The 72,089-nt window shown below is 40.8% G+C and overlaps 1 protein-coding gene across 1 annotated transcript; it reads right to left on the reverse strand.

Annotated features, from left to right (window-relative positions):
* Window positions 1–10,385: 10,385 nt before the first annotated feature.
* Window positions 10,386–55,298, reverse strand: LOC126187809 (receptor expression-enhancing protein 6-like). The gene is made up of 5 exons (XM_049929094.1): window positions 55,132–55,298; window positions 54,826–55,002; window positions 29,994–30,226; window positions 29,770–29,905; window positions 10,386–10,855 (listed from the first exon to the last, which is right to left on the reverse strand). The coding sequence occupies exons 2-5, from the start codon at window positions 54,953–54,955 to the stop codon at window positions 10,815–10,817; spliced, it is 540 nt and encodes a 179-aa protein (XP_049785051.1). The 5' UTR covers window positions 54,956–55,002; window positions 55,132–55,298; the 3' UTR covers window positions 10,386–10,814.
* Window positions 55,299–72,089: the final 16,791 nt, after the last annotated feature.

The following is a 72,089-nucleotide window of genomic DNA, read 5'->3' on the forward strand; positions in this document are numbered from 1 at the left end:
TAAATGTTAACTGCCTTGGCATGTGCTGGTCTGCCAGTGTGGGTGCCAGTACCCACAAGGCTCCTGGGGTTAGGTTCTGTTGTGTACAGCAGTGGCCTCATGACAGTCATTATGTTAAACATGCAGCATTTTTAGTTATTTTTATCAGATCTTTTGTCTAATGTGTCAAAAAAATTAATACTTTTTGTATTACTCTAAGGAAAAGCATCCCATTCCTACCTGTATAACTATCTGAAGAGAGAACCTGTGATGAATCCTGACAATCCTCATATAATCCTCCACACATCTCACATCAACACAAAATGAAACAGCAACAGTACAGGAGTATGTCTAATAATGAGTAAACAAATTTGGGATAAACTAATATGAGCTGCATAGTGATTATATTATCAGAAAGATACAAAGCAACATTCACTAATGCAGTACACATTTACATGTCTACTAGCTCCAGAGATGTACAGATTGAGAGAATGTATAAAGAGATAAAAGACATTGAGATATGCTGGCTTAAAAAAAAAAAAAAAAAAAAAAAAAGAAATAATAATAAGAAGAAGAATAGGTTAAACAATAGCACAATCCAATTGACGTTGCACCCCCTTCTGTCCTGGAGGCATACACAGATTCAGATAGTAAGAATTTTATAAAGCAGTTGTGTTCTCTCCTGAGGCAAGCTAGCCCACAACTGCACAACAGTTAACTAACCTTGACATTATCATGCATTCTGACACCCCAATGGAGTTCACATCAAATCACCTCAAATTATCTCCTCCCAGTGAGAGGGCCGAGAGGTGGTCAGCCAAGGTGCTGGGAGAGGTTTGATTTCCTGGAGCTTGTTCCCATGAAGGGAAAACCAGTGGTGATGCTAAAGTGACACCTGCTGACAGATGGCAACACTAGAGATCATTGAAAGGAATGGAAGAACTAGCTGGCCGAGGTAGGACGACTGCATTCTTTTTTTCCCTACAGAGTGATGTGACCCTGAACCCACAAAAACATCATCGTGGCTTCCTCAAGAGTGAGCAAGTGGAAGCTTCCTTGGACCCATTGCACTACAGGATGGACAGTGTACAGCACACAGAGGTTCTGGAGGGCACAGATAGTTGGAACAGATAACACAATTGGAAAGCCTGTGTCACCGGAGGTACTGCGTGGCCCGAGACAGGGCGAAGAGCTCTGCTGTATATACTGACAGTGTTTCAGAAGCTGATACTGAAAATTGTCAGTGCCAATGGCAAAGGCACACCTTACACCACAGTCAGTCCAACAGCCATCAGCGTACCCTAAGGTACTATCGCTAAGTTCCGTGTGAACGTCAACAAACTTGCAGCAATTGATTGGACCTGCAGTAGTTTCCTTATGAAGCAAATTAAGTTCAAGGGAACACAAGCCACCACACGAAGCCAAGGTGGTGAAGGATTCACACACATTGAAAAAGTGGCAGGTAGTGTGAAGTTAATAATAGCTGAAAGAGAGTTACACGAGGTAACAGAGACAGAGGACACATCAAATACTGGCGGTCAAAGGATTTGTCAGAGGAGGAGGTCATAGGATGATGGGTGGCTGGGCACAGCAGACGACTACATGCGTATCTGCTGAGTAGAACACCATGTCAGTATGACAGTGGTAGTTTGGCAGCTTCTGCATAGAGATTCAACCGGACTACTGCAAAAGGTGCCTGTGGCCAAACGGATTCCTCGATGGTGGATTGTATTTAGGCAGCATAAGATGGATGGACGTGCAGATGCATAAATGAAACACTCACAGCCTAGTTTTGAATGGAGAAGGGATTGGTACAAATGGAGGAGGGTGGTCCAATATGCTCCCCAGGAAGTACATCTTAGAACATGTAGAACACTGATGGGCCGGGTACAGCAGGCAGCCAGATAAGACACATGGGAGGACCAAGAAAGTTTCCCGTCAAGCATGAGCCCAAGGAATTTCGTAGTTTCAGTGAACGGAAGAGCAACAGGCCAAAGATGTAAAGATGGTGGATGAAACCAACTGCACCACCAGAAACTCATACAAATGGTTTCGTCAGAGGAAAAGCAAAAGCCATTGTTGATGCTCGACGAGTGAAGACAATCAACACACTGCTGAAAACAACGCTCAAGGAGACAAATCCGTGGAGAATAGTAATAGATTGTAAAATCACCAACAAAAAGGGAGTCAGATTCCCAGTGGAAGATGGACCATAGTAAGTTTAATGACTACAGCAAAGAGGACGACGTTCAGGACAGAGCCCTGGACATCCCATTTTGGTTGGTTGGAAAAGGGACCAAACTATGCGGTCATCAGTCCCTCCGACCTTAGATTAACTAAAACCGATAAAATCCCACATTAAAAGAGGAAACTACAATATCCATAAAATGATAAACTATTGACAGGGAAGGAAGGAAAAGAATGGAAGAAGGGGTGAGGGAAAGAAGGGCACCCCATTTTCTTGGATAAAGGTATCTGATAAGGCAGAACCCATATGGACCTTGAAACCTTTGTCTTTTAAAAATCCTGAAGAAAATGGAGCAAGCAGCCTTGGAAGCCCCATCCCTCAGGTAGGGGCTCACCTGACTTAGATGACTGTTCACACCTCAGGTCATACCTCCTGAACTCCTGACAGTGGGACCAATTGGCAATTTGGGAAGGTAACAGCTCAGGCAGTCACCCCTCCCTAAGTGTGGCCTATACAGGAGGGTAAATGCAAAACCCAACTGTCGACCTGGGACAGGGAATTACATGTTACCCAGTCACCTATTACATGGTAGATGCAAGGGCTGGCCTTCAGGAGTGTACAGTGAGGAAGAAGAAACAAAGAGGGACCTCAAATGCTGAAGCAAAGGAAGGCTATGAGATGGAGAATGAAGAAAGAAAGAAAGAAAGAAAGAAAGAAAGAAAGAAAAAAGTGTGAGGACTGATGTCAGGATACTGAAAATTCAGAACACATTCCCAAAAAATATCACAGACATGTTCCCCAAGGGAGGGGAAAATGAATAGCAGGACAGACATGCAGCATGGAAGGGAAAAGATGATGCAAAGGCTGGGGCCACACGGTGGCCACGCACGAACTCGCCAAAGAATTGTGAGCGCCCAGGGGGGTTGGGATAGTGCAGAACTGCAGTTCACTGCCCAACAGAATGTGATGCCAATTCCCAGCAGTATATGCTTCCCATGTAGGGTGTTAATGACAGCTTACACGTAGGACATTACTTCTCTAGTCCAGCTGCTGTTAATCTGTTAGCAATAGTGGGTGAAGCAGAGAATGTTGCGAAGAGTCCATTACTTGTTCTCTGACAGCAGATGCAGATGTGGAGGGATTAGAGTATACTTTGTGCACAGTACAGCAGTGCTCACTTGTAGCAGTCAGATGTGGTCGAATGGAATGTATGCTTGCCCTCACATTCCCTAGAGTCTGAAAATGGGCCAGTCACATCCGAAGCCCCACAAATCTCAATACTGCACAATTCAACCAACCATCCACATGGAGACCTACAATGAAACCCCTTTCAAATTCTGTCAGGCACTTGTACCATTGTCTCGCATGAGTATGTGGCATCTCTGACCCTTACAGTGATCATTCATTCAATGTCTCAAACAGTTCATGCACCTTTTAACTTATCAGGCTTGGAAACAACACTAACACCACCAATGCACTCTATTCGCCATTGTGTCACAGAGAATTTGCAGATTATTATTTACTTACACGCCAATGGCATGTATGTATATGAAGTTACACTGACATTCAACCACATCTTGTGGGCACTTCACTTTTTTGTCAGGCAGCGTTCTTAAGGGAAATGCAAATTGAATTATGACTGTGGGAAAGTGATGGTGCAAAACTAAAAGGGAGAGCCAATAATAGAGAACACTGACAGGGAAAGCTATGAAAGGGGGAAAAGCTTGGTAGAATTTTGTGCAGAGTATACTTTAATCAAAGCAAAGTTAGTAAAGATGGGCCATCAAGATTCATACGATAGAGTCATTTCAAACACTGAAAACACTGTGCATGGCTGACAGTCTCTCTCTCTCTCTCTCTCTCTCTCTCTCTCTCTCTCTCTCTCTCTCTCTCTCTCTCTAACAAGACCTGAAAATATATCAAGAACAGAAACACACCGTGAAACTAAATGTTATTGATGAGGTGTAGCACTTGCACTACGGAGATCTTTGGTACAAAGATAAGAACTCTGAGGAAGGGACACACACAAATGAATCCAACAAATTAAACAACATTTCTCTTGAGGAGATTATCTATATGGTCTAGCAGGAATGGACGAGGTTAAGGCAGTGTGCTGGAAATATCATGGAAGCTTCTCACATCTTAGACTTATGGGTCTGCTGATTATGTGCTGGAGGGTAACAATACCTGAGAACTGGCTAAAAGTGAAATCAAGAAAGATGACAGGAGTGAATGCAAAAATTATGGAAGCATTAGACTGGTGGCCAGGGCCTATAAAATATACTCCAGACTAGTAAGTATTAGGTTTAAGGCATTGCAGATGCTATCATCAGCAAAGAAGATGTGGGGTTTAGATGAGGCTGCTCTACAGTAGACGCCACTTTCATGGGGAAATGAACGATAGTGAAACTAAGGGAATTCAATTTCGAAACTCACATTGCCTTCATTGATTTCTGAGAGGCATTTGAGTCTGAATCAACACATATGTGAAATTTGATTGGGAAAGGTTTACCAAATACTCTAGTAAGAGTGATCTAAAGTCTGTATCAAAACTCTCCTGTGTTTATTGACATGGGGAAGCAACTAAAAGCATCACTAAAAACAAGTAAAGGTTGCTGTCTCTCACCAAGACATTTTAATATCTGTGTGGACAAAGTCACATTGCAACGGAGAGAAGACAACACAACAGGCGCTATGTATAAAAATATAAAAAAACAATATGGATGGATAATATATTCACATAAGTCAAAAGTAATGGCATTTCTGTGAAAAACTTAACATAAAAAATTGAGATAAATGGTAAAATATTGGGGTAGTTGCCCACCTTTAACGGTCTTAGACCTGAAATATCCACAATAATTCATGACATAGAAGCAAAAATTTTCAAATTTAAACATGTGCATGTTGAGGGGGGGGGGGGGCGCCTCCAAAACTTCAAACCAGATAAGAAATGAAACTAAAGCTTTATAAAACAATGGTAGTTCCAATATTATTATTATATGGAAGTAAGATATGGGTTCTTTTTAAAAAATACAGAACAAAAATTATGTCAGCTGAGATGGAACATCTCTGGGCAGTCGAAGGTTCCACACTGAAGGACAAAATACAAAAATAAGACAAGAGCTACAAATTTTCAATTTGGAAAGAAAAATTAAAAAACAATGTAAATTTGTGTAACCATTTACTAAGAATGCAGCAAGATCATGTGCCTAGGACCATCCTGAATTACACGCCCACTGGACAGCGAAGTGTCGGATGTCCAAGGACACGATGGATTCCAGTAGAGGCTGTGCACTGTCTACTCCATGAAGTGAGTAGTATGATAACTTAATCATTGATAACACTTGGTTTTAGGATCATGAAAGATGGTTGTGAATGTGGAAGAGACTTTGAGACACCACAAGGTTTCACATTGCATAATGGCAAGATGGAGATTTTAAAACCAGACTTCATACTCTGCAAAACACCTCCAGGTGCTGATGTGAACTCTTGACTATAACCAACTTGTTACGAGCTATAGATTAAAACTGAATCAATTGCAGGCAAGTAGGAATTAAGGACATGGGACCTGATTAAATAACTAAATAAACCAAAGATTGCTGCAAGTTTCAGAGGGAGCATCAGGCAATGTTTGACAAACAGAAAGGAATAGAACAAAAGACATGTTTATGAGATCAAATAGTTAAGGCAGCTGGGTCACATAAGTAAAATGACAAGCCTAGTGACAATCTCTTCATAGCACAATTTAACTGATGAAAGCTGAAGATAAAAAAGTCTATAAAATTAATCAGGCAAAGGGGACTTCAGCCATTGACAAAGTATGGTTGCCAGAAAGTGGAAACTAGCAAAGCACAAATGGCTAGAGAATAAATGCAATGCTGTAGACATGTGAGGAAAAAGAAAAGTTAGATGTTTCGAGGAAACAGAAGCACCTGTAATTAACTAATGTTAATTACAAGTGAGCTCAAATGGTAAGCCAATACTAACAGAGCTCTGAGAGACCAAGTTAAAACAAAACTCCCTGAAGTTGACAATGTTCTTTTAGAATTATTGAGATCCTGTTTTACAATGATAAAATGATTCCTCTTGATGTGGAAGATATGTAGGACAGGCGAAATATCCTCAGACTTTAAGAAGAATATGATAACTGCAATTCCAAAGATAGACAGATGCTGACAGGTATGAATATAGCGGCACAAATTATTTAAAGAATGACAAAAACTGGTAAGCCCACATCAACAAAGACCAGTTTGAGATCTGGAGAAAAATTACAATGTGCAATGCATTACTGACCCCAAGATTTATCTTAGCCAAAATGTTGAAGAAAGGTTAATCAGTGCTTACTGTACTGGCACATTTAAAGGATTTTTGACAGTGCTGACTTTTGAAAATGATTATGTGGTCTTCAGTCCTGAGACTGGTTTGATGCAGCTCTCCATGCTACTCTATCCTCTGCAAGCTGCTTCATCTCCCAGTACCTACTGCAACCTACATCCTTCTGAATCTGCTTAATGTATTCATCTCTTGGCCTCCCTCCACGATTTTTACCCTCCACACTGCCCTCCAATACTAAATTGGTGATTCCTTGATGCCTCAGAACATGTCCTACCAACCAATTCCTTCTTCTTGTCAAGTTGTGCCACAAAACTCCTCTTCTCCCCAATTCTATTCAATACCTCCTCAGTGGGTATAAAATACAGTGAGCAGAAGGTTATCGACAACTGGTACAAAAACCAGACTGGAGGTAACAGGAGTTTAAGGGCACAAAATAGAGGTGCTAGTCGAGAAAGTAATGAAATATGGTTGTACATCATGAGTAATCTTACACAACATGTTCATGAACAGGTGGTAAAAGATAATGAGAAATAAAGTTCGGAAAGAAGAAATAAAAACATCAGGTGCTCCAACACCCACAGCACGCAGTGGCACGGCGCATTGTCGTGGTGCAGCTTCCAACAAGCGGTGATGTCAGGCCGCATTCAGAGGGCCGCAATTCCAAAGATAGATAGATGCTGACAGGTATGAATATAGCGGCACAAATTATTTAAAGTATGACGAAAACTGGTAGAAGCCCACATAATAATTTAGCATTCACAGTTTGTCCAGGGGATAAACTCTAGGTAAACCACACCATGACCGTATAAAAAAAAAGATGAACACAGTTTTGACCCTTGACTTGCTCATTATGGCTTTCTTCAGACGTGGGGAATTGGCAATGTGCCACTCAGCACTAGCATTTGGTCTCAGAATCTTACTCCAGACACGATTCGCTGCCAGTAATCACATTGTGAAGAAAATTTGCGTTTTCTTGGGCACAGTTCAAAATTTCCCGGGAAATTTGCACACAATTCAGTTTTTGTTCATCACTCAGGATTTTTGGCACAAACTTGGCTCACATCTTTCACATGGCCAAATCCTCAGTAACAATTTTTTGGATGGTACCGTATGAAAACCCCAACTCATCAACCATCAGACTAACTTTTAAGCCCCGGTCAGAATCCAAGAGCACCTTTACTTTGGCCACATTTCCATCAATCTCTATAGCTGATGGGCGACTGGTGTGCTGGCCGTCTTCGATGAGCTCCCGTCCCTCCTGGAACAGCTTGTGCCACTTTAACACTGTTGAGTTGCTCAGGGCAGTATCTCCACAGTATCCTTTATCATTCTGAGGGTCTCCATCACAGTTTTCCCACAGTTTCATGCAGAATTTGATGGTGCTGCTCGAGATTTTTCTCTACCTTGAAATGTGAGCGCACTACTGAACGGAAGGCGCAAAAATCAACATGCTCATTCTCCGCTTCCCTGCAGGCGACTGGAAAAATATTGGTCTCTCTAGAAAGCTCCCCACTGTCATGTCCAGGCTATCCGACCCCCCTCCACTGCTCCGTCCACAATACAGATCCTGCAACTGCATGTGGCAAAAATGACACAATTTTGTGCCAAGGTTCTTAAGACATGAACCTCAACACATCTGGCGGCGAAATGTCTTACTGCTACTAGTTTACCCAGTACACTAAAATTCTTGGAGATTTTTGCTAGCACCTCATAGAACTCAAACTAAACCGTAAAAATGTTTCCATGCCAAAATTGAAACTGTCAGTACATGCACCACTCTTCAATTAACACACCACGATTTCGTAAGTTTGATCTTCTGTCCTAGAAGATACGAAAACTTAAATGCATGCGTGTATGGTTGTGCATAAAGTCCTATTAAAATTTCACTTTCTTTCTTCTTTTAGTTATTCAGTTTCTTAGTGATTTGTTTTGAGGAAATATATCAGCACATATTTATTGAAACGATCAATTCCATTCACTTCTTTATTCAGACTGTCAACTGACAATGAAATTAAATTACATGTAGAACAGGTAGTACAATAGTATAACATCATATACAAAATAAAACTTAATATCAATAATAAAGCATGAATAATAGTGATTGAACCAACAATTACATACCTGTATTCCTTTTCAGAACAGATTTGCAAGACAGATGTCCGAGTCTCTTCCACCAAATCATGGTGGTGATACATTTTCTCTCTGCGTATCCTTGAATGAGTTTTGACATATTCCATTTTTCTTTCCACACAGTCAGAATTGTGTCAATACCAGACAGATGAATGCTTTTAACCCAGTGTAATATCAACACAATCCACTAAAAAGCACCTCATCTGGCAGCGTATCATACATCACATTATGTTTCGTTTTAGTGTGGTTTTCAATCCAAACTATTTCTATTGTTTGCCTGTATTTTCTGCAGTCTATAAGCACCTTTATCATTTTAAAATCTAAGAGATGCTCTGTCCTGGAAGAGTTCCTGGCTTCCAGTGCCTTCACTACAGTCAGAATCTTAATAGTAACTGTTTCCTTACAGGCATTCTTCTAACAAACTTATGTACCTCTGCTATTGCCATACTTTTGGCTGTAAATATAGAATGTTCTCAGAGAATCAAACAGTTTTCCTACTAAAACCAGGGGACATCAAAAGGCACATGCTACATTGTGACTGATTTTCATTGTCTGTGTAAACCTAAAAATAGGCTTTCAATTAATTACAATCTTAACAAAGAGTTTAATGTACAGACCTTTAAATCCATTCCTTTCTATTGTACGAGTCAAAGCTGAAAATGTTACAGACTAATCACTTTCATACTCTGGAGCGGAGTTCCATCAGGTAATAGATTCTAATAGATGGTCCCACACTATGTAACTGCTATAAAATACTGGTAGCTTTTTGATCTTCTTTTGCTTGACATGGATGTAAACACAGTTTGGTGTTCAACAACTCATAATATGGAAATCAAACATTTATCAGACACTAATTGTCTTCTTAGGTTCATTAACAAGTTACTCTTAGGTGTGCTCCTCAGAGCTTTAAAACATTACACACACACACACACACACACACACACACACACACACACACACACACACACACACACACATATTGTAATACATCTTACTTTTTAGATGTGTTTTGAGGATTGTGGTATAAAATGCTGCTACAATCTACACCAGACAGACTTACGTACACAACACACAAAAGCGCTGGGGTGCACCATCCGCTGTTCTCTCAAGACAGATCAAATTACAGTGTGTAATCTTTTCTTGGTATTTCTCTTAGCAGCCTTCTATTCTGCCCTTCTGGCCAAGTACCAGCCCTCTTCTCTAATTTTACTCACCCAGCCAAACCAAAAACATCTTTCCTAACCACCTACGCACTACATAGTACACTCTCACTCTCCCCCCAAATTTATCTATGTAGTGTAGAGACAAAGCCTCTTATTAGCAGCATGGCAAGTAACACTGCTCATTACAATTAGTCCTGCACAATCACAGTATTCGGTTAAATTAATCTTTGACGTGTACCAGAGTAGTTTTGTATATGTTAAGCAAAGCAGTATTAAAACAGCAGCAGCTACTTGATGTAACTCAGACAGGAAAGTGCTTTTAAAATAGTAGTTTTCCACTGTTATAGTTAACATGACTATTGTCCCTTGAGTAAGCAGAAATAGAATAAAGCAATTTAACAAAGTCAATACAAACACAGAATTTGATTCTCTCAGCTACTTTTCTTTGTTATGCATACTTTCAATTTTTCTACAATGCTGAGGGTTATCAGTTTTGTGATTTAGAGAATATGAAGAGTGAATTACTGGAAACTGATGAAGCTATAAATGTTTAGTAAGTAGATAGGGGAAAAATATGGTAATCAAAAATATTTTATTATAATAAACTGCAACAGTGTGTGCATGTATATTTGTCCAAAATTTGCAGAAGATGCTGGGCTCATAAACAAGAATTTACAAAATATGCACAACACATTAAGGTCAGAGCTACGCTCCTCAAAAGACATAAAAATTTAAGACAATAACAGTGTGTCAATTCAAACATCAATTACAACAAAAACATCATTCAAAACACCACTTATTGCAAAGCTGTTGGCAGGAAAAATTTTATTCGTGCAGTTAACATACTGATTTAACATTTATCACACCTTTGTGAGTAACATCAAACACAGTGACATTTGGACAACTTGCCAAGACAAGAGATGCTACGATTGAGACGTTTGTCCAACGCGAAACACTCCATCAAAAATTATAAAATATGTGAAGAATATGTGCTCATAACTTGCACAGCCCACTGCACATCAATCTTTCTTCAGTATATTCTCAGCTATTAATTTGGTTGCTGGAACAAACACGAAAATTAATAGTCATATGTTTTATATAGTGTCGTCAAAATATGACGTTCAGATAAAAAGTACATACACAAGAATATCTACAACACAAGGTGTTCACATTTATTCAAAACATGCTTTCAGAACTGAATTACATTATTATAAGGATAAAGCAAAAACAAAAAGAAAAAGGAAGCACAGAAATTACAGCCCAGGTGGTAAGATGCATTTAAGGAACTGAAAATAAAAATGGACTCCGTAATCTGATGATGTTCCTAGTATATTGGAATTTAATAAGAGTTTCATGGCGTCAAAAATCAGACCCAATGAACTTGACATTGACAGATGAAGAATAATGGAACCTCAAGTTGTAGATGAAAGAGAAACCTGAGAAGAAGAAGAAGAAGAAGAAGAAGAAGAAGAAGAAAAACATTAGTAAGATCTAAATTGACAAGAAAAGACCAAGTGTAAATGAATTGGGAGGCACATTGAATATAAAAAGAAAAAGATTGTTGTGAGAATGCCATATTAAGATACTGAAAAAATATATTGCAGAATTTAACATCAAGTAAAAAGCGCAACAAAGAAAGGGTATCTTTTCTCCATATAGATTCATAGAATAAAAATAATAATGTTCATCTCTCTGCAGGTTATACTGGTCACTGGAACAATGAGTTCTCAAGCTCACAGTGACTGGAAAAAGACTTAAGTCATTACCAGTTTTGGAGGAGCATTGTCATATTTCTGTAACTATAGATCTGTATTACTGATGCTCAACTTTTAGAATTACAGAACATGTTTTACACTTGTTTGTTACAATCCAGTATCTACTCTATAGGGAAAAATTGATTCTCTAAAACCAAAAAGTTGTGAAATAAAAATTCCTTTCTTCATCCATAAAATCTAGAGCCTATTAGACAATGGTAGGCATTTTGTTTCTTGATTTCAGAGACGGATTCCCTAAATTTTTCACTGTTTCATAATGGACGGTATATGAGCCCACTGAATATCTCAGCAGTTTCAGTGCTTCCTACCAAAGAAAAATCTTAGTAGATAGAATTGGAAGGAGAATCAGCATTGGTCTTTTTTTTTTATCCGCAAAAACGATCTTCTACAGCACTGAGAATGGTCACTAAGTGACCGAAAATAGATTTTGCGGATAAAACAAAAAAATACGACCAATGGTGATTCTCCTTCCAATTATATATTTGGTCGTGGTGCACAGAATACTCCATGGAGATGCCAATCAAAAAAACCTTTGTTGTTCATAATAGGTCAAATCTTCATATATGAGAGTAGCCATGGGCATGCTGATGCCAACTACCAGTGTTGCAACTGTTCACTGCTTACATATCAATAATTTCGATAACAGAAGATCCACAAGGTTCTTCACAGGTGATGCATGTAGCTGACTCGCAAGTTAGAAAATTTGAGAAAAATACAGGAACACCTGCAGAAAACCAATGTTTTGTGTAGACACTGGTAGTTGACTCAACATAAATGAACTTGACTCTCATGGTGCTCAATCACTGCAAACAACAACTGTAAATTATGTAGAAGTATTTAACTACAGATATATAAACTGGAGCAACTGCACTAAATTAATTTTTTGACAAGTAGAAACCAAAACTCTCATCTAACCACTCTTCTGTAACACTCTGTCATCTTGGATCCTTAATGTATAGCATTAACAATGGAGAAAATCCCTAGAAGAGAAGTGTGTGTGTGTGTGTGTGTGTGTGTGTGTGTGTGTGTGTGTGTGTGTGTGTGTGTGATTTGCATCCTGCTGATGGGCATCAAACTATTTGCAGACACTGTAACAGAGACCATGTGAATCACACAGTGGTTTATTCAAAACTGTGAAGATCCACACAGTACATTAGTTTTTCCCCACAATCAAATCGCAAAATGACCAAAACGGGGGAAAAAAAAAATCAGAGTAATTTGAACTCACATGGAGGCTTACCATCAGTTGGTCTTCCTATGTACAATTTGCAAATTGAACAGGAAAGGTGGGAAATGATAGTGGTATCCGAAGTACCTTTCACCACACACTGCAAAGTGGCTTTCAGAGTGCAGATGCATAAATCTGAGGAGAGGAAGGAAAGGAAGAAGGAATTAGTGTAATGAAGGTCAGAGAACTGATGGTAGATAAGTATACTACACAGCCTGTTCCCAAACTTGGTTCGAAGTACTTTTATCTCGAGGAAATTTCAGATTCCCTGTGTTATTAAATACACTAATGAGGAAAGCTGATGTTTGTCACTGTAACTTTGTTCCTCATTTTTGTATGCTCATAGGGCAGTTTCCTCTTTCCAAGCACCTTTGCCCTTCTCACAGAACATTTTAGATTTTGAGAGAGCTCTACTGTCTCTCAGTACTCAGAATTTTTGTACATTATGTCCTATCTGAAGCTAAGAAGTTTGTACTCTCAATAAACCCAGTAACTACAAATATTTCTCAATAATTAGAAGAACATACTTGATCAGTAGGAAGACCACAAAGTATTATTACATGAAACTGTGTGTTTAAATTAGCAATCTTTGAAACAAATTCAGTTACTTGTCTTGAAGGAAAATAAAAACAAATCTAACGATTCTAAGTTATTTCTGTGTCAGTTTTTTTACGAGCATGAATGCTGGAAGTCCAATATAAAGAGGAAACACCTTGTTATTTGAAGGTGTTAAGCCAACCAGGGTATACTCAAGTATGTTTAAATAAAATATGTATACGCGGAACTAACAGTTAGTGCATAAATACCATTATTCAGATATGTATGCCTGCATACCTCTGGCAATTGCTGATTAGTACTGAAACTAGATATTTAAGCCTACATAAGTCTAATTTTCACAAAATGTGCAAGTTTATTCTAACAGTGGCCCCAAATCCATGCGACATCCATACCTGCATTTGTTTTGTACACAAAGAACGGTTTTTTGAAGGAGATGATAGATTTTGTAAGTCGCAAATAAATGTGATTTTATCATTGTGAACCTGAATCCATACAGCAGACTCTTCTAAGGTAACCTTTTAATTTGTTTCAAATTTCAGAAATCTGCTGGCAAACTAAAGTTAATGACCTTCTGAGGCTCTTCTTGGTCATTTCTATTTTGTGATTTAGAAGGACAATATACAATGAACAGTGATTACTGTAATTAAATTTATCAATGAGATAAGAACAAGGTATTAGGGTGCTTTCATAAAAACAATACTCAGTAACTCCCCTCCACATACAGCTTTGAAAAATGCAAGCTGATCCCAAACTTGGTTCAGTGGTTGTTAGCACATACACCTTCCAGTCCTGACTTAGCACTAAGATTTTAAAATGATTACGTGGCACCAATTTAAGAGACAGCATGGTCTAAAAGAAACAAAGTTAAGTAACTCAAAGACCAAGAATTCTTCACTACTGAAATTAGGAAGCTGACAGGTATGGGATGGATGCCTTAATGCTGGTAGAGACAACACTGACATCAGTATTATAAATTCACTGTATTTTCCTCCATTTCTATTTGTCTCAAATTATTGAACGATACTTTTGTTTTAACTTACGCGTAAACAAAACTAAAAAGTTAGCAGTTTTTCAGGTAGTAGATGCAATGTAAAGTATGATCTCTCAGGTTTTCTTGGCATGATGGCATAGTGTGTGATTAATAGTGTGCTTCCGGGTGTTCTAACAAGTGCTGTTTCCACATCATGCGCAATATTTCAAAGACCATCTCTGCACCTGAAGAAATATTGTACATAAAACTGAAACATCAACTAAGCACACTGTTGATCAATGTAGAATAGTTTAAAACTATAGTTTAACTATAAGAGGCAATATTTTGTGGCACTCAGCCATAAAAGAGACATAATTTCATAGGATTGTAACACATAATAAATTTCAATTCCATGTCTTAAAACCTCAGCAACACTGTCTCATCTCTACATTATTCATGAAAGAACACAGAGTAAACAAAAGTTGCAGTTCAAGCTTGCTGCATAGCATTATCTGTACGTCACACACTGAAGTGATCCAAAGTAGTTCAGTTTTAAATGTTTTATTTCCCCGACAAATCTCACAAGTCATTATTAGTAATTTATGTAATTAAGAATCAGTGACAGTGAGATAATTACGCAAAATGCCATAATCTAAGAATACTACTGGTTCTAAACAACATACCTTGAAATACTGAGACAGTGGTTCAAGACTTTCATGTTACTAATGACAAAAGTGGTCTCACCAAATTTTTCATTAATATCTTTCTTTTTTCAGATATTGGAGTCTGAAGTGTAAAAGGTGTACACATTTTGAAAAATTGATAGAAAGAGCAAGCGTGTGGTCATCCAATACCTGCTGAAAAAGGGGCATGAATGCACAGGAGACCCTTGATGACATGGTGGAAACATTAGGGGAGGAGCCCCTTCCTACTATACAGGGTGTACATTAAGTACGGGAATACTTTCAATTATTTGTTGCACAAGAACTAAACATTGTACACATGTCATACATACTGCATTTTAAAGAGAAACTCAAAGTTGTTTTAACATTCAATATGGGAACCATGAGTGACCCAGCAGACGCCACTAAGGTAATCGCATTCTTGCCATACCTGTGCCAGCATGGCATCGACTGTGGCAGGCAGTCATTTCCCGTATTCTCTCCTAGAGGTCTGGTACATTGCATGGTAGAGGCGGTACATGCACCAGATCTTTAATGTGTCCCCACAGAAAAAAGTCACACAAAGTGAGATCTGGTGATCGGCGAGGCCATTTTGTGAAACAGCTGTCTCCTCTTTAGTACGACCAATCCATTGCACCTGAACTCGCTATGTTTGCGACCAGCGCTGAATATCGGCAAATTACCAAACTACACTGTGGCAGTATATATGAAAAAAACTTTCAGGGTTTCTCTTCAAAATGACGTATGTATGGTATCTGTACAATGTTTGGTTCTTGTGCAATAAATAACTGAAGGTGTTCCCGGACTTTAAGTACACCCTGTACTGTGAAAAGTGTGTGGGAGAATTCAAACTGGGCGATACCTCCACCCAAGTAATCCTGTCTCTATCATCAGTTGCACTGAAAAACCTGATGATGGCTAGAGAATTTTTCAACAAACCATTGTGACAACTGGACAACGAGAACCAGCAGTATACATGCTGATGGTTCCATCCTTCTTTATTACATTCTCCCTTTCAAAGGTACACAGAATAAAATGACAAATAATGCTATGATGCCTCTATTATGTCAACAGCATGTTTACTAGTGGCGGGACACAAGCTAGGAGTTTTAAGAGGGTATTTGTGACACATTAAGACGAAGGATGGGAGGGGGTGAATGGAAAGACACGATTTTACAGCAATCATGGGACAGACACTGCAAACATATTATTGAAATTTAATGGTTACCAAGGCAGGGTGCATCTGAAAAGTGTTCAACTGATTAGACTTCATTTAAGGATACATTTCAAGACTAACATAGTACTGTATAAGAAGACAGATACTCCGAGTTGCAAGATAATTATGTCACGGCCTGCTATGACAAATCTGAAACCCAGTGAAGTAATGTGATGGTATGCAAAGGGGGGGGGGGGGGGGGGGAGACGAGACAGAGAGAGAGATACGAGTCATTAAAGCAACCCTAAGGACTAAGCTGAAGCAAACTGAACACACACATTGTGCTCTATGCAAAGAAATTTCTTTAAGATGAAGGCAGTGCTTCCAGGTGAAGCTAAATTACTGCCTTAAGTAAAATAGTTTTGTGACTGATGATCTGTTTTCTTCTTCTTCTTCAGATGCTCTTGTTTTTTCAGTCTGCACAGGTATTACATGAAACACACGTTATCATTGTTTCAAAGCTCTGGTGGATGTGATGGCTGGCAAGATGTTAATAAACTTAGTGCTGAACCTCAAGTCTTTTAAGCTTAAACCTCTGTCCCTGTTTATTAGGTTTTCTGATATCTCTACTTCAACTGACTCAATAGAGCTATTGCAGAATCCAGGTGTTTGTACCACAAAACTGGTGTCATTGTACAAGGGAGCATCAAGAAGCCTTTGCCTCGTTATTACTAGCCGAACTTTTCCCAGGATTATCTCTGAGAATTCAGAACATGGGGCTCTCATAAACGGGGAGACTACATTGAAACTGAACTCCCTGGCAGATTAAAACTGTGTGCCGGACCGAGACTCGGACTCTTGATCTTTGCCTTTGGCGGGCAATTGCTCTACCAAATGAGCTACCCAAGCACGACTCACGCCCCATCCTCACAGCTTTACTTCTGCAAGTATCTAGTCTCCTACCTTTCAAACTTCACAGAAGCTCTCCTGCGCAGGGAAAGTTGTACCACAAAGAATGTAAAGGGATGCACCAATGGAGTGACCAAAGGCGACAGCATACCTGACTCAGCAGGTGAGAAAAAATAAAATTACATATTCACATAGAGAATCTACACTTAGTAGCCATGTACATTGTCTGTAGTTTTGGGTACTTATATAATTGTTTTTCACTGTACGTGATCATTTAAACTTCTACCTGTTTCACAAATTCTGAAACCCTATGAGTAAGTGTCCCATTTCCATGCTCATTTTGGATAGTATTATCTGCTACAAAAGTTTCAGGAATATGTTGAAATTGGAAAAGTGGTAAACTACAAATGTGATATCGTGAGGAAATTGTTGAAATTGATCTTTGTTAAAGTGACCATTCGTTCCACATACTGAGGTTTCTAAAGATTCTAACATTGCATTAGTTTCTAACCCTGTCTTCTAAATACTTAATAACCACCTCCATGTAGTGGGCTCCCAGGTTTTCTGGATGCGATTAGTGTTTTGTTTCTGCTTGTTCAGCTGCGTTGTTTGCATTATGTACAACATTTCAACGACCAATCCAAACTTTGCTCTTCGTATACATGTTGCCTGGAATCCAACCAGCAAAGTCAAATACCCTCTGTAGAGTCTTCAAAACGAATGGATCATAACAACCCGGTCATAAGCAGAATCAGTGCAGTCAAGAACATACGCATGTCAGAAAACAAAATTGTTACTTTCATGTTGTTGTTGTTGTTGTTGTTGTTGTTGTTTTCAGTCCTGAGACTGGTTTGATGGAGCTCTCCATGCTACTCTATCCTGTGCAAGCTTTTTCATCTCCCAGTACCTACTGCAACCTACATCCTTCTGAATCTGCTTAGTGTATTCATCTCTTGGTCTCCCTCTACGATTTTTACCCTCCACGCTGCCCTCCAATACTAAATTGGTGATCCCTTGATGCCTCAGAACATGTCCTACCAATCGATCCCTTCTTCTGGTCAAGTTGTGCCACAAACTTCTCTTCTCCCCAATCCTATTCAATACCTCCTCATTAGTTACGTGATCTACCCACCTTATCTTCAGCATTCTTCTGTAGCACCACATTTCGAAAGCTTCTATTCGCTTCTTGTCCAAACTATTTATCGTCCATGTTTCACTTCCATACATGGCTACACTCCATACAAGTATTATCAGAAACGACTTCCTGACACTTAAATCTATACTCGATGTTAACAAATTTCTCTTCTTCAGAAACGCTTTCCTTGCCATTGCCAGTCTACATTTTATATCCTCTCTACTTCGACCATCATCAGTTATTTTAATCCCCAAATAGCAAAACTCCTTTACTACTTTAAGTGTCTCATTTCCTAATCTAATTCCCCTCAGCATCACCCGACTTAATTCAACTACGGTCCATTATCCTCATTTTGCTTTTGTTGATGTTCATCTTATATCCTCCTTTCAAGACACTGTCCATTCCATTCAACTGCTCTTCCAAGTCTTTTGCCATCTCTGACAGCATTAAAATGTCATCGGCGAACGTCAACATTTTTATTTCTTCTCCATGGATTACCTACACCGAATTTTACCTACACCGAATTTTACTTTTGTTTCCTTTACTGTTTGCTCAATATACAGATTGAAGAGCATCGGGGAGAGGCTACAACCCTGTCTCACTCCCTTCCCAACCACTGCTTCCCTGTCATGTCCCTCGACTCTTATAACTGCCGTCTGGTTTCTGTACAAATTGTAAATAGCCTTTTGGTCCCTGTATTTTACCCCTGCACCTTTAGAATTTGAAAGAGTATTCCAGTCAACATTGCCAAAACCTTTCTCTAAGTCTACAAATGCTAGAAACGTAGGTTTGCCTTTCCTTAATCTATTTTCTAAGATAAGTCGTAGGGTCAGTATTGCCTCACGTGTTCCAACATTTCTGCGGAATCCAAACTGATCTTCCCCGAGGTCAGCTTCTACTAGTTTTTCCATTCGTCTGTAAAGAATTCGCATTAGTATTTTGCGGCTGTGACTAATTAAACTGTTAGTTCTGTAATTTTCACATCTGTCAACACCTGCTTTCTTTGGGATTGGAATTATTATATTCTTCTTGAAGTCTGAGGGTATTTTACCTGTCTCATACATCTTTCTCACCAGATGGTAGAGTTTTCTCAGGACTGGCTCTCCCAAGGCCCTCAGTGGTTCCAATGGTATGTTGTCTACTCCTGGGGCCTTGTTTCGACTCAGGTTTTTCAGTGCTCTGTCAAACTCTTCACGTAGTATCTTGTCTCCCATTTCGTCTTCATCTACATCCTCTTCAATTTCCATAATATTGTCCTCAAGTACATTACCCTTGTATAGACCCTCTATATACTCCTTCCACCTTTCTGCTTTCCCTTCTTTGCTTAGAACTGGGTTTCCATCTGAGCTCTTGATATTCATACAAGTAGCTCTCTTTTCTCCAAAGGTCTCTTATTTTCCTGTAGGCAGTACCGTATTTACTCTAATCTAAGCCGCACTTTTTTTCCGGTTTTCGTAATCCAAAAAACCGCCTGCGGCTTAGAATCGAGTGCAAAGCAAGCGGAAGTTATGAAAAATGTTGGTACGTGCCGCCACAACTAACTTCTGCCGTCGAATATATGTAGCGCGACACAGACATGCTTTGTAGGCACAAAGATAAATACTGGCGCCAAAACCTCTGAGTCAGTAAATAAATTTAAAAAAAAAAGTGTAAGACGAGTTTTTTTTCTCCGCCGCGAGTTTCGACCACTGCATTTTCATACATTATCCAACGAATTAAATACAAATTCTGTATTGTTCATCTTCGAATGTAGCACAATTTCAGTGTACTACGAAAATCTAACTGGCAAGACTGTTCAGGATGTTTGTCAATATGGCCAACTCTACGTTCTGAATTTTTTCCTATCTGTGAGAAGAGATGGTTGCTAATAGGAACCTGATGAAATTTGAATCATATACAGTATTCTCTTCACCATAAGAATAATACGAATATAAACATTTTGCCATGTATTCTTTCGTGTTTGCTGCTATCTCATTTAAATCCTGTCTGCCTAATAAACTACGAAACTAGAGTCAGACAACAGCAAACGCGGAAGAATATACGTATCGTGTCATGTTTATATTCGTGTTATTCTTATGCCTAATAATGATACAGTCTGAAATGAAGCACGGCAAGTGACTAGATTTTTAAATCTAAGATGACTAATTTCTGTGCAGAATTTGATGTAATAAAGAACTGACCGCAAAGATTTTCAAACGGAGAAAAATTTTCGCCTAACTCTCGTTCAGAACATGTTCTATCATACGCAGTCTATTATTTGATTCTTGTTGATCATTATCAAAGAAAGCAGCAGTGTAAGTAACAACATATAGCAGTCTCTTGCTATTGTTTAGCTAATGAGACGATTCCTCTCTTTTTTGTTTTAATTGTACGCGGCGGTAGCGCGCACAAAAACAAGCCATGCCGCGAGCCGCGACAGGCCGTAAACACGCACTATCAGAATGCGACAAACAATGCATGACACAGTACAGTAATGCATTTTCAGCTTAAAAGTGACGCAAACACCTATAACAAAGAAAACGGCACTTATCAGATCAAAGCAAAATAGGCAATCGATTCAAACCAGACGAAGCACGTGAAAAAGGAAGGGTACCCGCATAAATACGGACGGAACGCCTGACGCATAGCAATGGCTACGTGGTAAAGCTTAACTGCTAAGCTTACGACTAGAACCAAACTACTGTAGCTATATTGTCATTCATTCGACCTAAATTGTGTCTCATATTACAATGGACCAACTTTTTTTCGATTTGGAGGTGTGGCCTAAAACTTTTCTCTCCCTTTGAATTTCGAGTCTCAAATTTCAGGTGCGGCTTAGATTCGGGAAATTTTTTTTTCCTTGATTTCGAGTCTCATTTTTCAGGTGCGGCTTAGATTCGAGTGCGGCTTAGATTCGAGTAAATACGGTATCTATCTAACCCCTAGTGAGGTAAGCCTCTACATCCTTACATTTGTCCTCTAGCCGTCCCTGCTTAGCCATTTTGCACTTCCTGTCAATCTCATTTTTGAGACGTTTGTATTCCTTTTGGCTGCTTCATTTACTGCATTTATATATTTTCTCCTTCCATCAAGTAAATTCAACATATCTTCTGTTACCCAAGGATTTTTACTAGCCCATGTCTTTTTACCTACTTGATCCTCTGCTGCCTTCACTACTTCATCCCTCAGAGCTACCCATTCTTCTTCAACTGTATTTATTTCCCCCATTCCTGTCAACTGTTCCTTTATCCTCTCCCTGAAACACTGTACAACCTCTGGTTTATTCAGTTTATCCAGGTCCCATCTCCTTAAATTCAAACCTTTTTGCAGTTTCTTCAGTTTTAATCTACAGTTCATAACCAACAGATTGTGGTCGGAGTCCACATCTGCCCATGGAAATGTCTTACAATTTAAAACCTGGTTCCTGTATCTCTGTCTTACCATTATATAATCTATCTCATACCTTCTAGTATCTCCAGGATTCTTCCACATATACAACCTTCTTTTATGATTCTTGAACCAAGTGTTAGCTATGATTAAGTTATGCTCTGTGCAAAATTCTACCAGGCGGCTTCCTCTTGCATTTCTTAGCCCCAATCCATATTCACCTACTACGTTTCCTTCTCTTCCTTTTCCTACTCTCGAATTCCAGTCACCCATGACTATTAAATTTTCGTCTCCCTTCACTACCTGAATAATGTCTTATTTCATCATACATTTCTTCAATTTCTTCGTCATCTGCAGAGCTAGTTGGCATATAGATTTGTACTACTGTTGCAGGCGTGGACTTCATGCGTATCTTGGTCACAACAATGCGTTTGCTGTGCTGTTTGTAGTAGCTTACCCGCATTCCTATTGTTTTATTCATTATTAAACCTACTCCTGCATTACCCCTATTTGATTTTGTATTTATAATCCTGTATTCACCTAACCAGAAGTCTTGTTCCTCCTGCCACCGAACTTCACTAATTCCTACTATATCCAGCTTTAACCTATCCATTTCCCTTTTTAAATTTTCTAACCTACCTGCCCGATTAAGATATCTGACATTCCACGTTCCGATCCGTAGAATGCCAGTTTTCTTTCTCCTGATAACGACGTCCTCTTCAGTAGTCCCCGCCCGAAGATCCGAATGGGGGACTATTTTACCTCCAGAATATTTTACCCAAGAGGATGCCATCATCATTACCCATACAGTAAAGCTGCATGCCCTCGGGAAAAATTACGGCTGTAGTTTCCCCTTGCTTTCAGCCGTTCGCAGTACCAGCACAGCAAAGCCGTTTTGGTTAGTGTTACAAGGCCAGATCAGTCAACCATCTATACTGTTGCCCCTGCAACTACTGAAAAGGCTGCTGCTCCTCTTCAGGAACCACACGTTTGTCTGGCCTCTCAACAGATACCCCTCCATCGTGGTTGCACCTACGGCACGGCCATCTGTATCACTGAGGCACTTAAGCCTCCCCACCAACAGCAAGATCCATGGTTCATGGGGGTGGTTACTTTCATAAAAATCCATAACAAGACGCAGGAAGCCACACAGTAATTGCTGTCACTCACAAACGGAGTGACAAGGATACATTGAAATCTTTGCTAAAGGGCTAAATTTTGCATCCAATCAGAAAATACTACCAAAAGCAGATTATATTATATTTGTGGAACATGTTGCAGCCTCTCTCCAAAGAGAAACAGAAGTAGCAAAGAACAAAATCTGTCACGCACTTACCAAGCTGCCGATGCTAAGATCAAACATCTCCATGAAAGAAAGTGTAGCACTTACAAATCTTTAAGACAAGCAACTGTAATTCTGCCAGCAGAGCCGGGCAGTGCTGTGGCCCTAATGTAATGTGTCGACTAAAATAAGATTATTTTCAATCGCTTGAATACATTAGTTACAGACAAACGTTCATCTTATGAATAAAATACAGGAAGATGATGATTGTTTTCAATGAGACAGGCTTGCTGTGTAATGTCCATTAACGGTCTTAGAATATAGACAGTGTGCCACCATGTCTACATGGCCTTCCTAAGACCCATAATTATTAATATTTGCTCACCTGAATACCTGCTGACAATAGATCTAAAATGCATTCTCAGCAAAAATGCGGGGAAATCTGAACAAGGCAAGTCCCAACACCGCTGACTTTCCTACAGAACCTGTCAACTGTGGTTCCATGATACAGATATTATGGTCAGTTTCAATGTAGAACAGAATGAGATTTTCACTCTGCAGCAGAGTGTGCACTGATATGATACTTCCTGGCAGCTTAAAACTGTGTGCTGGACTGAGACTCCAACTCGGGACCTTTGCCTTTCGCAGGCAAGTGCTCTACCAACTGAGCTACCCAAGCACGACTCATGCCCTGTCCTCACAGCTTTACTTCTGCCAGTATCTAGTCTCCTACCTTCCAAACTTTACAGAAGCTCTCCTGCGCAATGTTGTGTTTGTGTCACACATCATACTGCACCCTCTGCTAATCATTAGGTCACAAGCTAGGCTTTATCAGATTCTGGTTAAGTCTGATTTCTACTGCTTCTTTAATTCCAAAGACTCAGAGCCCCTTCACTATGTCAAGCTCCATGGAGTGCTCAGCTTCTCGACAATACAACAGTTGATATGGTGGGTTGGTAGAGTTCAGTTCAGCATTTATGCTAGTGGCATCATCTCTAAATTGCTCATACAGTCACCCTGATTTATGTTTTGCAACATTGGCAGCGGATACCATAAGACTGCTTGCTGTGGCTAAAGTCACCCGTCACACATACTAAGAGCCATCCTCTTGGGAGGAGGATGAAAGACGGACTTAATGTCATGCTTTCCTATGATGTTGTCAGTCTTGTTCAACATTTTACCTATGTATACGATGTACACTATTGCCTTGGCAGCCTCCTGCTCACATGCTTTCACATTGCTGCTCCTGCTCCTGCAACATGTACCATATTTGCTGGTTTTTATTTCCATTTCTTTTGAACATGGTTTTTAGGCGTTTGAGCTCTGCTAATTGGCTCTCATGGAGAACGCTTTTTCTCTGTAGACTTACCTGCACAAGATCTCTTCACAATAGAAGCTGTTGTGACAATGAAGCATTACACATAAATCCCTATGAATAGGTTTCCTGTATGTACTGTGCTTCAGCGTACCATCACATTTACATATCTCTACGGTATCCAGGAATGAGATAGCCCTGTTTTATTCTACTTCCATAGTGGACTGAGACAGAACAAATTCACATGTTTCAGCAATTTGTCCAATGTTTCTCAAAAGATAAGTATAAGTGTGCATTCCACATAGTGGTAGAAGTATGCCAGTTTTATAATGATCTGTAGCAAAATATTCTCCTGAAAGTGCTCCCTGTATAAATTTACTATTACACGTACTGGTGATTGGGCATCCCATGACCACATCATTTACCTGATTATAATGGTTGCCGTCTAATAGAAAGAGGTTGAGGTAAGCATGAGCTCTGACTGTCTTTTCAATGTGACTCCAAACTTCTTACTGACGAGTTTATGACCTACTCCAATGGCCACCTCGTGAAGACAAGAACCACGTCTAAGCTCACTGTTGAGTCACTTTCTCCTAGGCGAAGTCCTTCAATTCATTCCATGAAGCCTTCTGAGTTTCGTACATGTACGATTTTAGCTTCACCTCCAATCAACTTTCCTTTTTTATTCCTGCATTTTATTATCCAAGGCTGCCATCCTTGTTTCACCCCTCATTCCCTTAAACATTCTTCTCGTATCATTTTCACTTCCACATTCCTCGATGTCTATCAATCTATTTTTCTCATATTTTCTCTTTTTTGCTTCTGCAAATAATTTTTGCTTTCCACCTCTTTTCTTCATAACTTTGTCCGGTGAACTGTGTATTTTGCTGGCGCACCTTTTACCTCGCACTGCTTTGTTCCTCACATTTATTATTGCACCATTAACTTTGCCTTACTCCATTATCCAGTTCCAGCTTGACTTCCATTGTCTGCTGCATTAATCTTTCCATTAGTTGCCACTGCTCCTTGATGATAGCTGCCTCCTCAATGAATCACTCTCATCCTGTCATCCATTTCTCTTTGGAATTCTGCTCTTTCCCTCTCATTGGTGATGATTGGATCCACATAATACTTCTTATTCTTTCCTACATGGTTTCAGATTTTTGTTGGTATCCTCTGCCTCTGCTTGACCATACAAATCTACATCAGCCTGCCTCCTCATCTTAACATCCTTAATGTCTGAGCCATGCCTTCTTTGCAGACATCACTTGTGAGATTTTTCCTTACAGTAAAAATCAACCAGCCTCATGCTCTGTATATAGACTGCACTTTCCCACATTGGTCAAAACACTGTTTCTCTTCCCACTTAAGCATTAATAGCTCCTATTACTTTCACATTATTTTTCACTATTGCATCATATAAGCCTTCAAGCTTGCTTTGTCAATGGGTACAAGTCAGTGTCATAACGAAGAATTTCCATTTTTGTTCTCAGTGCGCATATCCTAGCATTTATGGGCTTGAAATTTGATATTGCTGAATTGTACTCGCTGTGTACTAGCAAACCAGTTCCAAGATTGGCTGTACTTCTGCTGCTGCAAAACACTGTTTAGTCACCAGAATCCAACATCAATGTCTCCTTCCACCTAATCTTTAACACTGCTATTCATATTTGGTACTTTTCCCATTGGTCCTTCAAGTTTCTGAAGTAGGCATGTTAAGATCAGTCTGTGCCCTTTGCTTGGTGATCAGTATAAAGGCTGTCCACTCTTCTTCTCTACTGCACTCCTGAGAAACAGCATTGTGGCACTCCAGTACTGGGGTAGTGCACTATAAAAGTGATGTAGAGGCTGTTGTGAAATAGCTCGTAATGATAGATCAACAATTTCTGGAGCTTTGTCAGCATCAAATAACACTGCAGGAGCACCAGCAGGTACAACAAGTATAGCAGGAGTAGACAAGAGTTGATCAAGTATAATGAGGAGCTGATCCAAAACATGCATGCAGCTGGTGGGACAAGCACTGGTGGGGAAACCTCTGCCTCAGCCCTTACTGGTTGCTGCAGATTCCACAGTCCAGAGCACTCTCTTAGCAAGCAGTAGTAGCAGCCCTTATGAAACTGTGCAAAAGCTGTGGCCAGCACAGACCCAGAAGCTTTGTGATAGCAGATCTTATAGGCCTTATTCATAAATGCAGGTCTGAATGTGCAAATTGTGCACTCACATATGCTGCTTCTTTAGAGATTTAGTTGCACCGGACAAGGAGGTCCAGTGTACAGCTTCAGAATAACTTCAAATAACGCACAATAGCAAATATTATCTGAACTTTAGAGGTGTTAGTAGCATCTTAAAATGTGTTTTCTGATAGCTCATCTCTCCTCTGCATGCCAGCAAGTTAGTCTTCCAGGTGACACTCACAGTGAGTCCTGACATGAAAATACTTCTTGCTCCAAAATAGATTGGACTTAGTAAACAGATGCAACCTAACCAAGTGCCTAAACAGAGCACACCTTCTATAGATAATAAGGAAAGATCCCCCTCATTAATGCTCTTTCTTGTCCGAACTGTTGGAGGCACCACAAGCATTACCAGTGTTCAGTTTTACGACACATTAGATTTGTAACAAGCAAGGGCACTTAGCAGTAGTGAACAAGAGCATGGAAACATCACTGCAGGTCAATGTGCTAGTGTTAATCAACAAAGTCTGGGTGGTAAAACCTGAACAAGTGTCCACATTCACTTTAACTCATCTCGGCAGAACATGGCCAAGTGTCTGATAAACTTCCAATTGAGTTGGATATCAGCAATACTATGGCCCATTTCCAGGGGAATACAGATACTGCAGTTTCTCTGAATGATGAGAAATACTTATTAGTGTTGAGCACTAAGGATGCTGAATGTTGTGTCATTCCACATCTGCTCCATGGCCACATCCTCCAGCTGCAACATACATCCCACTGCTTGATGTCTAAGATGAAAGCTTTAGCTCAGCACCACCTTGACTGATCTCTGATAGACAGTAGATCATGCAGTGCATACCTGCCAGACTTGCACTCACAACCAAGCCTCCCAAGCAGAAAGTTTTTCTCATGGCCCTGGCCTCAACACCCTTGGAAGAAGACAAACATTGAATTTACTAGCCCTCTTCAGTGTACAATGTGATCACTTTTCAATTTTCCAAACATGGCATGTGTGTCTTACAACTGCACACACCCTAATCAGAGCACTTGCGACCCCCCCCCCCCCCCCCCCCGGTCCGTCCCTCCCAACTCATGACTTAGTATTAAGGCAATGGAATACAGCACATACCACTGCTCATTTCCAACCAGTGTGAAACTCTGAAGTGGAGCAGGTGGTTAGAACCTTTGAAGCAAAACTGAAAAAGGCACTGGCGTTGATGCCCCCTGAAGAGTTCTCAACAGCATTTCTTGCTACCTAGAAATCCACCCCAGTCAGTGGATAACGCCCAGCTGAAACAGTGCATTGCTGCAGGCCATACACACTCCTTTATCTTTTGCATACTGTCCTGCAGACTCCAAGTCCTAGCTACACACCCCAATGCCAGCAGGGTGCTGCTACGTGGGCTCGCACATCCAACTAGGAGCTGCTTTGGGCACTGGGCATCATTCTCAGCAACAAGGGGCACCAAATGTTCCTTGTTGACCAGACCAGAGCACATTCTCCATCACCAAAACCAGTGGGAATTGTGACACACGTTGCCTACTCTATTCTTCATGCTAGCACGGGGGATTTCCTGCCCCCACCACTCGCCGAACTGGTGCAGGACTGACACCCTACCGAGGATGAGTCACTTCCTCCAACACTGCCCTGACCAACAGTCAATGCCCCTTCAGCGACTGCAGCCTCCAGTGGTCCAGGCAGACAATGAACAAGATGCCACTGGGATGGAAATTTTGTACACCCTGTCTATTGAGTTTTTGATCACGTCTTTTTGGTCTGGAGTGGTGGTTAGAATTTTTTAGGGTGACAGTAAATATGCTTGGCTTTTCTACATATCCTGTGGCCCAACGTCCTGCCCTTCATTTGAGTAGCCATTTGAGCCACTGGCAAGGCTATGCATATGAAGCTCCCTTCGTCCCTGCAGGTAAAGCACAGGTCTTGTCATTTCTGACCCTATATGCCTATTAAGGGAAGAGATATTTAGCATCACCACTGGATTCAGACACCGATATCCAGATGAATGTACCAGCATTCGCCGTTCAGAGTTGTACATTTTCATGACTGCACAAGTTGGCTAGGTCCTCTGGCAGCATAGGCAACGAGGAAAGTGCATATGCATTCCATGCCTAAATGTGTTCGTGTATCTGAAGCTCTCCCATGCTTGTTACTATTACCACACTGACATGCCTGTTCTAGGTTATACTCTCACTTCACATTCAGATTTCATTCTTACACTGTTGACAATTCTTTTGGCTCCACTTCAATTTACTCTCTGTTGTCCTTTGGGATTTTTATACGGTCTGCTATCATTTAATCTATCTTTATGGGCCACTTACCGTGTTCTTTAGAAACCATGTCGTGGCACTCTTCTACAGGGGTAGTGCATCATAAAAACCTTCAGACACACAGATTACCATAAAAATAAATGGATACAATGATCAACAACTACGAAATTTTGTTACACCAACATGAAAGCATGATGAGCTAGAGGCCCCAAACACAACAGTGTGCATCCAGTATGTGAGTACTACACAGATCAGGATCAATCATCCTAGAAAATCATTTCATCCATCTCCCAAGACTTTTGTTCTAACAGGATCCAGGAAGGACAACCTCAGCCGCTGCAAGCTGGGATACTTACAGTATCCTCTGCCAACATGGCAAAACATCATGCACAATTGAGAACAGATGACATGCACACACACGCCAAACAAAATTCTCAACCCACCAAACATAGCCACTCCACAGTATCTGGAAACTGCACACATGGAATATGGAAAGCACACGTAATCCAACGATTTCCGCGTGCGCACACGCACAGTACAGAGTTATTTGAAGCAGAAAAAATCTGAGAAAAAACCACACACACACACACACACACACACACACACACACACACAATTCTCAACTTACCACACCTTGCCATTAACACATTTAATTTATGAATATAATAGAGGGAAACATTCCACGTGGGAAAAATTCCTTGGTGCACGGCCAGCACATCTTGGCACAGTGTTACACCTTCCGGGTTATCTGGATACTTCCCACTGACACCAACCAATCAGAACTCCAGAGATGGGAACTTGCCCTTTAACATATATGCCATATATGCGTGTGCGCGCGCATTTACCTGTCCCTTCCCCCCCCCCCCCCCCCCCTCCCCTTAAGGTAAGTCTTTCCGCTCCCGGGATTGGAATGACTCCTTACCCTCTCCCTTAAAACCCACATCCTTTTGTCATTCCCTCTCCTTCCCTCTTTCCTGATGAAGCAACCAGGGGTTGCAAGAGCTTGAAATTTGTGTGTGTGTGTGTGTGTGTGTGTGTGTGTGTGTGTGTGTGTGTGTGTGTGTGTGTCAACATCCCAACACTTTTGTTTGGGAGTTACACATTTAATTTATTAATTTATACAATATACTTTACCGGAATCTGCAATGTTGCTCATTGCACTATCAACTTGAGCATGATGTTTTATGAAATAGGGTCTAATAACGTTGCGGTAAATAACCATAGAGCCATTTGCCTCCAGTGGAACAAAGCACCATATGAAGAACATGCACTGGAATCAGAAGAGAATCAGAATAATAACATGTAAAAAACTTGAATGTACTTACTTTTATTCGGCAACTAATTTATGTCAACTATACCTTTAGAAGCCAGTAAAATGGAAACCAGTGCACTAGAAGTCCAGAGAAAAACTCTGTTACAGAGAAAAGAGCAAAAACTACCCAGTATGTAAGCCACTTTGTGTCGTCATCTTTCTGCGGAGTCTCCAGTGCTTTTATTGAACGATATGCAGGATACACAAATCCAATCAAATTACAATACAGCTGAGCACCATACCCAAATACTAGATAAAAGCCAGTAAACACCAGACAACCTGAAACATTCAGCGTTAATTAGAACCTAAACAACTTATTACATCTGAGAGGTTTGAGAAATCACAAGTAGTGGCAGTCACTGATATGAATTGCTGGAGAACTGGGAGATGAACAGATCATTTTTAAGGAGAACACATTACCAGCAAGAATACTGCTTCACTGGAAAGAGCAACTGTAAAAACACATAACTTATAGGAACTTACTAAATTAAGTAATATATATCCTACAATCTGTTTTTCTTGTGGTGATTCACTAGTGTACTTACAGATATACAACTGAGTTACTGTTTCCATTTTTGCACAGTATTTTGACAACTGACTCAAAGACTACTTCAGGTGATGCAAATTGTTCTGTTTTAAGTCCAAGTAGCAACTATACAACTTGCAGCACCTGAAGATGACTGGGTCAGTCGTCGAAATATTGCACATTGATAGAAACAAACTGGTTGTACACCAGGAAGTACACCATTAACACCTGTCCTATTGTGGGGAAAAAAAATTAAATAGTAGGATCTGAGAAAATATTTATACTACTGAACATGAAAATTGAACTGTGACAAATTACCACCCACAGCTGTTCTCCAAAGCATTTTCTGTTCTTATCAGTCAAGTCAAGTGAAGAGCATGCAAATAGTTACCCAACTCACAACAATCAGATAAGAACCTTTATTACCACCTGCTTTCTGTTTCGAGCTCAGCAAACACTCCCACAATTGTGGCAGAAATGTTCCAGAACATAACGCAAAACTGCTTTATCATTTGAATCATAAGCAAAGAATTTATAAGACAAATGTACATAAAACACAATACAGTTTCTATTATTTTCGGATGGTGCAAAATATATTCTGTTCTATACTAATCTAATCCATTCCATTCCCCCGTCCTAAAGAGAATCCTGTAATGCTCAACTGTAAAAATAAATATCAAAATTACAACTGAAAAGATTCAGACAAAAAAGGTAAAAAGATTCACACAATTATGACATTTAATGCTTCTCATAAATGTTTTGTGAGGCCATTTAGTACTGCATCAAATCAGAGTTTAAATTTGGCTATATGTTGAGGGATAAGCTTGTGATATTCATGTGATGGGCCTGGTGGTTGGATGAAAACACCACAAGGGTTGTAACTAGCAAGTTACTCTCCGCAGCTCCAGCACCCAGAACTGTGCATGCTGTAGAGCGGGCGAGAGAAAAAGGAGGCAGATGGACTGTCAAATCTGGAAGCTGAAATAGTGCAATCCTCACATTTATTGGTGCAAAGTTCTTTCTATTCTAAGTAATTTTAACATGTACAATGCCAGACTATGTCTTTAAATATATTTATCACTTGTGCAGCTGTGGACATATTTTTAGAAATCTGCCCCAGACAGAGAAAGCAAGAGCAATAATCGAGTCCAATCTCTGTCCTGTATTTAGACAGCACTTGGTAAATGTTGCATTTTTACTTGTCATAATCACTGCTTCGTATTCTTCCTTAATTGAAAGGCAAGTTTCACCAACACAGGATACAAACACCCCCACCACGATGGGAAATACTGATGACAAATCTCCTTTACAAGCCATCAAATGATGCTATATAACACACGTTCACTGAAACAACTACATTATTGTCAGTTAGCATATGGCTCAAATGGACACAGATAACATTTTAAGCAACTTTAAGATTGAATGAATTTGATCTTTTGATGTTTTTACCCCCTCCCCTTTTTCAAGATAATCGTTTCTGTTTAACAACCAGTACAATAAACAAACTTAGAATATTGTTCACTTTAAAAATATTAGCAAAATATCTTTCCAACAATCCTCCAATATTCTGCTCCTACATTTAACTAATTAGTGGGTTGAAAACTTCAGTTATTTGACAACATGTCTGGTGCAAAATAGAGAGTATAGAGAAACCAATGCCTTAAATATATTACTGAAGAAATAATTCATACAGGAAAACAGTGTGATGATATTGTGCAACTGCTACACAGAATTCCAAATAAATGACAGAAATGAGCATTCCTGGTGTTCTAGTGCAAACTGAACCACAACTTTCCAGAAATAACAAATCTGCAGCCAGACATCATCTGGTCACCGTATTCAGGTGAGAACGCTATTTGCTATATCTTATCGAACTAATTGCTGAATTATTGTTAAACTATTTGTATAATCCAACTGTAGACCTGACAATAGTATTATGAACTAATTTGAAGTAACTAAGTCACTAAGCTCTGATAAAACTCTAAATGTGTTTAACAAAGAGAAACCTGGTGCACTGATCCTCTTGTTTATCATGAATCTCCCTCACGAGAGAGAGAGAGAGAGAGAGAGAGAGAGAGAGAGAGAGAGAGAGAGAGAGAGAGAGAGAGAGAGAGAGAAAGGGGGGGGGGGGGGACAACAAAAGTGTAGAACCAAGACCAATAACCTTAATGCCTGTCTGCAGCAGGAGACTGGAGCATATTAAATGAGTTTCCTAGTGGGTAAAGATTCTGTCCATGAACACAGTGCAAAACTGCTAGGTCATCGGTCCCTTGTTCCAATTCAAATAATTCCACATTCCACAAGGGTGAGGGTAAAACAAACAAGACATACAACACAAAGCTAACAAAAAGGAAAAACCACAAGAACGACATAAGGGCAAACAAACACTAAAATTGACAAGAAAACCACAAAGGTGCAAGAAACAGGTAGAACAAATTGAAACAAGAGAGCAGATGACCATGGCTGGCTGATCACAAGAAGAAAAAGGATAAGCCAGCCACTCTGTGACATTAAAACCTCCAGCCTACAAGCACTAGTGTGGAGAACACAGAGGGACATGTGCTACAACTTAGATAGAATGATAAAACCCACCTTCATGTATAAAACGTAAAATTAAAGTAGCCAATGAGGCATTGTCAGATAAAATTAATGGTAACGAGTCCGGTAATTGAAGATTTCATTGCAGGGCAGCCAAAGCAGGACAGCTCTACAATATACGGGCCAATGTCAACCGGGCGCCTCACAGACACGGAGGCAGGTCTTCACAGTGCAGGAGATAGCCGTGGGTCACTCAAGTGTGGCCAATGTGGAGCCGACAGAACTACAGAGCCCTGCGAGAGGCCTGCACGGAAGACTTGCGAACATTCTTAGTCTCCTTAATGATACAAAGTTTGTTGTGCATACTATTATGCCATTCCGTCTCCCAAAGCTGAAAAATATTACAGCATAACATTGAATGCAAGTCAGTTTCAGAGATGCCCATCTGCAGAAGCGGTTTCCTTGCTGCCTGTTTGGTCAGCCTGTCGGCGAGTTCATTTCCTGGGATTCCAACATGATCTTGGATCCAGACAAACGCCACTGAATGACTGGATCATTCCAGGGTATAGATGGACTCCTGGACAGTCGCTACCAAAGGATGGCAAGGGTAGCACTAGTCGATAGATAGTAAGCTACTAAGGGAGTCAGTACAGAGAAGAAACTGACACGCCAGAGCATGAATGGATGTGCACATGTGCAGGAAATATGGCCGCCACCTCTGCAGTGAATACACTGCAACCATCAGGCAAGGAATGCTGTTCAATATGGCTTCTGTGGACGTAGGTGAAGCCAACATGACCATCAGCAATCGAGCCGTCCATGTAAACCATTTCAGAGCCACAAAACACGTCAAGAATCACGAGGAAGTGACAGCGGAGAGCTGCGGGGTTAACTGAGTCCTTAGGGCCATACAAAAGGTCCAGGCGAAGCTTCAGCCTAGGTTTACGGCACGGAGGTGTACGTGAATGGACTTCAAGTAGAGTTAGTAAAGGGAAAGACTCCAATTCAGACAGAAGCGATCAGTTGCAAACAGGTATCTTAAGACCTGACATCACATGTCACATCGATAAACTATAATCTTGACCTTCTCAGGGAGGGTATCCCCTTCAAAGGCCAGGATAAAATCACCAGTATTAATGCCATTGTCCTTTGAGCCCTTCTGAACACGCTGATCAAAGTGAACACCCTGCCGTCTTAGATTGTCGTCATCAGTTTGAATGATGAGGTCCCTGTGAAAAATTAAGCCTTGAACCATATTAAAAGATTGGTGTGGGGTAATGCACACAGGAATTGCGCCAAGATGGTCACTGGTACGAAGGGCCAAAGACTGGGCAGCTGAAGCAGTTTTGATCAACAACGAACCCAACCGCATCGTGCTCAGTGTGTCCACTTCACTAAACTTGTCCTAAATGTGTTCCACAAAAGAACAAAGGTTTGGTATTAGTGAAAGTATCCCCATCAATCCTGGTGCAAACCAGATAACGGGGTAATGGTTTCGCCCATAACCGACGATCCTGACCCTCCAAGGGGGTAGCCATGGAAGGGTAGGCCAAAGGGGCAGAAGAAGCAGCACGAAAAGAATCTTTTTCATTCAAAGAAACGATTGTAGAAGAATGGCCAGAGTTCTGGACCCATATGTGTTTCATTTGCATAGAGTCCGCCCTGATACCACCCACTCCAATCAGGGGCCTTCCCCACAGGCACCACCCAGCCACAGCAAGGGCACGGTGGCCAGTTCCGGGAGTTCCGATGCTCCAGGATGACAATCAACCACTCCTAGGCTTACAGGAGTAGAGATGGGCAAAACTGTTCTTTTCAGAGATTGGATCAGAACTGTTCACTCCCTGAAATGAATTAGCTCTTTTTCATGACTCACCACTCATTTGCAATAGAAAATAAATGGAAGGCACATTGCCCTTTAAACTTGGTTTATTCCAGTACTATACCTGTATTTTGATCTTATTTGATCCTATTTTGAAGTAACACAGATAATGAGTAAGAATTTTGTATTGTTTATTGAAATTTCCACGATATGACAAAGTTTTTGATTATTGATTTATTTTGCACTATCGTGGTTTTTTGGGTGATCGGAAAATGTTGTAACTTGAGATTTACATTAACAATATATTTGACTATAATGTATTAAAATTTCATTAACCTCATACAAATACATCGCAAGCCATATATTTTTAAAGTGAACGTTTCCTTTCGAAGACGCCTAAAATCGCAAAATCCGTACCAGAATAAGAAAAAGAAATATAAATTTGACTGTAAAACGAAAGTGCTGCATATAGCCTTACGCAGAATAAAACAAGGAAAATATTGGTGTATCACATTTTGCGATACGTTTATCGGTTCGCTCGTAATTAAAGCGTAAATTCGAGTGTCCATAATAAAAATCCCATAGTAAGAGGAGTCATCAGGAACCTAATCTAATCAGTTTAAACAAATAAAAATAAAATAAAAACAATTGATGTATACATAACATAATAATGTAATATACATAGCGGTATTACTACGAAGAACAATATCCAGTGGGGACGAACTCCGATGCAGAGGCGCTGAGTCGAGCAGGTCGAGCCGTGAGCTGTATTACTGCGTGAGCTGAGACCGCAGAGACCAGAGTGACACCTGAGTCGCTTTGCTCGACGCTCTGGCTAGAGTCGAGACGGTGGGGTGAGCGTTGAGCGGGCGAGTTCCGAGGGTGGGGGGGAGCGGTGAACTCACCCGCTCCGAGACAAATCGTCCGTTCCCTTGCGAGCAGGTTTTTGCAAGTAGTTCCTATGTTATCCGCTAGGTGGCTCTGTCCTGTTGCTCGCATCAACTGCCCAGAGGGCAGGACGTGCGACTGAAACGATCGCCGACAGAGTGCGATGCGAAGTTAAGCTGCGCCAGACACTGCACAGTGCACACGGCAGACGACGCACAGAGACGTCACGGCATATGTGAAACAAAATCCAATGGGGCAGTGCACAATGCAGGCAGCCAAGGTAGAAGCAGGGCAGAGGCCGGCGCTGGCTGTGTTGTGTGGCGTGCACTGTGCTCTGACTAGCAGAGGCGCTGCTGATATGCTCCGTCTCTCTCTCTCTCTCTCTCTCTCTCTCTCTCTCTCTCTCTCTCTCTCTCTCTGCCGTGGGAAACGTTTGGAGCTACCGTTCTTTTTTTCTGAATCACTGATTGTTCAATCCTTTGAAAGATTGAACTATGAATTAGTTCAAGAGCGGATCCCCCATCTCTAATCAGAAGTGTGGTCCCTGGGTGTTCAGGCGGCTCAACCAAAAGGGTTTATAGCGACCCCACCACACGGGCTGGTTATCGTGCTGGCTATGGGCCCTAGCATCAGACAATGACATAAAGGAAAAGATGGAAGGAAAGAGGAGGGCACACACCGGACACACTAGGTACGGTGCTCTTCCCAGATGGCTCACACTACAGAATAGAAATTTAGTAATGGAGGACAACCCCGGGGGTGACCACTGAATGCCAAAAGGATGAGGTAATTACGCAACAAAACAAAACCAAAGTGCAAAGCCAACATAACCAGGAGGATAGCGGGGCCAACATAAACAAGGACACCAAGAGAGGGAAGGTGCAAGGGCAGGAAAGGAGGGGAAGGGAAAGGAAATGTAGCCCAGGAAAGAAGGAAGGCTACAATAGCTCGGAGCCCCATGCTCGCCACACACATACTCACGAAAGGACCGTGAAACCCCCTGGGGGTTCAATGGAGGGACTCCAACCTCTACCAGGATGCTAGTCACCTGGCTTGTCCTTAAAGCTCCCAGCACTTGGCAGATGCCACAGTGGTGCACTGGGCCAAGTGAACGAAAAGCTGAGGGCGCCTCCAAACCATAAATCAGATTCCCATAGTCAAGGTGAGATCGAACAAGGGCTCTGCAGAGCTGCAGCAGCATAGAGCAATCTGCACCCCAGTTGATGTTGCTCCAGCAGTGGAGGGCATTGAGGTGCTGCCAGCCCTTCCGCTTAAGCTGACGAAGGTGAGGAAGCCAAGTCAATCGGGTGTCGAAAACCAATCCTAAAAATCTATATGTCTCCACTACAGCGAGTGAATTGTCATGAAGGAAAAGTTCTGGTTCCAAATGAACAGTACTATGTCAACAGAAGTGCATGACACGCAAATTTGCAGCTGAAAAAGCTGTGGGCTGCAGCCCATGACTGCCTTGTGGATGACTCCCTTTAGGCACCACTCAGCAACACCAGTACTGGAGGAGCACTACGAAATGCAAAGTCATCTGCACACAGGGAAGGTGAGATGGACTGCCCTACAGCTGCTTCTAGACCATTAATGGCCACTAAAAATAGACATATTCAATACAGAGCCTTGCAGGACCCCATTCTCCTGGATATGAGGGTACTATGGGAGGCACCAGCTTGGGACACAGAAAGTACTGAGTAACAGGAAATTTAGACAAAAATCGGGAGGGGGCCCCAGACCCCCCCCCCCCCCTCTCACATAACGGGGCAAGGATATAATGTCACCAGGTCATGTGTAACCTTTTTGTAGATAAAAAAAAGACGGCAACTAGGTGTTTGCATCTGGAAAAGGCCGTACGGATGACAGACTCGAGGGACACAAGATTATCAGTGGTAGAGCGCCCCTGGCAGAAACCTCCCTCGCATGAAGCCAGTAGGCCATGTGACTCCAGAACCCAACACAACCACTGGCTCACTATATGTTCTAGCAGCTTACAAAGAACACTGGTGAGGTTGATGGGCCGACAGCTATCCATATCAAGTGGGGTTTTATCAGGTTTGAGCATTGGAATGATGGTGCTCTCCCACCAATGCAATGGAAGGACTCCGTCCCACCAGATCCGGTTGAAGATGACGAGGAGATGTCGCTTGTAGTCGGACAAGAGATGTTTAATCATCTGACTGTGGATCCAATCTGGTCCAGGAGCTGTGTCGGGGCAAAGTGCAAGGGTGTTGACTAGCTCCCACTCTGTAAATGGCACATTATAGGGTTCACTGTGGCCATTTGAGGGTGTGAAAGGCTGGAGGATAATTCGCTGATGCAGAGGATTGAGTGTAGTGCTCGGCAGTTGCGTTTGTGTGGATAGATACCACTCCATCCATGTTAGCGCCAGGGACACCTGCTGGGGTCTGGTACCCAAAAACACACATGACCTTCGTACAGTCGTGACATATGGCACCCAATGGTCGAGATGTACCTCTCCCAACACGCCTGTTTCTGTCTTTTTATAAGCTGGCAAATAGGGAACGGAGCCATTTAAAATCTATTAGGTGCTCCAGGGGAGGTGCCGCTTATGTTGCTGTAGAGCCCGCCTACACTCTTTAATGGCTTCAATTTCTGGCGACCACGAAGATACTGTCTTTCGCTGGGGGCACCCTGAGGAAAAAGGGATCGCGTTTTCTGCCACAAAAACGATCGTTCTGGTGACCCACTCACACATCACATCGATGGTACCATGTGGGAGAGATTCAATGGTGACAGCAGAGGTGAATGCTTCCCAGTCTGCCTTGTTTAAAGCCTATTTGGGTACGGGTCCTTGGGCATGATGCTGGGAGAGTGACAGGAAGATGGGGAAGTGGTCACTACCACACAAGTGATCATGGGCTCTCCAGTGGACAGATGGGAGAAGTCCCCCTGGGCTGCTAAGTGGTAAATCAACAGTCAAGTAACTGCCATGAGCCTCACTGAAATGTGTGTGTGTGTGTGTGGGGGGGGGGGGGGGGCGCAGAATTTAAGAGGCAGAGCTGTGACAGTAAATTTTCAACATCTCTACCTTGGCCAGTAAGCGGTAAGCACAGTGCCACACCACAAGCGATTATGGGCGTTAAAATCTCCCAAAAGTAGGAAAGAGTTAGGAAGTTTATGAATCAGTGCAGCCAATATGTTCAGTGGTATTGCACCATCTGGAGGGAGATATACGTTGCAGTTATTTCCTGCGTCATCTGTATCCTGACAGCCACAGCTTCAAGAGGAGTTTGAAGGAAAATTCTCTTTTATGTAATTTATTACATACTTTTGAAACACATGTGCAGCCAAAGTGCTGTGCTCGAAGTAGTGGCTTAGAATGCAAATTGAAGAACTGCAAACATCATCTTTCTCATTTTTAAAGTAGAGAATAAATGGATGCACTGTTGCCTGGTCGTTTTCCCAGTAGCACCCTTGTAATGCATCCTGAATTACAAATGTAAAATTTTCTGTAAAATCAGATAGTGACTTGAGTTTTTGTAAGTTATCAAACATTCCAAGTACTCTTCCTGAGATTTAACCACTAATCATTTCTGCCCTGTCAGTTGTAACCCACTGTTTGAAGGTAATACTGTCTGGCATTTCCACATCATATTTTTGAAACAACTCAAAAACGGTTTCCTTACCAGGGCATTTATTACACAAACTCTCATGCAGTCATAACTGTCATGGACTATTAAATCTTAGTTAAGATCACTGATTTTTGCAACTGCAATCATCAGTTTGACATTTTGATGATATAAACAAATATGGAGTGTGTCCCTGAGGATCAAGCCAAAATATGCCACTTACGGCGGAGGTTACAAAATTGTGACGTTCCAACTTTGCATTCGGGATGCGAATTTTTGAAAGCTACATTAAGTTCATTTAAATTTGACAGCACTAGTCGTTTCTGCTTTGTTACTTTAACTCCATTTATAACACCTCTTTTGCTGTATTTGCAACCTGGGCACATTCTGCTGTGTTCATCATCTTCAAAAACTGCTGGATCTTTTTAATTGTTTCTTCGATTATACCTACTCCTTTCTTCTTTCCTACAACTGGAAGAAAGCCTTGCTCTTTCACTTATTTTCAGGTTAGTTTAACCAAATGGTGAGAAACATTGAATTCATGAACTATTTTATCTCTTGTCCACGAGTCAGGGAGCAAACTTAAATTTCAACTTTTTCCTCTTTAGATGTCACTGAACATTTTTTAATTTCTATATTAAGCTCAAATATTCAGTGTCAGATGATGCTGGTGGTAGGTTTTCTTCTTCTTCTTTAGAAATAATGTTGGTATCTTTATTATTAAAGCATAATTCCACGTCTTTTCTAATTTTATCTGTAATTTGTTGTACATTATTTTCAATAGCAGTAACAATTTGGGCACAGGGAATTTCCAGGAATCAAATTATGTTTCACTTGGGAAGCTGTTTCACTCTCACATAACAAGGACAAATGTACAAGTTTTATTTCCCTCAAACCTTTAGTAACAGGCTTTTTATGAACTTTATGTAGATCACAGCACTTTCTTCCTAAAATATGGTTTTACTTCAGAATATATTTCTTCTCATGATACTCACACACTGATGTTACAGAAGAACTTACTCTAAATTTAAACAAAGCTTGTCTAACTTCAAAGTCATTGACATTTTTCAAGTTTTTTGAAACTTAACAGTAAACTGTTGCTATCTGTCCAACAGACCACTGTTCATCCATGTTATTGCATTCCAGTTAATCTCTCAAAGAGAATTACAAATTCCACACAGAACAATGCACATAACACATTCTACATTCTTGATGAAGTATGTACATCCACTCTAACAGGAAGTTTCAGAACAGACTGCCAACAATGCCACACCCAGCAATATTGTACTTTATTGACAATACACCTACACGTAAATGGGCATTTTTATTGCCATAGAACAAAATTGAAAGCTATTGTTTAATATTGAATTATTAAAAATAAATGAACTAAATGAATATTGGTTAATAGTGTTAACTAAATCTATATCACAAATTTTAAGAAACAAACCATTTAAATAGGCAACAGCTGTAAGATCAGTTTTAGGGTAATGAGAGTATGATATCTAACTATAGGAAAACAAAAAAAAATACTCTCGTAAATCACTCCTTGTTTGTTATTTTTGGGCCTAAAAGGTGGATTTTTGAAAATTTGGATACCAAACTTTGGAGGTCATTTTGACTGGTTATTTTTGAATTTAGGGTATTTTGTGTAATAGACAATGTTGTAGAGGACACTTGTCTAAAAACAATCATGTCAATTGCAATGTTGTAACTTAACCCAGTGCAGAGATATTCATATTTTTGCTAACGTCTCTAAACTGAAACCGTCACAAACTTACAAACAAAAATGGCTACCATTCAGTAAAGGTGAAAAGTAAATTTTTTGAAAAAACTGTTTTGGACTGCCAAGCAACCATCACTGGACCACTTCATATTGACTGACCCCTTTGAAGTTCTATGGAAAGGGGTGGGGGTGTTATGTAGACAATTTGATCTGTTTGATCTTTTGTAAAATGCTTTCATACCAGGCAGTAATCTTACGTGCGAAGAAGAATATCTTAACCACTTTATTCACTGCCAAAGAATACAATGAAAATGCCACTTGCACATAACATTCACACTCATCACGTCAGAGAATTGGAAAATAAAAGTTGTGTACGTTTTCAAAAATTGTTACTAAAATATACAGGGTTGACCTACAATCAGGAGTAAACATGTGAAAGCTGAAAAAGACATTGGTCATTTTTTGTAAGTGCATGTTTTTTTATTTTAGTGTTACACATATTTGCAATGAAAAGAATTAGAAGAAACAGCTTGGATGCATACACGTGGTGATACATCATTACTGTTTTCTATTGCTGTAAATTGAAAGGAAAACATCAGCAAAATAAAATAAAAAATGCAAACGGTATTGAGTGACAACATTAATATTATATAAGATACAAAAAAAAACAATGTTTTCATAAATTGTATTTTTAAAAGTATTACACCTTTTTATGACTAAGCCCTGAGCCAAAAATGACGTTAAGTTCATTCTTTCCACAGTATTTTTGCCCACATTATGTAACCGTGCACTGTGACTTTGTAGCGATGGGACATCCGCCTTGTACATAACACTGGAGAATGGAACCCAAACAGCTGATACTGGGCGATGATTCTGCAGGAGACATGTAGTTAATCTCAACATCTTTAAATTCATATGATACCGGGAAAGGTTTCCTTTGAACCAGTTTTGTCGAATTTCAAAACCACATACTGCCAACTTGCAGATGTTCCCACAAAACATCTGCTAGATGTGCCACAATAACAGTGTACCAATTTGCACCTGCTGGAAACCTCTTCATTAGAATAGCATTAGTGGAAAGAACTAGAGACTGCATGGTTTGATCATGTTCCTGGATTTGTCCTTACACTGTAATGCAGCACTGTAAAAAAATTAAAAGAAACTCACAAACCTGACTTACCATCAAGAAGATTTTGGGATTGAAGTAGAACAGCCCTTTCTTATTTGTATCATCTGACCAGCCCCTGTAACAGTACTGGAGGAACTGTAAAATACCTAGCCAGAAGAGCCACCTTAGAAGCTAAGACGGTGGTTTGAAAAGTTCTCAGAATCACCACGAGAGGTCAGCACTACCACGACAAGTTGTTCACATGATATTCATTGGACTGTTGCCTGTAAACATGAGCCACGTCAGTCCTTTTGGAAGAGAGCTGTGGCGGTGACATGGCTCAGTTGTTCCCACATAATGACTTGCAAAGATGGAAAAAAAAAAGATCTAGAATTGAGCAGCGATTAACTACTTCATAAAGGAAGTTATGAAGGCAAAGGACATTCATGCCAATTTCCAGAATACACTTGGTGACTCTCCTCCTTCATATTCAACTGTAGTCAAGTGGATAAATTAATTTAAATTTGGTCGGGAGAGCTTTGATGATGATCGGCACTGTGGTCGGCCAAGATGTGTCACCACTCCAGAAATCTTTACAAAAGTGCACAAAATGGTCATGGAGGATCGCCGATTGGAAGTGCGTGTGAAATTGCTCACGCTTGCCAGATGTCATCTGAAAGGGTGTATCACATTTTAACTGAAGAATTAGGAATGAAAAAATTATCTGCAAGATGGGTACCGTAACTCTTGATGCATGCCCGCACGCATGACAAAATTACAGGAACTAAGGTATGAATTGTTGTGATATCCACCTTATTCACCTGATACGGCTCCGTCAGACTGTCATCTCTTACCAAAACTGAAAATTTTTCTTGGTGGGCGAAGATACACTTCAAATGAAGAATTGATAGCCGAAGTTGACAAATATTTTGCACGCCTGGAGGAAACTCATTTTCGAGATGGGATCAAGATGCTGGAACATCGTTGGATCAAGTGCATTAACCTACAAGGAGACTACATTGAAAAATAAAAATGTTTCAGTGACATAAGCACTTTTTTTCTATTTCATTCCGACAACTTTTCAAACTACCCTCGTACATAACCATACAATTATATCTCAACTTCTGAATACCTGTACACATGGACACTCCACAAAATACCAACATTAATATGTTCTTTGTAGCAGATCAAATCATGCGGAAATTTCTTGGAATACACGTACAGTACACTAAGGACAGTTCCATGAACTCAACTGCACCGTGCATTTCTTGTCACTGCCACTAACACCACTCTTAATGAAGAGACTCAACAGATACAAACGAGGCAACCACAACTACAATTCAGTGGGAAAATGCTTTGTTGGAACAGCTGCAAGTTGTTTCCAAACCCGACAAAAACTGATACACAGGACACATTTCCCAGTACCACTTGAATTTAAAGATGTTGAAATTAAAGTCACAGTGCACGGTTGCACAAACTAGAAAAAAGCGCTATAGAAAAGTTTTGTCTCACCTTTAAGTAAACTTACTTCAAATTTGGCTGAAGAGTTAAAGTGGAATGCACAGATGGAATAGTTTTAAAAATACAATTCACTTCATATTTGAACATTTTTTGAAACACTTCATATTTGAACAGTTTTTGAAACACTTCATATTTGAACAGTTTTTGAAACACTTCATATTTGAACAGTTTTTGAAACACTTCATATTTGAACAGTTTTTGAAACACTTCATATTTGAACAGTTTTTGAAACACTTCATATTTGAACAGTTTTTGAAACACTTCATATTTGAACAGTTTTTGAAACACTTCATATTTGAACAGTTTTTGAAACACTTCATATTTGAACAGTTTTTGAAACACTTCATATTTGAACAGTTTTTGAAACACTTCATATTTGAACAGTTTTTGAAACACTTCATATTTGAACAGTTTTTGAAACACTTCATATTTGAACAGTTTTTGAAACACTTCATATTTGAACAGTTTTTGAAACACTTCATATTTGAACAGTTTTTGAAACTTCTTTGAACAAGCTTTTTGTCTGGTGCATATGAATGTATAAAGGGAAAAGTTACTAATGTCACAAAATTTTTTGCGTCTTCTATTTTATCTCACTGATGTCTTTAATATGCAGAAATAGAAAGATATCACCACCTTTGAGCACCCAAGGTGTGTCTTAATTCTTTACACGGCACAGACATTTAACACTGAAATACAATCCATTCATTAAGAAAAATGACTGATACCTGTTTCAGATCTCATCTGTTTATGCAATACTGCAGTGCCTGTGCTGTTCAGAAGTATGACAAAGTTCCTAAATCAAAGCCACTGTGACTACTACAGCCATTATGAAATAAATGAAATGTATTCACAGTTGTGAATATGGACAACCATCATGTCAGCTCTAAAGGAATGAAGACAATGTGAATTTGTGCCACACCAATATTCAAACCCAGATTTATCTGTTGACACCTGTCAAGAAACTTTCAAGAAAAATGTCTCCCTTTATGAAAATATACATTATCTATATAGGACTGCAGGTTGTAGAAACATGTTTGAAGACATTTGGGAATTTGGGCCTGGCCATCAAGTGTGGGGGAACAGCCAAATGGTAATGCAGACACTCTTGATAAGCAGGAAATCAGGGTTCCAGTCCGTCTGTCAAATTTTCATTGTCATTTCATTACACAGCAGATGGCTGACCATATTCGGATTATACATTTCATATATTTCATCTGTTTAGTTCTAAGCTACAGGTCAGCCCCATACATTTTACGAACAATTTTTGAAGAAGTATGTGTGACTTATTTGTCAATCCCTGCAATGTTTAATGTGAATGGCATATGTAAGTGGCTTTTCATTTTATTCTTCGCCAATGAATAAAGTGAGTCAGGATATTCTTCCTTGTACCTAATGTTACTACCTGGTACAAAAGCATTTCAGCAAAAGAGCAAACATTTCCAATTGTATAAGTAACACCCCCTCACCACATGACTGACGTTTGGAAAATTTAACTTTGTCCGATGGAGGCAGCTTTAAGCGCAAGTCACAACTACCTTGTATTAATTTCAAAGCAAAAGGCTTTTCATTATTTTTTCATATTCAATACTAGGACTAATGAGCTACAGAGCAAAACTGAGGTATGTACTATTTAACTGTATAAAGTTGTGTTTTTTAAAGTGTTACAAATTTTAAAGCACAACATGTAGAAAGTCTGTGTTTCAACCCTCAGGTCAACAGAAGCGTCCGATTCCACCCCCCCCCCTCCTCCCCAATGCTTTGACCCACGACGTAAGAGGGATGTGTGTGACGTCATTACGGCACGGAGTTTATGAGTTTGTTGTGTCTGATGATTTCAGCTGATGGTGTGTGGTATTGGGTTTATTTGAGGTTTGGTGTTGGTTGTGTGAAGTCGTTGGCAATGTTTGTAGCTCAGGGCGTAAGGTTTGGAAGTTCTTTCAGTGAGTTACCAATTAATTTTCTTTGTGTGTGACTTTTTTTAGGTGTTTTTGTTTGATGTTTGTGGTGCAGTAAGACATTTAACTTACTGTGTGGCTTCTGTTGTCACGTATGGATATGATAATGAAATGAAACGGTGCTACATTGCAGTCAGAGATGGTGGAGGATATGTTGCTTGTCATTAAATTCCTCCAGTTATTTGGAGGTCATTCCATGTTAACGAGATTTTGTGACAAAAAAATTAAAAGGACAATACTACAAATATAACCTTAAAAATGCCAAGTTAAAAGTACATTTGTTCATTGCAAAATAATCATGAATATGAAAAAAATAAATTTCTACCTTCACTAAGTGTTTAAAGTGCACTACTCTATGGCACCAAAGAGAGGTATGTTTTATGCTATTTCCAGATGAATATTAGTTGTGTTATCTATGGCTGATTGTTCTATTGTTGCAAAGAATATTGAAGTCAACATTGTTATAGCTCATAATAATTCATTTTGATGAGGTAAGCTAATTGCATTTCTTTATTTTGTTAGTTTTATAATATATATGCAGCTTGTAACACCCATAAGAAAAAAAGATACAAAAGTTTAATTTGTAATCTAGTAAATTTGTTCTGTACAATACCTTTCTTTAAAAGTGAGGTTATGCACATGTTTTACAATATCATACCATTACATGGCATTTTGAAATCTTATTTAACACTCTTAGAGCTGTTACGGGTGTTACTAATTTTTGTTTCGGGTGTTACTTAACACATGCGTAACACCCGTAACTTGAATTGGAAGGTTTAATGCCACCTTAATCTTTAGTAGGCCTAGGCCCTACATTTAAATTATAACCAAATGGTATTATTATTAATGAATAAAGTTTCTTAACTATGTTTATGACATATGAAAACAGTTTTGCCGGCCGGTGTGGCCGTACGGTTCTAGGCGCTACAGTCTGGAACCGCGTGACCGCTACGGTCGCAGGTTCGAATCCTGCCTCTGGCATGGATGTGTGTGATGTCCTTAGGTTAGTTAGGTTTAAGTGGTTCTAAGTTCTAGGGGACTGATGACAACAGATGTTAAGTCCCATTGTGCTCAGTCATTTTTGAAAACAGTTTTAAGCATGAAAACTAAAATTTTTATTCCACTGCATACATTTGTTTAAGCACTACACCTACATTATAAAAGTTAATTAGGTCATTAACCTGACTCAACTGACATCCTCCTAAAAAGTTAATTAAGCCCAAAATTAGATTACATATAGTTTATGTTTTCCATTCTAACTTTTCCAAGAACAACAATATTGCTAACCTCAGTTGTAAATTTTATATAGGCTCAGTAAACTGCTCATTGAGGCAGATTCTAGTCATTCATAAGAGCCTATGCTTAACAATGTCTTTTACTTTTATCTCTCTGGACAGAGTTATGTTTATACACATATAGGCCTACATTATCATGATTTCTGTCTTCAGAGACCATGGCACCAGTACCAGCAAGGGAAAGAGTGAAGAAGTACCAAGAAAAGATGAAAGATAACCATGAAAACAGAGAAGCTTACTTGAAGAAAGAACAAGACGAATTAAGAAGATTGCAGGTTAAAAAAACTGAAAAATAATCAACGTCTTAGAGATAAGAATCGAAGAAAAATAAGAGAGAGTGAGAGCATTCATTCAGAGAAAAGAAAAAACTAGAACTCGCAAGATCAAAAGTTCCAAATGAATCTTCTCCTATTGGGACTTACAAGTGTAAACAGACATTTGGTAAAGCTGTGAAGAAAGTGTTGAAGGTACTTCCAAAAAGCCCCAGTAAAAAAATCTGCTGTTATTAAAAAGATAGTTTCCGATATAATTGGCTCTGAAACTTTGGATTGACAGTTGAATGGAATTTTTTTGCCAGTTCACATGGTAAAGGAGCCATGGATGGCATAGGAGGTGCACTGAAGAGGAGTTTGTGGACAGCTGTTAGACCTAGGAAAGTTATTATTAACAACGCAATTGACTTTTATGACTACACTCTTTAAGAATTTTTCCAAAATTAAGGTACTATGGGTTGATACGATAACAGTGGAGCATAACATTCCTATTTTGGATGAAAGGTGGAAAAATTTACAAGCAATTCCTCAAATCCAGGGCTGTCATCACTTTCAGGCTTATAACACAACTGATTTGCTGGTTTCAAAAACAGCAGAGTCATTAATGAGAAGGATGTCAGTATTTATTACTGAGGATGCCAAAGTTAAAACATTACATGCAAAAAGATGCATAAACTTCTATGAAATGTGCAATTCTGATGATTCTGATCAGGAGACTGTTTCACCATCTGAATCACAAGACAATATTGGAAGTGCTTGTGAGTTAAGCCTAACTAATAAAATTGAAAAGTCTGATTTAAAATTTGGGTTATTTGTCTTGGTTGACATTCCAAGTGACAAAAAGAAGCCAACCCTATCCAAAATTCATCACCGTTACTTGGGAATCTGCCAGAGTGAGATTGATGAAGAGGAGGATGTGAAAATAATGTTTCTGAAATCAGTAGGAAAAAGTAAAACACTTTTTAAACTAGATGAAACTGATGTTTGTTCAGTGAAATTCAGTCAAGTACTATCTAAGGCAACAACACCAGAAATCAAACAAGGTAACCGTTTGTACTATGAGTTCAATTTTGAATTGGATGTTGCTGGAAAAAGTTTATTAAATGAAGTTTTTAAACCTATCAATAATAAGAAAACATTTTTGTCAAATTTATTAGGCCTACAAAATGAGGTAAATGTTAAGTAAGTAACGATATCTTTGCCTAGTTGTACTACAAAATTGTAACAAAATTTTTTGTGTAATAAATAGCTTTATCCTTCAAATATGTTCTCTTAACTACATACTTTTATTCCAAATAAACTACAATACTTCTTTTCTTTTTATGCAATTGTAAGAGGTAGATTTATTCCTTCAAGAATAAAATCTGATGCATCTATGTAACACCTGTAACATTTAATGTAACGCCCGTAACAGCAAAAAAAAAATATATATATACACTGAGTTATGATGTCCAAAAAAATAAAAATTTAATTTCAAAATAAAATTTGGGGCAATACCTCTTGACAGTTTTTTTACAAGAATAAAAGCTTCATCAAGTTTGCAGAAATTAGAGAATTCCCTAACTCATAACAGGGACCAGGTCTACTTTTGGTAACACCCGTAACACTACTTTTTTGATTAATAACCAGGAGAACAATAAAACAATTCCAGTATCAACATTTCTAACATGAAATATAATGTAAGCCTTAAAAGTTTTCAATATTAAATTCAATAAATATTTTTCCTTACACTATTTTTCCTGATTTTAAGTTGTGTACATGTAACACCCGTAACTATGGAATTGCCCTTGGACTGATCGCTGAAATTGTGAAGTGTAGTGTATGGAGGGAGGGAGGAGGGGGATGGGTGGGGGGGGGGGGGGTGAGAGAGAGAGAGAGAGAGAGAGAGAGAGAGAGAGAGAGAGAGAGAGAGTTTTTACGGCGAGGGGTGGGGATGACCAACATAGTTTGCAGTGCTGGAATTTGTTTATGGTAAGTAATCTTTTTTTGGGTTTGTTCTTCTCGAATTGCGATGTTTTGTGTTTTTATGGTATACTGATTGTCTTTTAATTCATGTAGGGATGTTTGATTTTTGAGTTTTTGAGGTGTTGTGGTTTTGATTTTATTTTTCGTAGTTGGAGGTTTTTGTTTTTGGTATCAATAGTTATGCTGACCTATATAGGTCAAAGGAAATGCCAAATTCCAATTTTCGTAGTTTTAGTTGAAGGTATTGGTGTTGTCAGGTGTGGTTGATCTATGTAGGTCAAGTGAAATGTCCAATTCAAATTTTTGTAGTTGTAGGCGTTGGCATTTTGGTATTGTCAGCTATCATTGACATATATAGGTTAAGGGAAGTGTTCAATTCCAATTTTCATAGTTTTTGTTGTAGGTGTTGGAGTTTTGGTACCATCAGCTGTGGTTGACCTATACAGGTTAAGAGAAATGTCTCATTCCAATACTCACAATTTTAGTTTTTGTGGTATCAACAATTGCGGTTGAGCTATAAAGGGCAAGGGAAGCGTCCAACTTGTGTAGATTTTGTTCGTCTAGAGGAATGTTGTAATTTTGTTATTTTTATTTTCTCATATTTTTGTGTGTTTTGGACTTGTGTGTGCGGTTTTTTTTTTTTTTTTTTTTTTTTTTACTGTTATATTTAGTGTGTCCACACCCCAGAACCTCCAATTTTCCACAGTTGTCCTGTTAGTTTGATTGTATTATTGGAGGGAGGTGTTATTGTCTTACTTATATGTATTTCCATGTTTGTTGCTGTGTGCACGTAGTGATGTCATAGACGCCATATTGGAGAAGCTTAGAGTGGACATTTTTGCCATACCGATGACTTCAAAGCAGATGGGTTGAATCTGACACTTCTGTTATCCCCAGCCCTCTTCATAAAATACCTGAATAACATTCCTACTTTACAAATGTAATATCACCTCAATGGACACTGTACTTCCTGTGTAAAAAAACAGAGGCCTGTAGGAAACTGGTGCCTGACTAACGATCCCGGATACACAACCGTCGAGCCTTCAAGCCTGAATTTCTCAAAAAATGGTTAGACTTAGAACAGTGCTATTTGACAGTTTCATTAGTAAGGGGGAAACCACATTAGAAGGCTGTCTGACATTGATTTTATGGGATTTTTTAGATAGGTGGAATTAATTAGAATTTAATCAAATTTTGACATTTCATTCATATTTGAATTTTTTTGAAAAATATCTGCCAAAAATGACAAAGTTATGCTGTGACATCCACTGAAGGTTGCGAGTATAGTGCTCCAATTGTGTGCAGAGTAGCCATTCCAATTTTCATCTGAAATCAAAAAGCTTTTGATTTTACATTAATACCATTTTCTAAAAATATGAACCTAAATGTAGGTGAAAATAGTAAAAATTAAAAATTTTGCAGGTGTTGGAACAATTTACTTTGATTTTCACGATTTTTCCTCTAATTATGCCCAGAAAAATCCTCTTAAATCATATCATCTCACAATGTCAGTTCATACAATTCGTAATTTTATAAAGGATCATACTATCAATTTCCATTATGATCAGTTCTATACTTTTAGAGTTAGACTTCATGCAAATGTGAAAAGATAAATGCGTTTGAAAAATAAATTCTCTGAAACTAGAAATTCAAGGAAGTTAACAATAATACAAAATGCTTACCGATTAATCTGATTCCAGAACCATACAGTAAGCCTTCTTCCTCACAGATTTCATTTTGCACTTACAGCAGTGCTTTCTGAGCTTTCCAACCTTTCTGTGATTCCAACGAACTACGCGATTCTGTCAGCTCACACATTCATTATCCATTTGTTCGGCATTACTGGTATTTTGTGTATCTACTACAATTCCTGCCTCGTTCATGACCATCAGAAGGAATGAATGCCCTCCATTGAATAAGCCCGCTGCTAAATATGGTGCCAATTCAACAATTTTTAGTCCTGAGCGCAAGTGTTTAGGAGCTAATTGTCAAATAATGGAATTAAAACTTTCATTTGCATTTTTTGTGTGGCCACTTAAACACCTCTAGTAATTCATCCCTTGATAAATCATCATCATCATCATCATCATATATTGGAAGAAATTCCTTTGTACGTCAGGGTTAATGGAGTAGGGTGCAGTTCATGTCCCATTCCAAGGGCTGTTCATTTCTGCCACTCGCACCAGCTGTCTTCTCCCTCTGGGCAATACTCGTGTCGAGGATTTTCATTCGTGGAAATCCATAATAAGCACCTAGCTTTTTCACCCCTTTCCACCAAGCTTTTTAGTTTTCCGAATGTTTCAGAGTCAGGCCCCATTATCTTCTGGACGTGGCCTATACATCGTTTCTATGCTCATAATATAAACGAATACGAATTTCGCTTTGAAATTTTGACAGCACACTCTTGGATAGTTAAGCTAATGATTTATGCTTAAAAAGCTGATTTTTTTAACCTCCTAATGTGGTTTTCTCCCTTAAGACAGGTCCATATCCATGTTCCATATAAAACTAAATTCTGGAAGGGTCACCTCATGATCCACCAATATATCTGATTTTACACAGAATGGCCTGTATCTAAACTGGTGATGTTGCAAGTTTTCATGAATCTGCTTCCTTCTCTTGTTAATGTTTGGTAACTGTGTTCGAGTCTGGTTGGTGGCTTTTGGTTTACCGTCACTGGTTATATCAATGAGTTCTGGTTTGTTGTTCTGTAGAATTTATTTTAGGCAGATAGGGTAAGTGAACATTTGGATAATGAGTGACAGTTTGACTGTTGGTTTTTGGTATTTCAGACTTCCGTTTTACCCGCCATGCAGGTCAATCAACATGTCACTGGTGTTTAGTGTTGAGAATCTAGTGCACTATTTTTGGGCTAATATTTGTCTTAGAATGGTATCATTCTTATTGTCATATAGCTTCTCCCCACACAACAAACATAATAAACAGTAATACAGACGGTGAAGTAGTATAATATAAACTGAAACATATGAAGATAGAGACTTCACTGGAATTATCCCACAACTGCATTATAAATATTTGAGATTAGTTAATATAATAATTTTCTTGATATTCATTTACTGAGTAGCAACATGCATCAACTAAAAAATTTTTAAGTTCTAATTTAAAAGATATCATTTTTCAAGTCTAATGTATTGAGGCAATATGTTTTAGAGATCGGTATCTATACCGCTGATATGCCTTCGAATTCGTGCTCTTTGTTCTATGCGGAGATCATTCCTGTTCCTTGTGTTACAGTTGCGACTGACAGCATTTGTGTGAAGATTATCAAGATTTATTTTGGTTAAGTGTACACAGTTAAAAGTACAGAGTTATGGCAGAAGTAAATATTTCTAATTTGCTGAAAGGAGGCATGCAGTAAGCTTGTGTAGGGCTGTGGTTAATTATTCAAGAAGTCCATATTTGTACAACAAACATTTCTTTCACACTAGACTAAGCCCAGAATGCTCTCTCATATGAGGCAACAGAATGAGAATGTCCTAAGCATGCCACTCTTATGCCTTCTAAAGTGCATACTCTCGGGCAAAGCCAGCTGAGTTAAGTCTGTATGCAAGGAATCCTACGTGGTGTTTCCAATTCACAGCTTCATCTATACATGTTTCTCACACTTTTGCAAACTCCACTATGAGTCTGCCATTCAGTTCTAGATTCACCTAGAATCATTTTACCAAACTGTATGTAATTTGTTTTCTTTGTATTCAGTGTAAGTTCATCTGGACTGGACCAAGCCTCAACGTAATTTAAGGATTTTATCAATAGGGGGAAGTAATGAGTTTTTAATGAATGATGCCATGGTCACCATATTTTATGCATTCGAAATTGGGAAGTCCGCTAAACTGGACAACATAGGCCAATGCAGACAGGTGTAACTGCAACCTTCGGTTTTGCCCCATCAGCGATATTTATAAGATTATAAGAGTATCTCAGTCCATCTATGGGTCATTTTTACATACAATGAATATTCTGAACAACATTTGTCAACTGAAAACTGCCAGAAGAAACAGCTGGTCCAAGTTAACTAGCCATCTTGCACTTCAGAGGTTTTGTGCAAAATTGGCAAGATGCTTAAAAGCAAAATAAATAAATCTTCTGCATGTGTACTTTTCCTCCATAGTTCTATAAATTATAACCTAAGCACCGCACAGCAAGACGTTCCCAAAACTCTTGTACAATATGGGAAATTTGAGATTGGTCTACTTTTCTCCGCCATTTAGGACTCTGGTAACTAACGTTAGTTGACGAGTTGCTTCTTATGATGACAGTGTTATCAATGATTATATCGACATCTAAATCCGTCTAACTCCTTCATGGTTGGTATTTTTACATTGCATAATTTAAAGAGGTGGAGTGAGATAAAACTGTAGTATTTTTTGTGTATGGGGCTGCACATAGCTACTCAAATGATAATGCAAAACGTTTGCAAGTTAAATGACATTTTTGAATAACTGAACTAAAGAAAGACAAATATAAAGCTCATAAGTTATATGAAATGAATCTGAAACTAATGAAACTACACAAAAATTGTTCTCAGGTGTGATAAAAATTTGAACAAATTCCCTGTAACACCAACTGTGAATGCGTCACCTAAACAGTTTTCTTATGTTCCTGTGCGAATTTTAGCCTTCACTGCAAAGGGCTGTTCTCTGCCACAGCATTTACAGTACAAAATATAAGCTCCCAATAATATTACTTCATACATATATAAAAATTCATAAAATTCGTTTCTCCTTTACCAGAGAAAGGGATTGTGTGTCACATTACGTTCTGCAAGTATTTTTCTCATTATCATAACATATCTTTTATTATGGTTTCTCTCCGTCTTATTATAGCAGAAAATAAACAAGATAGTGAAGTTATGGGCAAAGATGTGGTAGAAGCAGAATTGCAAAAATCTCTATGACAATACACTGGGGAGAGGCAATATGTCAGGAAATAAAACATCTTGTAAGGTCATAAGTGTCAACAGTAGGCCAACATGTTAAAGTCTTAAATTATGAATCTCATGAAAAACCTGTGACCAACAAAAGAAATGCAGGTGCGAAAAAACATATAGGAAACGAAAAAGCATCTGGCGCTTTGCGGACGGCAGATTTGAAAAACAATGCAACCCTCAGATAACCAATCGTCTTCGAACAGAACTGGTAGTTTCCTCACTGGCCTACTAACTGTCTAATTACCGACATTTTTCACTGGCGCAATAAAACCACATTTAGTAAGTATCGAGTGGTTATCACTGCAAAGGGTCTAGGCTATATTTGTCTAAAATAACCTTCAGACTTAAGTATCCTCAACAACTGTAGTTGATCACACAACCAAATTCAACTTAAAGTGCATGTACAATCGCAAGCATGACGATATATTCATTACGTCCATACACCTACACCAGCAAATTTTGACAGAAACGAATTCAACAATTACACCTTTGTTGCACTGTAAACGCTACAAACTTTGGTGAACATCGTATCAGCTGCCCGAAAAGAATCGTAACGTCATTCCCTACAACTCTGAAATCTGCTCCACAAATTTAGCTCACACTGTTAGGGAATACATTCACAATCTTTTAATCAAAATTATTTCGACCACCTACAACATTACACGAACACTTACACACTATTAGTAGACTACTTTCATAATTATTCGTTACTTACCAAAAAATATATACAGCCTATTGACGCCAGTCTTTTGTTCAGCCCACTTAAAAAACGATGTCCATGGTTGCTTATCATCGTTTAACATTTTCTCTACCTGTTCTTTACAGTGCAAGATTCTGGATCCCATATTTTTAGCCAAATAAAGGGCAGTAAATACACCTCAACAGTCTGCACCTGCAACACGTCGAAAATAACACCCATACAATGGTTGCTCGGCTTCTCCTGGGTCGATGCTGCACACTTCGACGTTTAAGAAGTGTCAAGCAACACCGAATATCACAACAAAGCCATAAGCCCACCCACCTGCAACTTCAGTCTGACAGAGCACAATCTTCCTTATTTCAAACTGCTGAAATTTTCCTACTTGTCAAAGACTAGAAATTTTACGCAACAAAGATATTCCATTTCAAAACGTTACATCTTTATCCAGTTCTCGCATTTTCAATTACCACAATTCTAAGTCTTTATCATGAAATCTGTAAACAGCCAAGGAAACATTTGCCAGCGATATTAGTACATAATTATGCAGAACAGAAATGAAACAAATGAAACTGTCTATGTTGAGATAATACGAATAAGACCGCTTACGCCATTCCAAGGATTTGGCGAACAGGAGGGAAACCTAATACATTGCGGAATCTGACGGCTAATTGCTATCTAATGTTTTTCTCATTTGAACATCACTACAAGTCTATCGTCTCTGAGTGAATAAAATTTTATTTATAGTTCAATTTATTGCCCTGCTAACATAGCGTAGATATATCTCTGGAGTGATCATAGGGTACTTTACTTGGCGCCAACATCAATTGGGAATTGCCACTTGACTTTGGTATAACTCAGTTGTTTACAGACTGCGTTAAGAATGAAACCTGGATATTGCATTTGGGTTCGCTGTTTCCACAGAATTATTGATTAGTGATAACAGCGGTCACTAATTGTTGCTCCTAAGGATGCAAACTGAAGTAAAAAATGGTTCAAATGGCTCTGAGCACTATGGGACTTAACAGCTGTGGTCATCAGTCCCCTAGAACTTAGAAATACTTAAACCTAACTAACCTAAGGACATCACACACATCCATGCCCGAGGCAGGATTCGAACCCGCGACCGTAGCGACGATGCAATGTGGCAACGCCTCTTACAGAACTAAACTCTGCAGCTCAGATTTGACGCCACGAGATTGGGGCTACTTATTCTCTTGCGGAATCGTGCACAACACCGCTTTGGTGAACGGTACATACCAGCCGCTATATTACCTATGGTGATCTATCTGATACGAAGAAATCACAGAGGATTATATTTTTGCCTTTAACAAATTATTAACCATTCTTTAGTACAGTCTTTCGACTGTAAAAGAGTAAGCATCAAAATTTATATCTTGTACTTGTAAATAATCTTGGGCAAATTAGAAGACTATAGCAATAAGAGAGTTAATCGTGTAATGAAACATGTTGTAGGCAAATGGCGATACTTAAAATCAGTGTTTTAACAACAATAACCAGAATATTAAAAGCAGTATCACTGATGTTAACACAAAAATTTTGAAATGTAATATGAAATGTAATAATGCTGTTGTATGTGGAAACTGAAGCAGATACCAATAACCCACAGTCGTCAAAACTATGAGAATAACCAAATGATCCACACCTGTGCATTCCATCAACAGCTCGCCAATAACACAGCTAACAGCGGAAAAACTCTTTCAGTAATACTCTTTTGGAAACAATAAGAAGAAGCAAATTTCATAAGATATGTTGCCATTCCAAATGGAACTCCACTATAGAGTCTCTTAATATCTGATACATGGACAGAGGGAATAATAATCTGTGTAGGTCCAAATCTCCATTTTTACATAGTTAGGCTCATCACACATAAAGCTCCTACACATTAAATGGAATGTTCATTTACAGTACAGCATGTAGAGGGATGTTAGTTTTCATTATCAGAAATAATATTTAGTTGAATTTATATCTACTTAAAATTCCAAAATATACTGAAGAGAAAAACAGCTATGATATTCAGACAAATATGCAAAAGGACAGAAAAATACTTGAGAACCCTACACTATGACATGTTGAGAAAGTTATATACAGGACATACTATCAGACCAATAGCTACCACATACTACCTGACCAACCATTTGGTAACAGATATCATTTAACACTACGTAATGGCATTGTAGCAGACATGTTATTCTGGCTATGTCACATGAAAATCAGTCTTCCCATACTCATCAAAACTACTAACACTTGCTATTAAAAGAAAATATTGTATTTAAGACTGCACAGTTATTGAGAAACAACATGAGAATACATCATCAACTGACAAGGTTACATTACCAATACATAATGCCAATTTTGAAGATGATATAAAAACAGTTTTTTGAATTCTACATGAGAACCATAAAGATGAAGGAGACCCTATTGTACACTCCCCAATGTTAAGAAGGGTGTGGGGCTCAAAATGAAGCACAAGTTAGCTAGTTACTTAATTAGTTAGTTTCATGTACCATGGATCATTTTGCACGATAAATCATAATGATGTGGAACGAGTCATTTGACATTCAAACCGCAAATTAATCTGTAAATATGGCTACATGCTGAATATCAATACATCGGTCACTTCTAAAAGCTAATAATCAAAAGAACTATGCATACACATTAAATTGTCAGCACACTGCAGACGGAAGCTAGAGAATTTAAAATGAAATCAAGTGCAAGATGCGCATCAACAGATGTACATCTATACCCTACAAACCGCCTACCCTACAAACCACTGTGAGATCCATGGCAGAGAGTACATCCAATTGTACAAGTTATTACAGTTTCTTTCTGTTCCTTGGAGTGCGAGAAGAAAGATCGTTTGAATGCCTCTGTGTGTGCAGTAAATTTTCTAATCTTACCATCATGATCCCTATGTGAGTGATACATAGGGTGTTGGAGCATGTTTCTTGAGCCATCATTTAAATTTATTTATTGGTAGCCATACCAATATAAAAAGCTGTACAGTGATTGCAGCAGAGATGGTAAATGACATGGCTGCTATCACATGTGACACGGCCCCTGATGAGGTAGGATAAACCTGTGACAGGACTGGAATAGGAAGTGCTGGGTGTGCTGTTTGGGCAGATTTTGCACCTGGGTCTTCCACAGAGATATGATCCTTGTGGCAAGGGGATGGGATTAGGAGTGGCACAGGCATAGATGAGGATGTTGTGGAGGTTGTTTGAGCAACAGAACACCACTTTAGGAGAGGTGAGAAGTACCCAAGATACTTACAGTCCATTGAAAACAGCAAAACCTAAGCTAGCCAATATTCATATCATTATGTAGTTTCTAGGTTCAACATATATTTGTACCACAGTTTTTAAACAGCCCACCCCACTTAAATAACCCACCCATCTCAAAATTGCCAGTTTGTGGACTGACAATAAACATGGAACATCTATGTTTCCAAGAGTCTGGCTTCAGATAGAAAAAGTGTAACAGCCATCTTGGTTAGTTTCTAGCTGGCAAGCGATCATTTATTTTTTTTATTTTTATTCGGTTCTTGAAACTTCGTTAATAGACTTCCTTGAGATACATTATATCTATACTCGAGATACTGCCAGTTCAGTTCCTTTACTTTATCTGTGACACCTTCCCATGGAAGAAACAAACCTGTGACCATTCGTACTTCCCTTCTTTGTATACTTTCAGTATCCCCTGTTAGTCCTGTCTGGGTCAGATCCCATAAACCTGAGCAATATTCTAGAATGCGTCGTAAGAGATTTTTGTAAGCGATCTCCTTTGTAGACTGGCTGCATTTCCCCAATATTCTACTGATAAATCGAAGTCTACCATCTGCATTACTCATGACTGAACCTATGTTTTCATCCCATTTCATGTCCCAGGTATTTGTATGAGTCGGCCGATTCCAAATGTGGCTCATTGATATTATTGTCACAGGATGCTATGCGTTTTTTCTTTTTGTGAAGTGCACAGATTTACATTTCTCACATTTGGAGCAAATTGCCTATCTTTGCACCACTTCAAAATCTTATCAAATGAAATATTTATACAGCTTCTTTCTGACTTACTTCGTTACAGGTAACTGTATCATCTGCAAAAAGTCTGAGGTTACTATTAATGTTGTTTACAAGGTCATTAATACGCAACTTGAATAGCAAGGGTCCCAACACACTTCCCTGAGGCACACCCAAAGTTACTTCTACCTCCGACAATGACTCTGCATCCAACATAACATGCTGGGTCGTCCCTACCAAAAAGTCCTCAGTCCAGTCACAAATTTCACTTGATACTCCATACGATTGTACTTTTGACAATAAACGTAATTGTGGTAGTGTTTCAAATGCTTTTCGGAAATCTAGAAATACTGCGTCTACCTGATTACCTTGATACAAAGCTTTCAGTGCCTATATGTCATGTGTGAAAAGTGTGAGTTGGGTTTCACATGGTCGATAGTTACGAAATCCATCCCAGCTGGTGTCGAGGAGGTCATTCTGTTCAATATATCTCACTATTTTTGACCTCAGAATATGTTTTCAGAATCCACCACAAATCGACGTCAAGGATACTGGACTGTAGTTTTGTGGATCACTGCTACTATAATCCATTCGGCTTAAGGATAAACCTGATGTAAACAAACACAAACGCAATGATTGGTCAGAAGCTGTAACACACGTACTACTTATGTTTCAGATATCTTATTACTAAGTTACGTTAAATAAAACTTTAAGATATTCGAACGTATTAACAGCCATCAACGTTTTCCTTAATCACGCTTCAGCTACATAGTTTTTGTTTCAAAAATCGTGTACCGTTACAGCCTCTGCGGTGTTGTGCTCTGAATCTCTGATTGTCGCGCTGATAATGCGCATTTTGAAAATGGCTGAGGCTGCTTTCTGCTCCGTAGTGGAACACGCACGTGGAGCACGGTTAAAAAGTGCCAAGAAGTAAGCTATTCTTAATGTTTTTCATCAATTTACGAAGATAATCGGCTTTGAAGTATTCTCAGTGTTGTACATATGCTGTTCACAAAGGTACCATTTTCTTTTTCTCGTTCAATTTGAAATTCCTACATCTCGTAATTATAAAACTCATCACCATTTTTATGAATATTGCACGACTTCTTGCTTCTAATTACATATTGGACGCGAAATTGGTGTTTACATTTCCAATAGAAATTCTTAATTATCGATGTTTTATGAAAGACTGTTCATAAAAGTTGTTGAAATTAAGAAAACATAGCAATTTAATTTTTTCAACAAAAATGAAAAACCAAATCCTCTTTATTTGGACTATGTCCATCGTTTTATGATCGAACACATCGTAGAAACGCTGCATTTTTACATTTTCTAATGTACCATTACAATATAAACGCAACAGAACTGATCCGGAGCCAAGCTGGGGGATTTGGCCAGAGAAGTAATAAGACTTTTAAGCTGCCAGACGTGCTGGAACTGCTTTTTCACACGTCACTGCCGAACGCTGGTGGGATATAGAACGGTCGTCATAAAAGAAGAAGAGAATATGCTGCGCCTGATTGGCCTTGTGGATTCTGTTGTTGATAGGCTCATTAACAACTAGCAGGTGACAAGTTCAGAACAGAAATGTGTTTCTTTGTTTCGTATAAGGAAGGAGCTAAGAGATTACCAGACGACTGACTGTAAGTAATACCTTCAGTGGCTTCAATATTTAACTATATGGTGAAATTCTTCAATACTCTCTTACGTTACACACCGCTTATGCAGAAAAAATTGCCCTGTGGTTAAGTCAGGAATTTTCATAATTCTTGTTTTTAATTACAATAGTACGTTAGTTAAAAACGATAACGTGTTGTGGTTTTCGTCCAGTCGTCTAAGGAGCGTATTGTGGAAGATTTGTAGTGTATCATTTCATTCTGCTTAAAAATTAAATGACATTCGAAGCTGTATTGCTCCTCTGCTCGTCTCTTTTTACGTGTGAACTGCAGCTGGTCACGACACTGCAGGCCAGCTGTACCAGCTGAACGGCCAGTGCTGTCCAAGTTAAATGCGCCGATAAACGTGTTGCCCCGTATTGTCGCTAAGTCGATGTGCAAGTAAAGCAGAACACAAAACCTATTCTTATTATCATACTTCACAAAACTCGAGACGGCCTGGCTGCAGTCCCATGTGAAACGGAAATCCAGTGAGGTTCCAGCAAACGCGCAAGAATAAATAATGCAATGTTTACATAAGGTTTATTCTTATGGTGAACGAATTATAGTCTCCTTGTAGAGGAGTGTGACCTGTGGTTTTTTCCGAGAATTGGGCACGGTTTTTTGATCAAGGGATCTACAGTAGATTACAGTTAGAGGAGGGGCTAGCAAAGACACAAATTCAGCACAACATCAGATAGAAATTCCGTCGGGGTTTGGAGCTTTGTTCAGTGTTGACGATTTCAGCTGTTTCTCAATACCACTGGCATTAATACTTATTTTCTTCATCTTTTCAGTGGTACAAGGATTAAACTGGGGCAGTGTTCCTCGGTTCTCCTTTGTAAAGGGGCATTTGAAAACGGAGATAAGCACTTCAGCATTTGTTTTACTGGGTACTTATCTATCTAGTGCATGGTCAACTATTCTTTTAAACTTGAGCCACTATTCTTTTACATGCTCCTCCCTTGTGCTGAAAGTTTCAAATTCCTTATTGAAATATGACACTACTGATTTTTCTATCTAGTTTACTGAACACACACACACACACACACACACACACATACACACACACACACACACACACACACACACATATATATATATATATATATATATATATATATATATATATATATATATATATATATATATATATATATACTCCTGGAAATGGAAAAAAGAACACATTGACACCGGTGTGTCATACCCACCATACTTGCTCCGGACACTGCGAGAGGGCTGTACAAGCAATGATCACACGCACGGCACAGCGGACACACCAGGAACCGCGGTGTTGGCCGTCGAATGGCGCTAGCTGCGCAGCATTTGTGTACCGCCGCCGTCAGTGTCAGCCAGTTTGCCGTGGCATACGGAGCTCCATCGCAGTCTTTAACACTGGTAGCATGCCGCGACAGCGTGGACGTGAACCGTATGTGTAGTTGACGGACTTTGAGCGAGGGCGTATAGTGGGCATGCGGGAGGCCGGGTGGACGTACCGCCGAATTGCTCAACACGTGGGGCGTGAGGTCTCCACAGTACATCGATGTTGTCGCCAGTGGTCGGCGGAAGCTGCACGTGCCCGTCGACCTGGGACCGGACCGCAGCGACGCACGGATGCACGCCAAGACCGTAGGATCCTACGCAGTGCCGTAGGGGACCGCACCGCCACTTCCCAGCAAATTAGGGACACTGTTGCTCCTGGGGTATCGGCGAGGACCATTCGCAACCGTCTCCATGAAGCTGGGCTACGGTCCCGCACACCGTTAGGCCGTCTTCCGCTCACGCCCCAACATCGTGCAGCCCGCCTCCAGTGGTGTCGCGACAGGCGTGAATGGAGGGACGAATGGAGACGTGTCGTCTTCAGCGATGAGAGTCGCTTCTGCCTTGGTGCCAATGATGGTCGTATGCGTGTTTGGCGCCGTGCAGGTGAGCGCCACAATCAGGACTGCATACGACCGAGGCACACAGGGCCAACACCCGGCATCATGGTGTGGGGAACGATCTCCTACACTGGCCGTACACCACTGGTGATCGTCGAGGGGACACTGAATAGTGCACGGTACATCCAAACCGTCATCGAACCCATCGTTCTACCATTCCTAGACCGGCAAGGGAACTTGCTGTTCCAACAGGACAATGCACGTCCGCATGTATCCCGTGCCACCCAACGTGCTCTAGAAGGTGTAAGTCAACTACCCTGGCCAGCAAGATCTCCGGATCTGTCCCCCCATTGAGCATGTTTGGGACTGGATGAAGCGTCGTCTCACGCGGTCTGCACGTCCAGCACGAACGCTGGTCCAACTGAGGCGCCAGGTGGAAATGGCATGGCAAGCCGTTCCACAGGACTACATCCAGCATCTCTACGATCGTCTCCATGGGAGAATAGCAGCCTGCATTGCTGCGAAAGGTGGATATACACTGTACTAGTGCCGACATTGTGCATGCTCTGTTGCCTGTGTCTATGTGCCTGTGGTTCTGTCAGTGTGATCATGTGATGTATCTGACCCCAGGAATGTGTCAATAAAGTTTCCCCTTCCTGGGACAATGAATTCACGGTGTTCTTATTTCAATTTCCAGGAGTATATATATATATATATATATATATATATATATATATATATATATATATATATATATATATATATATATATATCTTTCTGCTTGTTATAGTAGTCCTTTGTATTTTGGTAATCACTGTTGCCATAACCGTGTCATGGTCACTGACAGCAGTTTCTATGTGGACATCATGAACAGGTCAGATCTGTTTGTTCCATTAGATCCAATATATTCTGATAATGAGTGGGGTTCCTAACTACCTTTTCTAGGTAGTTTTCAGAGAAGATTTTTAGTAAAGTTACACAGGAGGTCTTTTCACACTCACCACTAATAAAACTGTAATTTTCCAATTAATTGTTTCATGATTAAAGTCTCCACCGATGATTACAGTATAATCGGGAAACTTTCGCACAAGTGAACTGGGGTTTTCTCTGAAGTTTTTGGTTACATCAGGAGATGAGTCTGGTGGCCGATAGAAGGATCCAATTATAATTTTTTGCCCACCCCTGATACTGAGTTTCGTCCAAACAAACTCACATGAAGCTTCACTTTAAATCTCAGTGGATTTGAGTTCCTTGACTACTGGGACAAATACACCACGTCCATTTCCCATTTGTCTATCCTTTCGAAGCCGTCGGCCTTGCCACAGTGGTAACACTGGTCCCTGTCAGATCACTGAAATTAAAAGCTGTCGGTCTTGGCTAGTACTTGTATGGGTCACCACCCGGTCTGCCGAGTATTGTTGGCAAGCGGGGTGCACTCAGATCTTATAAGGCAAACTGATTAGCTGCTTGATTGAGAAGTGGCGGCTCTGGTCACAAAAACTGAAACCGGCCGGGAGAGCGGTGCGCTGACCACATGCCCCTCCATATCCGCATCCACTGACGCCTGTAGGATGTGGATGACACGGCGGTCCGTCAGTATCGTTAGAATCTTCCGTGACCCATTCGGACGGAGTTCTAGCTTTTCGATATACACATATGTGAACAACTCACCGACAAAATAAGCACACTGGCCCAAAAGTTAGTCACTCTCAGGGGAACTCAAAGTAATATTGGGTAACAACGCCACCAATGTACACTATTGGTCATTAAAATTGCTACACCAAGAAGAAATGTAGATGATAAACGGATATTAATTGGACAAATATATTATACTAGAACTGACATGTGTTTACATTTTCACGCAATTTGGGTGCATAGATACTGAGAAATCAGTACCCAGAACAACCACCTCTGGCCGTAATAATGGCTTTGATACGCCTGGGCATTGAGTCAAACACAGCTTGGATGGCGTGTACAGGTACAGCTGCCCATGCAGCTTCAACACGATACCACAGTTCATCGAGTAGTGACTGGCGTATTGTGACGTTTTCAATTGGTGAGAGATCTGAAGAATGTGCTGGCCAGGGCAGCAGTCGAACATTTTCTGTATCCAGAAAGGCCCGTACTGGCACTGCAACATGCGGTCGTGTATTATCCTGCTGAAATGTAGGGTTTCGCAGGGATCGAATGAAGGGTAGAGCCACGGGTCGTAACACATCTGAAATGTAACGTCCACTGTTCAAAGTGCCGTCAATGCGAACAAGAGATGACCGAGACGTGTAATCAATGGCACCCCATACCATCACGCCGGGTGATACGCTAGTCTGGCGATGTCGAATACACGCTTCCAATGTGCTTTCACCGCAATGTCGCCAAACACGGATGCGAACATCATGATGCTGTAAACATAACCTTGATTCATCTGAAAAATGACGTTTTGCCATTCGTGCACCCAGGTTCGTCGTTGAGTACACCATCGCAGACGCTCCTGTCTGTGATGCAGCGTCAAGGGTAATTGCAGCCATGGTCTCCGAGCTGATAGTCCATGATGCTGCAAACGTCGTCGAACTGTTCGTGCAGATGGTTGTTGTCTTGCAAACGTCCCCATCTGTTGACTCAGGGATCGAGACGTGGCTGCACGATCCGTTATAGCGATGCGGATAAGGTGCCTGTCATCTCGACTGCTAGTGATACGAGGCCGTTGGAATGCAGCATGGCGGTCCGTAATACCTTCCTGAACCCACCGATTCCATGTTCTGCTAACAGTCATTGGATCTCGATCAACGCGAGCGTCAATATCGCGATACGATAAACGCCAATCGCGATAGGCTACAATTCGACCTTTATCAAAGTGGAAAACATGATGGTACGCATTTCTGCTCCTTACACGAGGTATCACAAGAACGTTTCACCAGGCAACGCCGGTCAACTGCTGTTTGTGTATGAGAAACCGGTTGGAAACTTTCCTCATGTCAGCACGTTGTAGGTGTCGCCACCGACGCCATCCTTGTGTGAATGCTCTGAAAAGCTAATCATTTGCATATCACAGCATCTTCTTCGTGTCGGTTAAATTTCACGTCCGTAGCACGTCATCTTCGTGGTGTAGCAATTTTAATGGCCAGTAGTGTAGTTAATTCCGCCAGCTCGACAAGGTAGATATTCTACTAGCTTCTTCAAGTATACCATATAAATCTAAAGCCACTCTTTGATTATTAGAGCCTGCAGAACTATAAAACTATGGAGATGTTGATTACCACATTTCACTCACTGTTCCAAATACTCCCAGACATTTTGTGACATATCGACATAAAAGTTTTCTGGGTTTGGTACCGCGTCATAATGTAAAAAACTACTGCTGCTATAGAAAAGCCAACGTTTCGGCCACGATTGCAGCGGCCTTCTTCTGGGTCTAATGGTGCGTTCTAGCTATACAGTGTCCTTTATATTTTGTTGTTAGTGTTCACTGCGCATGCCATTACGTCATAATTTTAAAAAGGTAGTTGGTTTATTGGTCACTTAAGGAAGAAGGAGAGGGAACTTTATTTTAATAGGTTATTGCGGTGGAGGGAGAACATGACCTCTGTTGTCCATTGGCTCATGTGTTATGTGCCATGATTGGTGGCCACCGTCGAATGAGAAGTTTGCTGTGTGTTTACCAGCTGCTGGACGTCGGCCGCGCGGCGGCAGTTACTCGCCGGTAGTGCTCGTGCCTCGTGTTGACAGTGCGGTCTGTTGGGCTCTGATTGCTGGCAGCCAAGATGGGGCAAGCCTGAGTCCATCCTCCCTGTTCATGTTGTTAGGGTGTTTGAGAATTTCGATGGCCTCTCTGATTTTGCGTTTCGTCTTGGTTGGCTGCTTGGCCAACACACAGGCTTCGCTGAATTTTATTTCTTTTCCGCAGTCAAGGTGATGTTCTGCCACTGCGGATTTATTGTGTTGCCCTAGACGAATGTAACGCTCGTGCTCCCGAATGCGCGTTGCTATTGGCCTACCAGTCTCGCCGATGTATGCCTCTCCACATTCGCATTCCACCTTGTAAACACCTGCAGTGTGTAATGCATCCACCTTGTCCTTGGTGGAGCCTAGCACGTCCTCGATCCTACGACCACTATAGAAGGCAGGCTGCACTCCAGCGCGGCGAAGGTGTTTGCCTATTCGGTCAGTGACGTTTTTAACATACGGTAAGCGTACTGTTGGCTGCAGTTTGTCTATTTCCTGCTTATATTTCTTGCTTGTGTTGGTCGACAAGGCTGTGTTTATCGACTTATGGCTGTAGCCATTGGCTAAAAACGTTGTGCGTAACCTTTTGAGCTCAGGTGTGATGTTTTGAGCATCACTTAGGCGCTGACCACGGATTGCCAAAGAGCGGATGACAGAGTTCTTCTGCGCTGGGTGGTGGTTGGATTGGGCGTGCAGATACCTGTCAGTATGTGTAGGCTTACGATATACTCTGTGCCCCAGTGTGCCCTCCGTTCTCCTGTACACTTCGACGTCTAGAAACGGGACCGTACCATTCTTTTCTACTTCCAGCGTGAACTGTATCTTCCCGTGCATACTATTCAGATATTCGTGGAACTTGTGTAGCTCCGTTTCACCATGAGGCCATATAGCGAACGTGTCGTCCATCTAAACCAGCAACGTGGTCGTAAAGGAGCTGAACCTAGGGCCGTTGCTTCAAAGGCTTCCATGAACATGTCGGCCGCCAGCGGAGATAGGGGAGACCCCATTGCTACGCCGTCTGTCTGCTCGTAGTATTTTGCTTGCCATTTGAAGTACGTTGAAGTCAGGCACAACTCAACCAGGTCGCATATGTCTGGCGGGACATGCTCCTGAAGGATGTGGATGGTTTCATCTACTGGCACGTTCGTAAACAGTGATTTCACGTCAAAGCTGACCATGATGTCCGTAGGTAAAATTGTTTCTCCTTTTAGGCGTTCTATAAAGTGTGTCGAGTTCTTCACATGAGAGTCCGTCTTGCCAACTAGACGTCTTAGCTTGCGGGCTAGGTACTTTGCCAAGTTGTAAGTGGGCGAATTGATCCCATTCACTATTGGCCTCAAGGGGCAACTTTCCTTATGTATCTTTGGAACACCGTAAATTCTAGGAGAGACTGGTACTCTGGGAATGAGACCCTTGGCTGTGTCAGCGTCAATTCTCGAGTCCTTAATCGCGGCCTGCGTCTTTCGAACATCCGCAAACTGGAAACATTCAGGAAGAAGAAAGGGAAACTTCTCAACGATCTTATCTACTTGAAGAGGTGTCGGGATCAGGACATTGTACCTAAATTTCGTCAGTTCAAATTTAATATCGACACTCACAAAGCAAGAAGCATCTACAGGCGAGCAAGTAAATCTCTTCTGAAGGAGCGTATTCAGCAGGTGCGGAGAGAACTTGACTTCAACAACAAACAGTTGCTGCAAATACATCTTCTGCTAGCATCTACGTTATCGCCTACCGACTGGAATAACGTCGACAGAATCACTCACCTGCAAGCGTATGCAGCTAGTGAAACCGCCGCCATCCGCCAGAAGAAGAAATTTGAGCAGCTAGCAAAGTCAACACGGAACACTACGCCTCGACTGGATACGTCTCGAACAGTGGTGAACCTCTCTTCTCATTCCATCAGCAACGCAGCTACAGAAGCACTAGCTAAAGGACTAAACTTTGCCGTCACACCTGAGCGGATTCCCACGGAAGAAATTATCGAATCCGTGGAAACAGCACTCCGGCACACATCTGCGATAGAAGCTGAGAAAATTAGACAGGAAACTGTTCGAGTCCTACTACGTGCCAAGCCATAGAAACATAACCTTAACAGAGAGGAAAGAGCAGCCATCAGGGAACTGAAGAACAACGATGAAATTGTGATATTAACAGCAGACAAAGGCAATGCTACTGTCATCTTAGACACTTTGCAGTATGAAGACAAGATGAAAGAATTATTAAATGATCCCATCTACAAAGAACTAAGGGCGGACCCTACGGCGAAGATAATTCGAAAGACGCAGGCCGCGATTAAGGACTCGAGAATTGACGCTGACACAGCCAAGGGTCTCATTCCCAGAGTACCAGTCTCTCCTAGAATTTACGGTGTTCCAAAGATACATAAGGAAAGTTGCCCCTTGAGGCCAATAGTGAATGGGATCAATTCGCCCACTTACAACTTGGCAAAGTACCTAGCCCGCAAGCTAAGACGTCTAGTTGGCAAGACGGACTCTCATGTGAAGAACTCGACACACTTTATAGAACGCCTAAAAGGAGAAACAATTTTACCTACGGACATCATGGTCAGCTTTGACGTGAAATCACTGTTTACGAACGTGCCAGTAGATGAAACCATCCACATCCTTCAGGAGCATGTCCCGCCAGACATATGCGACCTGGTTGAGTTGTGCCTGACTTCAACGTACTTCAAATGGCAAGCAAAATACTACGAGCAGACAGACGGCGTAGCAATGGGGTCTCCCCTATCTCCGCTGGCGGCCGACATGTTCATGGAAGCCTTTGAAGCAACGGCCCTAGGTTCAGCTCCTTTACGACCACGTTGCTGGTTTAGATGGACGACACGTTCGCTATATGGCCTCATGGTGAAACGGAGCTACACAAGTTCCACGAATATCTGAATAGTATGCACGGGAAGATACAGTTCACGCTGGAAGTAGAAAAGAATGGTACGGTCCCGTTTCTAGACGTCGAAGTGTACAGGAGAACGGAGGGCACACTGGGGCACAGAGTATATCGTAAGCCTACATATACTGACAGGTATCTGCACGCCCAATCCAACCACCACCCAGCGCAGAAGAACTCTGTCATCCGCTCTTTGGCAATCCGTGGTCAGCGCCTAAGTGATGCTCAAAACATCACACCTGAGCTCAAAAGGTTACGCACAACGTTTTTAGCCAATGGCTACAGCCATAAGTCGATAAACACAGCCTTGTCGACCAACACAAGCAAGAAATATAAGCAGGAAATAGACAAACTGCAGCCAACAGTACGCTTACCGTATGTTAAAAACGTCACTGACCGAATAGGCAAACACCTTCGCCGCGCTGGAGTGCAGCCTGCCTTCTATAGTGGTCGTAGGATCGAGGACGTGCTAGGCTCCACCAAGGACAAGGTGGATGCATTACACACTGCAGGTGTTTACAAGGTGGAATGCGAATGTGGAGAGGCATACATCGGCGAGACTGGTAGGCCAATAGCAACGCGCATTCGGGAGCACGAGCGTTACATTCGTCTAGGGCAACACAATAAATCCGCAGTGGCAGAACATCACCTTGACTGCGGAAAAGAAATAAAATTCAGCGAAGCCTGTGTGTTGGCCAAGCAGCCAACCAAGACGAAACGCAAAATCAGAGAGGCCATCGAAATTCTCAAACACCCTAACAACATGAACAGGGAGGATGGACTCAGGCTTGCCCCATCTTGGCTGCCAGCAATCAGAGCCCAACAGACCGCACTGTCAACACGAGGCACGAGCACTACCGGCGAGTAACTGCCGCCGCGCGGCCGACGTCCAGCAGCTGGTAAACACACAGCAAACTTCTCATTCGACGGTGGCCACCAATCATGGCACATAACACATGAGCCAATGGACAACAGAGGTCATGTTCTCCCTCCACCGCAATAACCTATTAAAATAAAGTTCCCTCTCCTTCTTCCTTAAGTGACCAATAAACCAACTACCTTTTTAAAATTATGACGTAATGGCATGCGCAGTGAACACCAACAACAAAATATAAAGGACACTGTACAGCTAGAACGCACCATTAGACCCAGAAGAAGGCCGCTGCAATCGTGGCCGAAACGTTGGCTTTTCTATAGCAGCAGTAGTTTTTTACATTATGACGCGGTACCAAACCCAGAAAACTTTTATGTCGACTGACTCTGGCCGCGGAAGCCTACGCAATTATATTGTGACATATCGTTTGCTGGTCGAACGTGTGTGCTTTTTCAGTGATTATTGTTTACGCCAGCGCCTATATCGGGGGGAAAGGAACTTTTCTGTACCCCAGAGTTGATGGAACAGTATTTCCCTAATCCTTCTAAATTGGAGCTTTTAGGAGTCTCGTCTCGTCTCGTCTCGCAAAATCACAGACATCCTCTGTCTGGAGATGGGGGAGGCTAAGCAGCAGTGCTGCTATTCCTCCTTTGAAAGCTCTGTTGTCGTCTGAGTGGCCTCTCGTTCGAATGGGCCTCTGGCTACTTCGCTAAGTTCAGACTAGCAACGTAGTTGACTGCTGGTAGGTCTTCTGGGGCAGGCTGCCGCCTGCCGGAGCGAAACTCTTCCTTCACCCACTTCTCTGTGGCCTCAAAGATGTTGTCCCAGTCCGAAGGGGTGAAGATGGGTCGGCTGTTCAGCAGAATGAGCTCCTTCCTCGTTACCGCCTCGCGCAACATGCCACGCGTGTGGCGAAGGTCGCACGGTACGTGAGGAAGGGGCGGTTTCGCGTGCGCCGGCGTGAAGGGGTACGGGTTGTCCCCGTGAGGGTACGTCCCGTCCTTCAGCGACGCCACGATCTTCTTCAGGAAGGGCTGCACACTCCGCTCGTCTGGGAGCGGGAGGGGCAGTCCTTCGTCGGTGTCCGTTTCGTCATCGTGCGAGGAGGCGGACGGCAACTCTTCCTCGGTTGGTTCTTCTTCTGCATCCGTCTCCAGGTGAGAAGACGGTGCAGGCGTCCCGACGTCAACTTCCATGCGAAACGCCGCCTGCATTGCTGCAGGAGGCGAGTCGGTGGACGTCTGGGTGGCGGCATCTACCACCAGTGGCCACCTCACAGGGGCGGGGGGAGCTGGCACAGGCGGCGCCTTCTTGAGAAGCCGCAGCTCCTCCCGCAGCTGTTGAAGCTGTCGGTGGACGGCCACTAGTTCGTTCCTCGTTGCGGCCCTTTCGGCCTCAAGGGCTGCTTGTAGGTCGGCCAGCGCTTGGTCCGTGGCCGCTTCGACGCGGCACGACGCGCCCCCCTCGTCGGAGCGGGGAGGCAGTGCGACCGTCTTGGCGGCAGGCACCACAGGACTTGGTGTGGTGTACTGCCGACGGTAGCTGCAGCTGCGCGAGTTTGCGGCGTGGGGACCGCCGCAATTCGCGCATCTGCTGGCTGCTCCACGTGGTTTGGGGCAGTTACGGGTGTCGTGCGCCGCCGCGCATTTTAAACACGCGACTGCGTTCCGGCAGACACCCGCCACATGCCCCAACTGCTGGCACTTGTAGCACTGCACATTTTGCAGTGACCGCTGCTTGCGCCTCGGCTTCTGTTGTCGTCGCCTGCGGCCGCGGGAGCTCCCCAAGGCAGTGATGAGGTGATCCAGTGCGGCTGCTAACTTGTTGCCTTTGCGTCCTGCCATCATGTGGTTAGAACAAAGGAGTGCGCGAGCGACGGTGTGAACGGTGCGAGCCGTAGCGAGTCCAGCAGCGGAGTCCGCGTCGTGTGCTTTTAGGAGTGACTTAAAGGCTTGTGACTTTCAATGATGGCCGGCGTTTACCAACAGCCGCAGGAAAAATCTTACAGGAAATGCTATTTTTGTTAGCAGGAAGAGCGCCATTGAAATGCCTACATTTTGCTCTGGAGGCGACTGGATGAAAGTCACGATAGTCAAAATAATTTTGGGGAGTGGCTTTGGAGCTCGCCAAATCGGGAGTCAGCAGGCAGCCTTCACTGGTTTGAGGTGGCAAATAGTTGTCATATAGGGCGGAGATGATGTGT

Source organism: Schistocerca cancellata, chromosome 5 (genome assembly GCF_023864275.1).
Source record: "Schistocerca cancellata isolate TAMUIC-IGC-003103 chromosome 5, iqSchCanc2.1, whole genome shotgun sequence".
Taxonomy (NCBI): Eukaryota; Metazoa; Arthropoda; class Insecta; order Orthoptera; family Acrididae; genus Schistocerca; species Schistocerca cancellata.

Bases quoted from the DNA above. Each gene is read 5' to 3' on its own strand.
- LOC126187809 (XM_049929094.1), bottom strand. From the start codon at position 54,955: ATGGGATCCAGAATCTTGCACTGTAAAGAACAGGTAGAGAAAATGTTA. The intron at 29,906-29,993 runs GTATAGTTGACA...TTCTGATTCCAG, and splicing joins CATTTTACTGGCTTCTAAAG to TGCATGTTCTTCATATGGTG. The intron at 10,856-29,769 runs GTAAAGTATATT...TGTTTGTTCCAG, and splicing joins GAGCAACATTGCAGATTCCG to CAACCAAATTAATAGCTGAG.